Genomic DNA, 72,089 nt, shown 5'->3' with positions numbered 1-72,089 from the left:
TGCGATTCAATGTTGTGTTACGACGTTGCTCATGTTAGATACCCTAGGGAGTGTGCCCATGTGTATCCGGGGAGTGGTTACCCCTTAACGACCGATTGCTATGTTGCCTTCGTTAGATACCCTAGGGAGAGTGCCCATATGTATCCGAGGAGTGTGCCTCTAACAACCATAGCCATACCCAGATAATTAGTTCACGCCCGTCCTTACGGCCCGGTGTGAGGTTTCCCACCTAATAGCGCTATCAACTAATTACCCCCATTGCCCTCCAGGCAATCTGATGATAGATCCCATGTTCATAACCAAACCGATTAAGTTGTTTACCCAAAGTTTCCCTTCCAAATGTTTACCAGTTGTCCCAAACCACCGGGACGCATGCTTGAGAAAAGTGCAGTGAACTCACCTTTGGTTTGCTCGGTAAGATTAAGTGCTTGTTTAACAGTTGATTAATCAAACCCTATCGTGGTTACGAAGACAGTCAGTTTCCATGCACGTAAATCCCACATTCAACATTCACATTGCACAAGTAGAGTTCACATAAATCACAAATCATTATGCAGTCGTAGTAAGAAACCATGTAACACAATAATCCATAACAACATATAACAAGTATTCGGGTCTCCTATGACATTCACATTACACGTTCATGTTTCACAATACGCTTAACGGTTATTTTGTTATTCACATAAAAGTGCGACTCAGTTATTATTATGCCCATTGAAAGTCTGTAACATGGCCTGATCCGCCAGTCTATTCGAATCAAGCATGCCGTGTTCGGCCCAACATTAACTCAATATTATGATAAATGTGCGGCCCTATATATATATAGTCAATCCAGTTTCGGGTGTGTGTGTATAGTCCAATATAAAAATCCATGCCTAATGTGTGTGGTTTAATAACAACTACTTTCCACCTTAAATGCAAACATCAAATATCATTAACACTGATTCCAAAGAGATCGATCAATCATGCTATTTCAAAGAATTAAGTGTCAGCTCATGTGTTTTAATTAGACAAGCTATCCATGGCCGCTCCTTATTGAACCTTTGCTCGGCCATATAACCGATCAACACATGTGGCCTTTCCACCCAACTCATCAAAAGTCACATGTATAGTATCAAAACAGCACACACACACACACATACATCGATAACACTAAATACATGTGCAGCCTTTTTAATTGTCAAACTTGGACCTTTATTCAAAAACAATTAATTATTGTAATATACATGCCGCCCCCCTATTGGACCTTTGTTTGGTCCACTAGATGATCAACAAATCTAAAGGTCACATCTACATGAGATAATCGGTTTCATCAACATCACATGAATATCAACAATTATTAGACTCACATAATATTAATACTTAACTAATGAAAGGCGGCCACTGACTAATGACTCCATGCTTGATTGGACCGTCTTTTTTTTTTTATACTATATCCCTAACTAGCAAGCACATGCATATTAATTCATATAACAATCAATTACATATAGTTGAGCCAGATTCTACAAAAGTTAACCGGACTTAATCAATCGTATCTACACTTTCATAAACATATAAACATAATAAATCACTTTCTAGTAGTATGATGATCCGTAAACATGTTTGCACACAGATAGATCGCATAACCCTATACTAACAAACATCAACTAAGACCACAAAGAAGTCAAGATGTTATATACTGACCGAGATTGCCGATGGTAGGATTATATCTCACGAGGGGGGCTGCTACAGTTCACGATCAGAGAATTTAGAGGTGAGGGGTAGGGGTTTGCTTTGGTTTTAAATTAATCAACGATAGAGTTTGAGTATAATACGTATTCGTGCATCCTCTATGGATAAGGGTTACTTCGATTACTTATGATATTGGGCCAGTTCAATTTCATATACAATGAGTAGCCCAGTTTAATTAAGTTTAATTACTTATGCTATTGGGCCAAGTTTAATAGTACACCATATGATTACAACCCAACCTGTTGGACTAACTAACAAGTAAAATGATACTAATAAGATATAAGTATTGGCCCAATACACACTACCTAACAAATTCCGAATTTCCAAGTTAATTAGATCACAAGATTTAAACGTTACTAACCGTGATGGTTCGGGTTGTCACATCATCCCCAACTTGAAAGAAATTTCGTCCCGAAATTTAGCAAACAGTCACTGAGGAAGCTAGTTTTGTTAAGCGTTTTCGCGGGGTGTCACATCATCCCCAACTTGAAAGAATTTTCGTCCCGAAAATTGATCTAAAACAATGGTTTAAAGTAAGTTCCGACGAACTCGATCTATAGCTACTTTACAACGCCTGGGGGCTAATCTTGTGATTGGTGAAAATCATGGTATGGTGGTTAGCGTTTTGTTATGTCAGTTGCCAATCAAAGAAACAGGGAATTAATGAGGTTCGTACAAAGAATCGAGCGAAACAGGGGTTCATTAAACATCCGAAGGATTTGGCCAGCAAATTTGTTGTCAAGAAGTAATTTCCAGTAGTGGTGCATGGCGGCATGGCACAACAGGGAGGTTCGTCACATTGCGGTCGCGCGAGTGTATCATTTGTCCAAAACAGAGTTTGGTGGGTAAAGGTTAGTGTTGTAAAACGACAAACGCGTGTAACTGTGACTGCTTCACTTCTAGCGGCGATGACAAGTGAAAGTGATAAGGTTCGTCTACAGGGATGCGTGGGTATAGTTCTCCTAATCCCGTGTTCATTCGGAAGTTCCATCTAGCGATGCCATCACATGGTTAGCTCTATTGAAACAAGGGTGCGCTGGAGGCCCTTGTGATCGGTCTAATTGGTGCATTCGGTACCGTCCAAGTAATGCCTCCCACTTAAATCCAATGACCACGGTTTCCACCGGAGGTTGTAGGTCGTGCAGTTCCTCTCCGTAACACCGTCATGGTATATCGCTGGATCATCGGTACCCTCGGATAGAAGCGATGCTCCGCGTGTTGTAGGGTTGGGTTTTCAAAAGCTGCAAAGACGTTCTCCGATTTTATTTTTCAGAGTTCACAACTCCCCGCTATGCTAAGGAGGTTGAAGTTGCGAAACCTTCGAAAATCCTATGATGAAACTGTGATAGTATCTAGCGAACTTAAGGGATTGCTGTATCCCAGAAGGAAATCAAGATTAGCATAAGGTCTATTCTGAAATTCCACCTAATGATGTGGAAGTAAACCAGGTAACTCTTCAGAAGACACGTCAGGAAATTCACGAATAATTGAAGATACTCGATCTTCCTTTCTTAAAGTGGCGAATCGGTGACAAGAGCTAGTATAGCAGAGTAGCCCTTCCGTAGACACTTCCGGGCTTTCACGATTGAGATGATGCCAACAATGGCACCACTATGATGATCTCAAACTGATAAGGATTCCCCACTGGGAGAGGGAACGCACGATTTTTTTTTTTTTGCAGAGAATTTGCTGCTTGATACATAGATAACCAAGTCCATGTCAACGACCATGTCAAAACTTACAAAAGTATTGGGAAGTAGGTCAATGTCGAACAGTTGACCCACGAGATCAAGTTTGCATCCCAACGAACATATAAGGTTTCAGTTGACTTGCCGTCAGTCGATTCGTTATCAAGAACGTGCAGGCCACCATGCTGTTGTATTCCTGGCGTCGCTCACGCCAATCCTAAATGCCCCTCCACGAGCATCATTTCCAATGTTGTTGCTATTGTTACGAGGATTTCTAGTACTTCTGTCGTTCCCTTGGTTGTTGTCTTCTTGATTTAACAATGGGCGATCCATGCCGTAGGCACCTTCATTTCCCTACTATAGACTACGATTACGAGTGCCTTGATGTTGCCGTGACTGTTGCCTCTACTATTGTTGCTCGAAACAGAGCCCTACGATCTTTCACCAACATGGTCCATCATAACACATTCCGTGCCGCGTCCTAAGGCGCCGCTCGTTGCACTGGCAGTTATCCATTCCTTTCTACAGTCCATTGTCATCGTGTATGTCCCGTTTGGTTTGTAAGAGTTGACTCCCATAAGTCGCTAACTAGGGTGAATGACCCGTTTGAAGTCAATTCGCTGGTGTTCGTTGCCGGTAATCAGGGTTGTCCAAATACTGAGGTCGGTAAAATACTACGCTCACCCTTTTGTCTATCGATCTAGTAAGTCGATTGAGTAATACACGGTATGCTGCGAGAGTGTTGCCGAAGTGATCACACTTCGGAGTCTAAGACGTCAATACATAGAGTCCCAGCAAACGAAGAGAAGCGAGAAAGGTATAGACCAGCTCAAGGACGTTCGTTCAAGCACCTAACATTCTACACGTTTCGCTAGGCATTCAGATGTGTGTTCAGATAATACTTGATAGCATCGAGATTTGTAAGGATTCAGAAAGGAGTGAAAGGATCATGTTCGAGTAGGAGACAATCACTGCTATGACTCCCATGGACTGTTGTGTTCTAACATAACGTCAATTAACAGAGCGGAACCCCTCTCACACTCGTTAAACCTCACTGGGACTCACATGCACCCCACATTATTATTATGTGTGCACCCATAATAATAAGGCAATTTGCATGCTTATCTCAGTGCCTTTTAACTCGCGCTAAAAGGTTCCCCTCATCCAAACAGCAAACGTAAGGTATCACAGGGTTAAGAATTACAATAATCAATGGATAGTGTCACACTAACAGATCACATAACAAGGGTTGGTAATATAAGGGCTCATGCTGTTGTGCCAAGTGTGAATTCACGTGTAATGTTATACATATGTGTACACTAGATATACTATGCATTAGTAGATGAGAAACGAACCTTGCAGTCTGGAGCTGAGTGTCATGGTCATCGTTTGGATCAATTCGGTTATAGTCTGGTTTTATGAAAACGTTTTTAAAACCGAGTTCTCTATAACCAGTGGCTCTGATACCAAACTGTCACACCCCCAAATAACCACCTAGGGCATATCCCTATTGGAGGTGCAACGATCCAACAAAGAGCCACCAACCATATCAAACACAAGTTATAATGTATTGAAATACCCAATTGAAAGAAATGTATCATTTGAAAAGTTAAACCAAAACCAAAGTATTGAGCGGAAGCATAGAAGTATAAATGTATAAATGTGTCGAAACCCAATCAATATAAATGTTTATCATGACCATAACCACTCCAGCAGCATCAGACAGCAAGTTCCCAAGTTCCTTCAGTAATTACCTACAAGCATGCAACAAGTGTGTCAGACTACGCTGGTGAGTTCAAGGTTTCGTTAACGTGTTGTGTTACCAGATATATGTTAATGCGATTCAATGTTGTGTTACGACGTTGCTCATGTTAGATACCCTAGGGAGTGTGCCCATGTGTATCCGGGGAGTGGTTACCCCTTAACGACCGATTGCTATGTTGCCTTCGTTAGATACCCTAGGGAGAGTGCCCATATGTATCCGAGGAGTGTGCCTCTAACAACCATAGCCATACCCAGATAATTAGTTCACGCCCGTCCTTACGGCCCGGTGTGAGGTTTCCCACCTAATAGCGCTATCAACTAATTACCCCCATTGCCCTCCAGGCAATCTGATGATAGATCCCATGTTCATAACCAAACCGATTAAGTTGTTTACCCAAAGTTTCCCTTCCAAATGTTTACCAGTTGTCCCAAACCACCGGGACGCATGCTTGAGAAAAGTGCAGTGAACTCACCTTTGGTTTGCTCGGTAAGATTAAGTGCTTGTTTAACAGTTGATTAATCAAACCCTATCGTGGTTACGAAGACAGTCAGTTTCCATGCACGTAAATCCCACATTCAACATTCACATTGCAAAAGTAGAGTTCACATAAATCACAAATCATTATGCAGTCGTAGTAAGAAACCATGTAACACAATAATCCATAACAACATATAACAAGTATTCGGGTCTCCTGTGACATTCACATTACACGTTCATGTTTCACAATACGCTTAACGGTTATTTTGTTATTCACATAAAAGTGCGACTCAGTTATTATTATGCCCATTGAAAGTCTGTAACATGGCCTGATCCGCCAGTCTATTCGAATCAAGCATGCCGTGTTCGGCCCAACATTAACTCAATATTATGATAAATGTGCGGCCCTATATATATATAGTCAATCCAGTTTCGGGTGTGTGTGTATAGTCCAATATAAAAATCCATGCCTAATGTGTGTGGTTTAATAACAACTACTTTCCACCTTAAATGCAAACATCAAATATCATTAACACTGATTCCAAAGAGATCGATCAATCATGCTATTTCAAAGAATTAAGTGTCAGCTCATGTGTTTTAATTAGACAAGCTATCCATGGCCGCTCCTTATTGAACCTTTGCTCGGCCATATAACCGATCAACACATGTGGCCTTTCCACCCAACTCATCAAAAGTCACATGTATAGTATCAAAACAGCACACACACACATACATCGATAACACTAAATACATGTGCAGCCTTTTTAATTGTCAAACTTGGACCTTTATTCAAAAACAATTAATTATTGTAATATACATGCCGCCCCCCTATTGGACCTTTGTTTGGTCCACTAGATGATCAACAAATCTAAAGGTCACATCTACATGAGATAATCGGTTTCATCAACATCACATGAATATCAACAATTATTAGACTCACATAATATTAATACTTAACTAATGAAAGGCGGCCACTGACTAATGACTCCATGCTTGATTGGACCGTCTTTTCTTTTTTTTTTATACTATATCCCTAACTAGCAAGCACATGCATATTAATTCATATAACAATCAATTACATATAGTTGAGCCAGATTCTACAAAAGTTAACCGGACTTAATCAATCGTATCTACACTTTCATAAACATATAAACATAATAAATCACTTTCTAGTAGTATGATGATCCGTAAACATGTTTGCACACAGATAGATCGCATAACCCTATACTAACAAACATCAACTAAGACCACAAAGAAGTCAAGATGTTATATACTGACCGAGATTGCCGATGGTAGGATTATATCTCACGAGGGGGGCTGCTACAGTTCACGATCAGAGAATTTAGAGGTGAGGGGTAGGGGTTTGCTTTGGTTTTAAATTAATCAACGATAGAGTTTGAGTATAATACGTATTCGTGCATCCTCTATGGATAAGGGTTACTTCGATTACTTATGATATTGGGCCAGTTCAATTTCGTATACAATGAGTAGCCCAGTTTAATTAAGTTTAATTACTTATGCTATTGGGCCAAGTTTAATAGTACACCATATGATTACAACCCAACCTGTTGGACTAACTAACAAGTAAAATGATACTAATAAGATATAAGTATTGGCCCAATACACACTACCTAACAAATTCCGAATTTCCAAGTTAATTAGATCACAAGATTTAAACGTTACTAACCGTGATGGTTCGGGTTGTCACATCATCCCCAACTTGAAAGAAATTTTGTCCCGAAATTTAGCAAACAGTCACTGAGGAAGCTAGTTTTGTTAAGCGTTTTCGCGGGGTGTTACAATAGGAATGAGGTCGATGGAGAAAGTCTGACCGGCGAGGATAAGATTACAACCCTGAACTATGTGTGTAGCCTCTAGACTTTTACCATTAGCTAACTCTACGACATGTTTGGTATTTAGGGGTGTTGGTGCACGTTTTAACATTTGGCTAACTTTCCAAGACACATAACTCGTATCCGCACCCGAATCAAACAATACAGTAACATAAAAGTCGTCAAGAAGAAACTTACCCATGACTACGTTGGGATCATTTCTGGCATCGCCCTGCCCCAACACAAATGCACGACCCCTTGCTTCATTGCCGTTATTGTTCCCACCGTTGTTGTTGTTGTTGCCATTTCCCTGATTGTTGTTATTGTTGTTGTTGTTGTTCTGGTTCCTGTTTAGCTGAGGACAGTGCCTTTTGAAGTGACCTTCTGCACCACAATGAAAACATCCCCTGTTGCCCTGTTGCTGATTCTGCTGTGCTGGTGGCTGCTGCTGATTCTGATTCGCAGGCCGAGGGCTCCGACAATCCTTGGCCTCATGACCCATCTTGAGGCATCTTTGACAGCGACCCTTGTTACACTGGCCACTGTGGTGTCTGTTGCAGTTGTTACACTTTGGGAGGTTCCCTCGATATCCGCCCTGCCTGTGACTGCCTGAAGAGTGTTGACTGGGACTCTGATAACTGTCAGTCTTTCGTTGCTGAACTTGAGACTGAACTAAAGCTGATCCCTTCTGGAATCCCCATCCCATTTTCTCTTGTTGTCACTGGGAGTAGCAAGTGTAGTAGAAGTGGTAACGGTAGCAGTAGCGCTGATACGTTTAGGCAGCCTGTTCTGTTCCACTGCCTGGTCCGTAAGGCGATGAGCGAGGCGTTGAATAGCCTGGATGTTGTCAAGATTAGCCGATGTCACATGGCTCTGAATCTCTGGCGCTAACCCCTTGAGACACAACTCAATGCGCTTGATTGGAGGGTCCACCATAGTTGGACACAACACGGCCAGCTCGTTTGACCTTTTAGTATAAGCTTCAATTTCTGACCCAGTCATTTTCAGATGGTACAACTCATCTTCCAACTTGTGAATGTCTTCCCGAGTGCAATATTCCCTTTTGATCAGTTCCTTGAAATCATTCCAAGGGGTGGCGTTAGCAGCTGCCAACCCTAAAATCTGCACTTGCGCATTCCACCAAGTTAGCGCAATCCTCTCTAAAGTACCAGTAGCATATTTCACCCTGCGAGCCTCAGGGCATTCACACATTTTGAACACAGACTCAAGTTTTTCGAACCAGTGGAGGAGTCCAACCGCTCCTTCAGTGCCACTAAACGTGCTTGGACGACAGTCCATGAAGTTCTTGAAAGTACAGACAGGTTGTGGGGCGTGTTGACCTATTGTGTACAAATAGGACAAAGTTAAACACAAGAGTTAATGTAGGATCTAAAGATCCTAGTGTGAATCACATCCGCAGGGTATACTACCTGCTTGTGCAGCTGCAAGTGCCGCAGCTACTTGTTCATTGATAAGAGCCGTCAACTGGGCTTGAGTCATGTTCACACGTCCAGACATGATCTTCATAGTAAAAGTAGAATAAGTGAGTATGGTTCGCGAGTAGTGCGATGACAGAAGAGTGTAAGCACATAGGTGTTCTCAAGCAATAACAAATAGTGAGCAATGTAATCTAAGCATACCAAGAGCAAAGTTCTATGTAATTCTAGCATGTAGGCAATAAACATAAACCTTATTACCTAGGATGTTGAGTCTTGCACGTGGAGCGAAGCGTCGTTGTGGATCGTTGAGAGCACTGTTCTGGTTATTGTCTGGTTTTAATAAAAACATTTTTCCCATATTAAAACCAAGTTCTATATAACCAATGGCTCTGTTACCAATCTGTCACACCCCCCAAAATCCACCTGTGGAGTATCACCGCTTGGGAGCGTGACTGACCAGGATCAAGCCACCAATCATATTGAACATGTAATTAATATATAAAAGTAAATGCCATTCAACCACCAATATGAAAGGTGTTCCCAAAACATAAGTATATAATCACTGTTTAGCGGAAGCGTATAAATAAAACCCAACATAATAAAGTATGAAATGTCATAAAGTGTTTAACGAAACAATCACGATCCAAGCCCACAACAACCAGCTCCTCCCTGTGCAAGCTCCATGTATCTAACGACCTGCAAGGCATGTAACAGAGGATCAACAACTAGTTGAGCGAGTTCACAGAAAGTAAATGCGTAATAGTAAGTTCGTTTGTAACTTGTGGCTCTACTGAGCCGATAGTATGTTCTATTGGTGGGGGCTTCCCATGTTGTATATCCACTAGACTATTCGTAACCATAAGTGTTCTTCATAACCCGAGAACAGTAACACGTACAAGCTTTACGTAGATTTTACGTAAGTATCCTTCACAAACCGAGGATAGGGGTACGCGGGGGTTTACGTAGGTTTTACGTAAGTGCCTGACACAACCGAGGCAGTAGTGAGTATAAGTTCACGTAGGTTTTACGTGAGTGTCCTTCGCAACCTGAGGACAGTGAGTAGTACAAGTATACGTAGGTTTTACGTATGCGTCCTGCACAACCGAGGACGATGGTAGGTAGTCTAGTAACACTGTAAGTACGAATCCATTCAATCTCATTCCTTTAATCCCATTCCCAAGCCCTGGGAATCCCATGCCTTAGTAAAAGTGTGAACTCACCTTGATTTGCTCGGTATGTTATTGCTTCTAGGGTTAATTAAATGTCTAAGTCCGTTACACACGACCTAGGATACATTGCACATGATTCGAGGTAAGTGTTACATTCAATTAGGGTTTACAAGTCCTTGATATTCAAGCAATTGTGTTATGTGTGTTCATTGTGTACAGAATGATATGAGGAGATTGTTCACACATACAGGATCATACAGTTGCATTCAGTAGTATACAATCATATACAGAATCATACAGTAAGCTTCAACACTGATGTTTGTCATAAGCATATATCATATGTGGAATTCTGACTAGTAGCATGCAAATCAGGGTAACAATCATGTTTAATCTACAAAGGTTGGACACAACAGCACAATAGAGGATCAGACAACACACAAGCAAAAGGTCAGACAACCTTCCTAGGCCAAAAACTCGGACCAGGGGTCTCCCCCCTTAAAAATTCGGACCCTGTGTGCTTTCTTTACAAAATTCGGACAAGGGAAGGGGGTTTTGAGGCCATGAAACTCGGACAAGGGGACAAGGGTTCACAAGGTCGGACAGGGGAGTCCCCCATCACAAAACTCGGACCCCTACTAGAGTTTAAAGGTCGGACAAAGGTGAGGGGGTAAAACTCGGACCCCTAACACCCCCTTTAAAGATCGGACTCCATCCATTTCATCCATAAAGTTCGGACTACTCACATATCAAAAGTCGGATCCCTTATGTGCTTGTAAAAGTCGGACCAATGACTTCCCTATGCATAAGTTCGGACCAAACAAGTTTATTAAAGGTCGGACACATGCCCTAATCATTCAAAAAGGTCGGACTAGGCTCTCCTTATCAAAAATTCGGACTCTATGTATATGTTAATAAAGTTCGGAATATCATTCATAATAAAGCTCTGACAAACATATTAACCAAAACTCCGACCTTTGTGACTTCACAAGGCCCTGACCTAATCCACGGACTATCAATATACGTAATTTCCAAGGCCAATTCACATAATCAAAGCAACAGTTACATTCATACATTCATACGATCAAAACCCTAATTTCATTACTACAGTAATCCAATTATCAAACAATCAGTCTACAATTCTTGTATCTTAGTCATCAGGCAATGATTACACAATAATCAACATCCTTTCTCAATAAATCAGAATCAATTAAACACATAATAGCATATGAAGAACTAGGGTTTAGTATGAATCAATCCACCAACGATTAACAATAACAATGATTAAGCAATTACCTTGAGTTGATTCTAAATAGATTGAAAGATCAAGATTGATGCAAAAGACTTGTGCCAAAGATGAAGCAAATGATTGTAGGAGATGATCAGAGAATGTGGAAGTACGTGTATTGGTTTTGTGTGGTGATTAGTGAATGATTAGGGTTAAGAATGATTAGAGTTTCACTTATTACTCCATACATCCCTAAGTATCATATTTTACAATAGTACACCATCTCAAACAATTTCACAGTTTCACCACCAAGTTCATACATTTGACAACACTTAATACATAACCATGCACAAACATAATACACTTTACTGTATCAAAACGTATACAATTTCATAGCAAAGCAATCGTGCAAATAAACCACTAAACAAACAATGAACGTGCATTAAATGCGAAAGTAGAATCTTGGAAATTCGAGTTGTCACATTATCCCCAACTTGAAAGAAATTTCATCCCGAAATTTAGCATGCGGTTACTGAGGAATCTAGGTAAGTTGTATCGTTTACTGGTTTTCCTGGGGTGTCACATCATCCCCCCGTTGATTTGGAATTTCGTCCTGAAATTCTGCAGTAGTAGCTTCAGCCTCAGTAGTGGTTGCACGGTTTTCGAATAACTGGGGATACTTGAGTTCCATTTGATCTTCTCGTTCCCAGGTGTACTCTTGGCCACGACGGGAGTTCCAACGAACTCGTACAAGAGGTATTCTAGTGTTCTTGAGTACCTTAACATCCCGGTCTGTGATTTCAACTGGTTCCTCGACGAACTGCAACCGCTCGTCGATAGTGAGTTCCTTAAAAGGAACTATGAGGGTCTCATCTGACAGACACTTCTTCAGATTCGACACGTGGAATACGTTGTGAACTGCACCGAGTTCAGCTGGTAGGTTTAGTCTGTAGGCTACTTTGCCTATTCTTTCAGTGATTTCGAACGGTCCAACGTACCGTGGATTGAGCTTGCCTTGTTTACCAAAACGAACCACACCCTTCCAGGGTGAGACTTTGAGTAGCACTCGATCCCCAACTTGAAACTCGAGCGGTTTTCTGCGTTTATCAGCGTAGCTTTTCTGGCGATCACGAGCTGCCGCCATGCGTTGTCGTATCTGTGCAATTCGTTCAGTAGCATCAACTACCATTTCTGGACCTGTGATCTGACTATCCCCTACCTCTTCCCAACAGAGAGGTGACCGGCATTTACGTCCGTACAATGCCTCGAATGGAGCGGCTTGTATGCTGGTGTGGTAACTGTTATTGTACGAGAACTTCACTAAAGGGAGGTGTTTTTCCCAGCTGTTGCCGAAATCAATAACACATGCCCGAAGCATGTCTTCTAGGGTTTGAATCGTGCGCTCAGACTGCCCATCCGTCTGAGGGTGGTAAGCTGTGCTCATGTCTAAACGAGAGCCAAAAGCTTTGTGCATTGCTTGCCATAGTTCTGAAGTGAATCGTGCATCCCGATCCGAAATAATGGAGGTTGGCACTCCGTGTCTTGAAACAACTTCTTTCAAGTAGATGTCTGCTAACGTAGAGCACTTATCCGTTTCTTTGATAGCCAAGAAATGAGCAGACTTTGTGAGTCGATCTACGATCACCCAAATAGTATCATTCCCATGCTGGGATCTAGGTAGGCCAGTGACAAAATCCATGGAAATTTCTTCCCATTTCCACTGTGGTATCCTGGGTTGTTGCAGTAGGCCTGAGGGTTTCTGGTACTCTGTCTTGACTCTCGCACAAGTCAAACATTTGCCGACGTAAGTTGCAATGTGGGCCTTCATACTAGGCCACCAGTATGTAGTTCTGATGTCGTGATACATTTTATCCGAACCTGGATGTACCGAGTAGCGAGACTTATGAGCTTCATCCATCACAAGTTCTCGTAAACCGCCATATAGTGGGACCCAAATACGTCCTGTTACATAGTAGGCGCCGTCTTCCTTCTGTTCTAATCGTTGCCTTGAGCCACGCAAGGCTTCAGCCCTGACGTTTTCTGATTTCAATGCTTCTACCTGAGCATCTCGTATCTGTGCAGGAAGATCAGACTGAATAGTGAGCTGCAAGGCTCATACACGCCTAGGTAGAGTGTCTTTTCGACTGAGAGCGTCAGCCACAACATTGGCTTTGCATGGATGGTACTTGATGGCGCATTCGTAATCGTTAAGTAGCTCGACCCATCGTCGTTGACGCATGTTCAATTCCTTCTGCTTGAAGATATGCTCGAGACTCCTGTGATCGGTGTAAATAGTGCACTTGGTACCGTACAAGTAGTGTCGCCATATCTTAAGCGCGAAAACAACAGCTCCCAGCTCTAAATCGTGCGTCGTGTAGTTCCGTTCATGAACTTTGAGTTGCTGCGAAGCGTAGGCAATAACTTTATCACGCTGCATCAATACACAACCAAGCCCTTGTATCGATGCGTCACAATAGACCACAAAATCATCCGTGCCCTCTGGCAATGAGAGAATAGGTGCGCTGCATAGTCTATCCTTCAGGTACTGAAAAGCCGTTTCTTGTGTATTACCCCAACGATAGGTAACACCTTTCTGTGTCAACATTGTAAGCGGCTGTGCGATCTTTGAGAAGTCTTTAATGAATCGTCTGTAATACCCCGCCAAACCCAAGAATTGGCGTATTTCCGTTGGTGTACGCGGTGCAGGCCAGTTCCTGATCGAATCTACCTTGGATGGATCGACATGAATCCCATCCCTGTTCACCACATGGCCTAAGAAGTGGACTTCACGAAGCCAGAAGTCGCATTTTGAAAACTTGGCGTACAGTTGTTCCTTTCGAAGAAGTTCCAAGATAAGGCGTAAGTGCTGCTCGTGTTCTTCCTGACTCTTGGAGTAGATCAGAATGTCGTCGATGAAAACGATGATGAACTTGTCTAGATAGGGTTTGCACACCCTGTTCATAAGATCCATGAAAACTGCAGACGCGTTCGTAAGCCCAAATGGCATGACTAGAAACTCGTAGTGACCGTAGCGAGTTCTAAATGCTGTCTTGGAGACGTCCTCCTCGCAGACTCTCAGCTGATGATACCCTGACCTCAGATCAATCTTGGAGTAGTAACTCGACCCTTGCAACTGGTCGAATAAGTCATCAATACGAGGAAGAGGATAGCGGTTCTTCACTGTGACCTTGTTCAGTTCGCGGTAGTCTATGCACATTCTCAAAGTGCCATCCTTCTTTTTCACGAATAGTACTGGAGCTCCCCAAGGCGAAGAGCTTGGACGAATGAAGCCCTTATCCAAGAGCTCTTGTAGTTGCTTAGACAGTTCCTCCAGTTCAGTTGGAGCTAATCGATACGGTGCGCGAGCTATAGGTGCTGCTCCTGGAGCTAGCTCGACTTGAAATTCGACCTGGCGATGAGGCGGTAGACCAGGTAAATCTTCAGGAAACACTTGAGGAAAATCACGTACCACTGGAATATCCTCTATTCTTTTCTCTTTCGTAGCTGCATCAGTAACTAGTGCCAAAATGGCAGTGTGCCCCTTTCGTAAACATTTCTGAGCCTTCAAGAAAGAGATAATGCCAACCACAGCACCACTCTTGTCGCCTTGAACTTTGAGAGGTTCTTTACCCGAACGAGGAATACGAATGATCTTCTCCTTACACAGGATCTCTGCTTGCTGCTTGGACAACCAATCCATGCCAACGACGACGTCAAAACTACCCAGAACTATAGGAATGAGGTCGATGGAGAAAGTCTGACCGGCGAGGATAAGATTACAACCCTGAACTATGTGTGTAGCCTCTAGACTTTTACCATTAGCTAACTCTACGACATGTTTGGTATTTAGGGGTGTTGGTGCACGTTTTAACATTTGGCTAACTTTCCAAGACACATAACTCGTATCCGCAACCGAATCAAACAATACAGTAACATAAAAGTCGTCAAGAAGAAACTTACCCATGACTACGTTGGGATCATTTCTGGCATCGCCCTGCCCCAACACAAATGCACGACCCCTTGCTTCATTGCCGTTATTGTTCCCACCGTTGTTGTTGTTGTTGCCATTTCCCTGATTGTTGTTATTGTTGTTGTTGTTGTTCTGGTTCCTGTTTAGCTGAGGACAGTGCCTTTTGAAGTGACCTTCTGCACCACAATGAAAACATCCCCTGTTGCCCTGTTGCTGATTCTGCTGTGCTGGTGGCTGCTGCTGATTCTGATTCGCAGGCCGAGGGCTCCGACAATCCTTGGCCTCATGACCCATCTTGAGGCATCTTTGACAGCGACCCTTGTTACAATGGCCACTGTGGTGTCTGTTGCAGTTGTTACACTTTGCGAGGTTCCCTCGATATCCGCCCTGCCTGTGACTGCCTGAAGAGTGCTGACTGGGACTCTGATAACTGTCAGTCTTTCGTTGCTGAACTTGAGACTGAACTAAAGCTGATCCCTTGCTGGAATCCCCATCCCATTTTCTCTTGTTGTCACTGGGAGTAGCAAGTGTAGTAGAAGTGGTAAGGGTAGCAGTAGCGCTGATACGTTTAGGCAGCCTGTTCTGTTCCACTGCCTGGTCCGTGAGGCGATGAGGGAGGCGTTGAATAGCCTGGATGTTGTCAAGATTAGCCGATGTCACATGGCTCTGAATCTCTGGCGCTAACCCCTTGAGACACAACTCAATGCGCTTGATTGGAGGGTCCACCATAGTTGGACACAGCACGGCCAGCTCGTTTGACCTTTTAGTATAAGCTTCAATTTCTGACCCAGTCATTTTCAGATGGTACAACTCATCTTCCAACTTGTGGATGTCTTCCCGAGTGCAGTATTCCCTTTTGATCAGTTCCTTGAAATCATTCCAAGGGGTGGCGTTAGCAGCTGCCAACCCTAAAATCTGCACTTGCGCGTTCCACCAAGTTAGCGCAATCCCCTCTAAAGTACCAGTAGCATATTTCACCCTGCGAGCCTCAGGGCATTCACACATTTCGAACACAGACTCAAGTTTTTCGAACCAGTGGAGGAGTCCAACCGCTCCTTCAGTGCCACTAAACGTGCTTGGACGACAGTCCATGAAGTTCTTGAAAGTACAGACAGGTTGTGGGGCGTGTTGACCTATTGTGTACAAATAGGACAAAGTTAAACACAAGAGTTAATGTAGGATCTAAAGATCCTAGTGTGAATCACATCCGCAGGGTATACTACCTGCTTGTGCAGCTGCAAGTGCCGCAGCTACTTGTTCATTGATAAGAGCCGTCAACTGGGCTTGAGTCATGTTCACACGTCCAGACATGATCTTCATAGTAAAAGTAGAATAAGTGAGTATGGTTCGCGAGTAGTGCGATGACGAAAGAGTGTAAGCACATAGGTGTTCTCAAGCATTAACAAATAGTGAGCAATGTAATCTAAGCATACCAAGAGCAAAGTTCTATGTAATTCTAGCATGTAGGCAATAAACATAAACCTTATTACCTAGGATGTTGAGTCTTGCACGTGGAGCGAAGCGTCGTTGTGGATCGTTGAGAGCACTGTTCTGGTTATAGTCTGGTTTTAATAAAAACGTTTTTCCCATATTAAAACCAAGTTCTCTATAACCAATTGCTCTGATACCAATCTGTCACACCCCCCAAAATCGACCTGTGGAGTATCACCGCTTGGGAGCGTGACTGACCAGGATCAAGCCACCAATCATATTGAACATGTAATTAATATATAAAAGTAAATGCCATTCAACCACCAATATGAAAGGTGTTCCCAAAACATAAGTATATTATCACTGTTTAGCGGAAGCGTATAAATAAAACCCAACATAATAAAGTATGAAATGTCATAAAGTGTTTAACGAAACAATCACGATCCAAGCCCACAACGACCAGCTCCTCCCTGTGCAAGCTCCATGTATCTAAAGACCTGCAAGGCATGTAACAGAGGATCAACAACTAGTTGAGCGAGTTCACAGAAAGTAAATGCGTAATAGTAAGTTCGTTTGTAACTTGTGGCTCTACTGAGCCGATAGTATGTTCTATTGGTGGGGGCTTCCCATGTTGTATATCCACTAGACTATTCGTAACCATAAGTGTTCTTCATAACCCGAGAACAGTAACACGTACAAGCTTTACGTAGGTTTTACGTAAGTATCCTTCACAAACCGAGGATAGGGGTACGTGGGGGTTTACGTAGGTTTTACGTAAGTGCCTGACACAACCGAGGCAGTAGTGAGTATAAGTTCACGTAGGTTTTACGTGAGTGTCCTTCGCAACCTGAGGAAAGTGAGTAGTACAAGTATACGTAGGTTTTACGTATGCATCCTGCACAACCGAGGACGATGGTAGGTAGTCTAGTAACAGTGTAAGTACGAATCCATTCAATCTCATTCCTTTAATCCCATTCCCAAGCCCTGGGAATCCCATGCCTTAGTAAAAGTGTGAACTCACCTTGATTTGCTCGGTATGTTATTGCTTCTAGGGTTAATTAAATGTCTAAGTCCGTTACACACGACCTAGGATACATTGCACATGATTCGAGGTAAGTGTTACATTCAATTAGGGTTTACAAGTCCTTGATATTCAAGCAATTGTGTTATGTGTGTTCATTGTGTACAGAATGATATGAGGAGATTGTTCACACATACAGGATCATACAGTTGCATTCAGTAGTATACAATCATATACAGAATCATACAGTAAGCTTCAACACTGATGTTTGTCATAAGCATATATCATATGTGGAATTCTGACTAGTAGCATGCAAATCAGGGTAACAATCATGTTTAATCTACAAAGGTTGGACACAACAGCACAATAGAGGATCAGACAACACACAAGCAAAAGGTCAGACAACCTTCCTAGGCCAAAAACTCGGACCAGGGGTCTCACCCCTTAAAAATTCGGACCCTGTGTGCTTTCTTTACAAAATTCGGACAAGGGAAGGGGGTTTTGAGGCCATGAAACTCGGACAAGGGGACAAGGGTTCACAAGGTCGGACAGGGGAGTCCCCCTTCACAAAACTCAGACCCCTACTAGAGTTTAAAGGTCGGACAAAGGTGAGGGGGTAAAACTCGGACCCCTAACACCCCCTTTAAAGATCGGACTCCATCCATTTCATCAATAAAGTTCAGACTACTCACATATCAAAAGTCGGATCCCTTAGGTGCTTGTAAAAGTCAGACCAATGACTTCCCTATGCACAAGTTCGGACCAAACAAGTTTATTAAAGGTCGGACACATGCCCTAATCATTCAAAAAGGTCGGACTAGGCTCTCCTTATCAAAAATTCGGACTCTATGTATATGTTAATAAAGTTCATAATATCATTCATAATAAAGCTCTGACAAACATATTAACCAAAACTCTGACCTTTGTGACTTCACAAAGCCCTGACCTAATCCACGGACTATCAACATACGTAATTTCCAAGGCCAATTCACAGAATCAAAGCAACAGTTACATTCATACATTCATACGATCAAAACCCTAATTTCATTACTACAGTAATCCAATTATCAAACAATCAGTCTACAATTCTTGTATCTTAGTCATCAGGCAATGATTACACAATAATCAACATCCTTTCTCAATAAATCAGAATCAATTAAACACATAATAGCATATGAAGAACTAGGGTTTAGTATGAATCAATCCACCAACGATTAACAATAACAATGATTAAGCAATTACCTTGAGTTGATTCTAAATAGATTGAAAGATCAAGATTGATGCAAAAGACTTGTGTCAAAGATGAAGCAAATGATTGTAGGAGATGATCAGAGAATGTGGAAGTACGTGTATTGGTTTTGTGTGGTGATTAGTGAATGATTTGGGTTAAGAATGATTAGAGTTTCACTAATTACTCCATACATCCCTAAGTATCATATTTTACAATAGTACACCATCTCAAACAATTTCACAGTTTCACCACCAAGTTCATACATTTGACAACACTTAATACATAACCATGCACAAACATAATGCACTTTACTGTATCAAAACGTATACAATTTCATAGCAAACCAATCGTGCAAATAAACCACTAAACAAACAATGAACGTGCAATAAATGCGAAAGTAGAATCTTGGAAACTCGAGTTGTCACAATTTCACCCCCGAAGTATAAAACTGAAAACAGTAAAGAGAAAAGGGGGACATGATGTCACGGTAGTGCGTCTCCTGAATAGAATCGTAAACCCAAACTCGGTCTGCTACGCGACGACCTACACGTACTAGTGTCTATTAGACGAACGGGCCGTGCCTTGGCTTTAGGGTTTAATATTTTTGAGTTAGCGACTCTTAAGTTTCCAAATATTACTTCAAGTTATAATTATTAGTTAAAATAATTATCTTAACTTTAAATTATAGTTTATTTTGGAATAATGTTAAACAATATTTCGTATTCATACTTCACAAGTATTTTATATGTGTATTTCCTTCCCAAGGATGGGGGTATTTATACATGTACATTTGTAATTCTGAAAAAATATATTTTAAGTCCCACTTAGAAAAATATATTTAAATTAGTTGTCTAAAACATCTTAATATATATATTTTTCCCAAAAATACTATACTCTACTTCATAAATTTTCCAAAGTAATATTTTACCAAAATGTACGCGTAAGAGTATTTTCTGAAAAATTACCTAAGTTACCTTTTAGCGTTTCGCATTGCAATAACAAATGCGTAACTTAAATATTTATTTCGTGAGAGTTTTGGTATTATTTTAGCGTTGTAATCTTCATGGTATTCATAAGTTGTATTATTTTACCCTAAAAATAATATAACTAGTTCGCAAAATAAACAAACAATCACACAAGAGTTTTAGTATAAAATATATATTCTAAATATATATTTATCAAATTTTATTTACAAAAATCAACCTCCAGCACTTAGTATCTTTGTAATAAGAATCATGGCGAAGTTTATTTTGAGAACAAGGTTAAAGATATAATTGTAATACTTGCTAGAAAAATATTTTCTAAGTGTTGGAATTTTAGAAAAATTTCGCCAGAGTTTCCTTTGTAAATGGAGGTGTCCATGCTTACTAGCATATCATTTTCTTTTCAAAAATTCATTCAAACAATTCTCAATCAACAATATACAACCTCTACTTACCAAACTTGTAAAAAACAAGCATAAACTATAAACTCATTAACTTGAAAATTTATAAAAGTATGTAGTAACTTACTAGCATACTTAGTAAGTCTTGTTATCTTTTAAAATGTGATTAGTTCTTTAAAAACTATATTTTTAAAGAGTTTGTGTGTTTACAACTTCCAATCTTATTTTCTAAAAATATTTCTTCATGAAATTTTCTTGTCATATAAGTGTTTCTACACTTGTTTATCCACCAAAAAATGTGATTGGTTTATGTAAGATCCAAGTTTTAACGAAACTCATATTTTCACTTGGTTCCTTCGAAAAACCACCACTCATGGATCTTTAGATCCACAAGATTATAACCTACTATGATCTTTATTTTTCAAGAAAACATTCATTCATTCAAGTTCATAGTTGTGGATGATTCCATCATCCTACAACATTTCTATTTTCTCATCTTGCTAGATCATGTTTTTATTCATGATCTAGCAAGACCATAAGATGATCCATATCATTTCTACTAGCAAACAATGAACAACATGCATAACAACTTATATGTCACACCCCCAAAATCCACCATGCGGAGTACCACCGCTTGGAGGCGTGACGTGACCAGGATCGAGCCACCAATCATATCGAACAACATAATTAAGTAATTAAAACCAAACACCATACGATTGGTGACCAAAAGGAAGTAAACCGATTTTAGTTAAACGGCGGAAGCATAAAACATAAGTTCAAAACATAGTCCATAGTTCATAAGTTTAAAGTCCAAAACGTAGGTTTAATAAGTTCATAAAGTTTATTTATTAAACACGGGACATATCAGTTCGCATCCCACAACGACCACCTCCATATGCAAGCTCCAAGCATTTAACGACCTGTAAGGCATGTAACAACGAGTCAACAACAAAGTTGAGTGAATTCACAGTTGGTTGTTTAGTTATAGCATTCGTTTCGTAAATCATCTATTCGTTTTGAAAACCATGTATCGTATGAGTTTGCATCGCGGTCTTTCTGACATGTTTGCGAAGATTAGTGGGGGTTTCCCATGTGTTACTAGACCACGCGTATCGACTGCTACGAAAATATAAGAGGTGCCATAAGTCAATGTCTATCAGCGTTGACCCTTTGCCCATAGTCCATTAGTACACGCCCGTCCGACTGGCACGGTGTGAGGTTTGTTAAACCTAATAGCGCTATTAACTAATGACCCGCTCGCCATAGGCCTCGGCGATTATGTCGATAAATGAGGGACTTAAAGTGATAGAGTTGATGGTCTTATGATCGTGTACGTAGGTTTTACGTACGTGCCCTTCAATCCGAGGACAGTAAAAAGTAGTTTAATAGTAATGATAGTACAAGTAGTTAATCAATCCCATTCCCAAACCCCTGGGAATCCCATGCCTTAGAAAGAGTGTGAACTCACCTTGGTTTGCTCGGTTAGATTCTCAATATAGCTAACAGTCAAGGTCGGTCAATCACGTCCTAATATAATTTACCAGTTAGTCTTTTATTGGCTTTCAAATAGAACACAAAGTTCCTACACGTATCTATCACACAACATGCATCGTTTTAACGGTTTATGCCCCTCTAAGTTTCCCATCCATTCCCCACTCAAAATCAAACATACGATAATGCACATAACATATATAACATGTTAGATCATTCACGGATAGCATACTCGACATTTAGACACGCAAGTCACAACTTATCTCAATTCAGCATTTATATTCAAAACCGGCTATTTTCGGACATTTTAATAAAATGGTTAAACTATTCCGAAAATTCCCAAATTTTTACAAGATGTCTTAAATGTTCCATATTTTATTGTGTAAAAATATCGGGGTCCGGTTCACTACCAATATTTCATAAAAAATCATATTCCAAACTGAACTCAGATTTATGAATTTCTGACCACAGTCCACGGAACAATTTATTAAAAATTCATCGAGTGTCCAATTTACGAAATTCCAGTGGGGTAATTACATATGCATCAGTTGTCATCTACTGTACAATTTTCATGGTCCGATTCATCACAAAACTCAGGTTATGACCGAAAGCATAACACCCATTTATTGCTGTCAAAATTCAGCTTAAGTTGCTGTTACAAATTAACACTTTAAAAATAGTAAACGAAGTCCAAAAATTACGATTCCGGTGCCATTAGAACCGTATTTCGTAATCAAATATATTAGATTCAAAATATTGGTTTTTTGTTGAGTTTATGACCTGTTTACAGCCAACTGAAGTTGGCTGTAAAACTTGGACAGATTCTGTTTTTAGTCTTTAGATTTCTAGTTTGTGTTCGATTGATTCCGTTAATCATGTTTAGTGATCACAACAACATCAAACCTCAATATTATCCAAAAAAACATCAGATAATCAACCAATAATCATAACCACACAAGATCTACATGATTTACACACATAACTTTTCTTTATCCAACTTATTCATCTTTTGTCCAAGACTTCATGTTAGGTTCTTAAGTGTTTATGATTTTTATCCGACGAATCTCTTATTAACCACATTAGACAAGATCAAGAAGGTGATTAGAAGCACTTACAACTAGCACAAGGCTAGGGAAGATCAAAGGCGTAAAAGTGGTGGATAAAAGAAACGTAGTGAGGTCCTTGAGATTCCAAGTGCACCGAGCTTCCTTATGTGATCCCTTGAACCTTTGTATGTAAAAAAATGGCTTGTAGGAGGCTTGAAGGTGGTGGTATGGTTGAGGTTGTTGGCTGCCGAGATGAAGAAGGAAGGGAGAGGAGGTTGTGTGTTGTTGATGTGAATGATAAAATGGATGGAGATCTAGTGGTTAAATAACCACTCTTCCAACATTTATAAATCTAATGGGTAATGTGTTTCATGGTCCACCAACAAGATCCAATATTATATTAGCACAAAATCAATTGTGTAAGGCCTTGGTGGCCGTGAGGTAGATGGGGGGGGGGGGTCATAGGCTCGGGTGCTAACTAGTTAGTTCCATCCTAGTTCAAATCCAAGTGTTTAGTTAGGATGTTTAGTTACTAGATATTTTTATGTTGTGTTATGATGTTCAGGAACCATAACTCGCTCAGAAAAATAAAAACAATGCTTCTAGCATTATTTTGGTGTTCCGGGTAAAGTCCGGTTGTTCGGTTCGGTGTTGTTTCGTTAAAGTGCTTAATTATTCCGTTTAGTGTCCTACATATACATTTTTGAAACGTTTTTAATTTTTAACACTCAGGAAGGCGTACCGGACTATTTAGTAACTTTTCTGTATACTATTAGTATGTTAACAAATACACGTAAGCATAACACAGTAATCAGAGAGCAGTTAAATGATTCAGCACAGTCATCAAGTACTTTAATTAACATTAATAGATTGTACGGTTACATGTAAATTTGAGGGTTGTCACATTCTCCCCCTGTTAAGAGAATTTCGTCCCGAAATTTAGCGCGTGGTTACTGAGGAAGCTAGTTAAGTTGCGTTGGTTTCCTGGTTTTCCTGGGGTGTCACATCATCCCCCCGTTGATTTGGAATTTCGTCCCGAAATTCTGCGGTAGCTTCAGCCTCAGTAGTGGTTGCATTTTTTTAAACAGCTGGGGATACTTGAGTTTCATTTGGTCTTCTCGTTCCCAGGTATACTCTGGGCCACGACGGGAATTCCAACGAACTCGGACGAGAGGTATTCTGGTGTGCTTTAGAATCTTAACGTCTTGATCCGTAATCTCTACTGGTTCCTCGACGAATCGCAGCTGGTCGTCGATAGTGAGCTCCTTGAGAGGAACTATAAGGGTCTCATCTGACAGACACTTCTTCAGATTTGACACATGGAAAATATCGTGAACTCCGCTGAGTTCTTCAGGTAGATTCAACCTGTAGGCGACTTTTCCAATTCTCTCAATGATCTCGAACGGTCCGACATAACGCGGGTTGAGTTTGCCCCGTTTGCCAAATCGGACTACACCTTTCCAAGGTGAGACTTTGAGCAGCACTCGATCCCCAACCTGGAATTCAAGTGGTTTTCTTCGCTTATCGGCATAGCTTTTCTGACGGTCACGAGTTGCCGCCATTCACTGTCGTATCTGAGCAATCTTCTCGGTTGTATCTCCTACAAGTTCTGGGCCAGTGATTTGACTGTCACCAACTTCTGCCCAACAGAGAGGTGATCGGCACTTGCGTCCATACAATGCCTCGAACGGAGCGGCCTGGATGCTGGTGTGATAGCTGTTGTTATATGAAAACTCCACTAACGGGAGATGCTTTTCCCAGCCGTTACCGAAATCGATTACACATGCCCTAAGCATGTCTTCAAGAGTTTGGATGGTGCGTTCTGATTGCCCATCCGTCTGTGGATGATAAGCGATGCTCATATCTAATAGTGAGCCAAAAGACTTGTGCATAGCTTGCCACAGTTCAGAGGTGAAACGCGCGTCACGATCAGAAATGATGGAGGTTGGCACTCCGTGCCTTGATACCACTTCTTTTAGGTAAATGTCTGCTAGAGTAGAAAACTTATCCGTTTCTTTGATAGGCAGAAAATGTGCAGACTTGGTCAGTCGATCCACGATCACCCAGATGGTATCGTTTCCGCGTTGAGATCTAGGCAGGCCAGTAACGAAATCCATGGAAATTTGCTCCCATTTCCATTTAGGTATCTCTGGTTGTTGGAGTGGGCCTGATGGTTTCTGGTATTCGACTTTGACCCTGGCACAAGTCAAGCATTTACCGACATAGGTTGCTATGCTGGCTTTCATACCAGGCCACCAGTATGTAGTCTTGAGATCATGGTACATCTTGTCCGAACCAGGATGTACTGAGTAACGAGACTTATGCGCTTCATCCATCACAAGCTCGCGCAAGTCTCCATACAGCGGAACCCAGATGCGTCCGTTAACATAGTAGGCGCCATTTTCTTTTTGTTCTAGCCGTTGCCTCGATCCTCGTAGGGACTCAGCCCTAATGTTCTCTGTTTTCAATGCTTCAACCTGAGCATCACGAATCTGAGCTGGAAGGTGGGATTGGATGGTAAGTTGTAACGCACGTACACGCCTAGGTATAGTATCCTTCCGGCTGAGGGCGTCAGCCACAACATTGGCCTTGCCTGGATGATACTTGATCGCGCATTCGTAGTCATTCAAGAGTTCGACCCATCGACGTTGACGCATGTTTAACTCCTTTTGCTTGAAAATATGCTCGAGACTCCTGTGATCGGTGTAAATGGTGCACTTGGTACCGTACAGGTAATGTCTCCATATCTTAAGCGTGAAAACAACTGCTCCCAATTTCAAGTCGTGCGTAGTGTAGTTCCTTTCGTGAACCTTAAGTTGGCGCGATGCGTAGGCAATGACCTTGTCACGTTGCATCAACACACAACCAAGTCCTTGGATGGAAGCGTCGCAATAAACCACAAAATCATCTGTGCCTTCAGGCAATGAGAGGATAGGCGCGCTACAGAGTCTATCTTTCAAGTGCTGAAATGCGGACTCCTGTGCATCACCCCAACGAAAGGTAACACCTTTCTGAGTCAGTGAAGTGAGAGGTTGCGCAATCTTTGAGAAATCTTTGATAAACCTTCTGTAATATCCTGCCAGACCTAAGAATTGGGGGATCTCTGTTGGTGTGCGGGGTGCAGGCCAATTCTTGATCGATTCAACCTTAGATGGATCCACATGAATCCCATCCTTGTTTACCACATGGCCCAGAAAATGGACTTCGCGAAGCCAGAAGTCACATTTCGAAAACTTGGCATACAGCTGCTCTTTACGAAGTAGTTCCAGAATAAGCCTCAGGTGTTGCTCGTGTTCCTCCTGACTCTTAGAATAGATCAGGATGTCGTCGATGAAGACTATGACAAATTTATCCAAGTAAGGTTTGCACACTCGGTTCATGAGGTCCATGAAGACCGCTGGTGCATTCGTCAATCCGAAAGGCATAACCAGAAACTCGTAATGGCCGTAACGAGTTCTGAATGCTGTTTTGGAGACGTCCTCCTCTCGGACTCTCAGCTGATGGTATCCTGATCTCAAATCAATCTTAGAATAGAAGCTCAAGTCATCAATGCGTGGAAGAGGGTAACGATTCTTCACGGTCACCTTGTTGAGTTCGCGGTAGTCAATACACATCCTGAAGGTACCGTCTTTCTTCTTTACGAACAACACTGGAGCTCCCCATAGCGACGAGCTAGGACGTATAAAACCCTTTTCCAGAAGTTCTTGTAGTTGCGTAGACAGTTCTTCGAGTTCTGATGGAGCAAGTCGATAAGGCGCACGAGCTATTGGTGCTGCTCCAGGGGCTAGCTCGATTTGAAACTCGACTTGTCGATGAGGCAGAAGGCCAGGTAATTCCTCAGGAAATACCTCGGGAAAGTCGCGTACAATAGGAATGTCTTCTATCTTCCTTTCTTCCGCGGATGCATTAGTAACGAGGGCTAGGATAGCAGTGTGGCCCTTTCGTAAACACTTCTGGGCTTTAAGGAAAGAGATAATGCCTACAACAGCACCACTCTTGTAGCCACGAATCATGAGGGGTTCCTTACAAGGGTGAGGGATGCGGACGATTTTCTCCTTGCAAATAATCTCCGCTTGGTGTCGAGATAACCAATCCATCCCAATGACAACGTCAAAACTACCCAGAACGATAGGAATGAGGTTGATAGAAAAGGTCTGATCGGCAAGGACAAGCTTGCAACCTTTAACTATATGTGTAGCCTCTAAACTTTTGCCATTTGCTATTTCTACCGTGTGCTTGGTGTTCAAAAGTGTTGGAGTGTGCTTAAGCATTTTGCTAACTTTTAAGGACACGTAGCTAGTATCGGCACCCGAATCAAATAAAACAGTAACAAAGAAATCATCCAGAAGAAACTTACCCATCACAACGTTGGGATCATTCCTTGCATCACCCTGACCAATCACGAAAGCACGACCTCTTGCTCCATTACCATTGTTGTTACCCACGTTGTTACCTCCATTGTTGTTCCCGTTTCCCTGGTTGTTGTTGTTGTACTGATTTTGGTTAAGCTGGGGACAGTTCTTCTTAAAGTGGCCTTCAGCGCCACACTGAAAGCATCCCCTGTTGCCCCGTTGCTGTTGTTGATTTTGCGGTGCTTGTTTTTGCTGCTGGCGATTCTGATTTGCAGGCCGTGAGCTCCTGCAATCCTTGGCTTCGTGACCCATCTTGAGACACCTCTGACAACGTCCTTTGTTGCATTGACCACTATGGTGTCTGTTACATTTGTTGCACTTCGGGTGGTTTCCTCGATACCCACCCTGTCCTTGATTACCAGAGGATTGCTGACCAGGACTCTGGTAGCCATCAGTCTTTCTCTGCTGAGACTGAACCGAAGCAGAACCCTTACTGGAGTTTTCATCCCATTTTCGCTTGTTGTCGTTGGGAGCATCAGAAGTAGTGGTGCTAATACGTTTCAGTGAGACGGTGAGCCAACTTGATGATTTGCTGTATAGTGCCAAGGTTAGCTGAGGTTACGTGGCTTTGAATTTCTGGCACCAAGCCCTTAAGGTACAGCTCAATGCATTTGTAGGGAGGGTCCACTATATTAGGACACAGGATGGCCAGTTCGTTTGACCTCTTAGTATACGCCTCAATCTCAGACCCCGTCATCTTCAGATTGAAAAATTCCACCTCTAGCTTGTGGATGTCGTCACGACTGCAATACTCTTCTCTAATCAGTTCTTTGAAGCCGTTCCATGGGGTGGCATTAGCAACCGCCAACCCAAGCAATTGGACCTGTGCTTTCCACCAGGTTAACGCAGCTCCTTCGAGTGTTCCAGTAGCATACTTCACCTTACGATCTTCCGGGCAATCACACATCTCGAAAACAGACTCGAGCTTCTCGAACCAGTGAAGAAGGCCTACAGCACCTTCTGTGCCGCTGAAAGTGCTTGGTCGGCAATCCATGAAGCTTTTGAATGTGCACACAGGAGGCTGAGCATGTTGACCTGTGGTGCGAGAATAAATGACAAGGTTAAGCACGAGGGTAGGTTTGCGAAGGTAAGATCTAAACGTCCTAAGATAGGTCGAAGTAGCAGGTTATACCTCCTGCAGGAGCAGCTGCGAGTGCCTCAGCAACTCGTTCATTGATCAGAGCCGTCAACTGGGCTTGAGTAAGGTTGATACGTCCTCCGCGTCCGCACATGATCTTCATAACGAAGCAACGTAAGTGAGGAAAGTGTCGTGAAAGTGCGTAAGTGTGGGACGACAGTAGAGAGTAAGCACACAAGGTTCAAGTAGCAGTTATCACGTTAACTAATGCACAGTGTGAGCTATCTAACCGACAATATAACATAAATCATACCACCTATTGTGTCGAGTCTTGCACGTGGAGCGAAGCGTCGTTGTGGATCGTTGAGCACTGTACAGGTTATAGTCTGGTTTTATCAAAAATCTTTTCCCTTTCTAAAACCAAGTTCACTATAACCAATAGCTCTGATACCAATCTGTCACACCCCCAAAATCCACCATGTGGAGTACCACCGCTTGGAGGCGTGACGTGACCAGGATCGAGCCACCAATCATATCGAACAACATAATTAAGTAATTAAAACCAAACACCATACGATTGGTGACCAAAAGGAAGTAAACCGATTTTAGTTAAACAGCGGAAGCATAAAACATAAGTTCAAAACATAGTCCATAGTTCATAAGTTTAAAGTCCAAAACGTAGGTTTAATAAGTTCATAAAGTTTATTTATTAAACACGGGACATATCAGTTCGCATCCCACAACGACCACCTCCATATGCAAGCTCCAAGCATTTAACGACCTGTAAGGCATGTAACAACGAGTCAACAACAAAGTTGAATGAATTCACAGTTGGTTGTTTAGTTATAGCATTCGTTTCGTAAATCATCTGTTCGTTTTGAAAACCATGTATCGTATGAGTTTGCATCGCGGTCTTTCTGACATGTTTGCGAAGATTAGTGGGGGTTTCCCATGTGTTACTAGACCACGCGTATCGACTGCTACGAAAATATAAGAGGTGCCCTAAGTCAATGTCTATCAGCATTGACCCTTTGCCCATAGTCCATTAGTACACGCCCGTCCGACTGGCACGGTGTGAGGTTTGTTAAACCTAATAGCGCTATTAACTAATGACCCGCTCGCCATAGGCCTCGGCGATTAAGTCGATAAATGAGGGACTTAAAGTGATAGAGTTGATGGTCTTATGATCGTGTACGTAGGTTTTACGTACGTGCCCTTCAATCCGAGGACAGTAAAAAGTAGTTTAATAGTAATGATAGTACAAGTAGTTAATCATTCCCATTCCCAAACCCCTCGGAATCCCATGCCTTAGAAAGAGTGTGAACTCACCTCGGTTTGCTCGGTTAGATTCTCAATATAGCTAACAGTCAAGGTCGGTCAATCACGTCCTAATATAATTTACCAGTTAGTCTTTTAGTGGCTTTCAAATAGAACACAAAGTTCCTACACGTATCTATCACACAACATGCATCGTTTTAACGGTTTATGCCCCTCTAATTTTCCCATCCATTCCTCACTCAAAATCAAACATACGATAATGCACATAACATATATAACATGTTAGATCATTCACGGATAGCATACTCGACATTTAGACACGCAAGTCACAACTTATCTCAATTCAGCATTTATATTCAAAACCGGCTGTTTTCGGAGATTTTAATAAAATGGTTAAACTATTCCAAAAATTCCCAAATTTTTACGAGATGTCTTAAACGTTCCATATTTTATTGTGTAAAAATATCGGGGTCCGGTTCACAACCAATATTTCATAAAAAATCATATTCCGAACTGAACTCAGATTTATGAATTTCTGACCACAGTCCACGGAACAATTTATTAAAAATTCATCAAGTGTCCGATTTACGAAATTCCAGTGGGATAATTACATATGCATCGGTTATCATCTACTGTACAAATTTCATTGTCCGATTCATCACAAAACTCAGGTTATGACCAAAAGCATAACACCCATTTATTGCTGTCAAAATTCAGCTTAAGTTGCTGTTACAAATTAACACTTTAAAAATAGTAAACGAAGTCCAAAAATTACGATTCCAGTGCCATTAGAACCATATTTCATAATGAAATATTTTAGATTCAAAATATTGGTTTTTTGTTGAGTTTATGACCTGTTTACAGCCAACTGAAGTTGGCTGTAAAACTTGGACAGATTCTGTTTTTAGTCTTTAGATTTCTAGTTTGTGTTCGATTGATTCCGTTAATCATGTTTAGTGATCACAACAACATCAAACCTCAATATTATCCAACAAAACATCAGATAATCAACCAATAATCATAACCACACAAGATCTACATGATTTACACACATAACTTTTCTTTATCCAACTTATTCATCTTTTGTCCAAGACTTCATGTTAGGTTCTTAAGTGTTTATGATTTTTATTCGACGAATCTCTTATTAACCACATTAGACAAGATCAAGAAGGTGATTAGAAGCACTTACAACTAGCACAAGGCTAGGGAAGATCAAAGGCGTAAAAGTGGTGGATAAAAGAAACGTAGTGAGGTCCTTGAGATTCCGAGTGCACCGAGCTTCCTTATGTGATCCCTTGCACCTTTGTATGTAAAAAAATGGCTTGTAGGAGGCTTGAAGGTGGTGGTATGGTGGAGGTTGTTGGCTGCCGAGATGAAGAAGGAAGGGAGAGGAGGTTGTGTGTTGTTGATGTGAATGATAAAATGGATGGAGATCTAGTGGTTAAATAACCACTCTTCCAACATTTATAAATCTAATGGGTAATGTGTTTCATGGTCCACCAACAAGATCCAATATTATATTAGCACAAAATCAATTGTGTAAGGCCTTGGTGGCCGTGAGGTAGGGGGGGGTCATAGGCTCGGGTGCTAACTAGTTAGTTCCATCCTAGTTCAAATCCAAGTGTTTAGTTAGGATGTTTAGTTACTAGATATTTTTATGGTGTGTTATGATGTTCAGGAACCATAACTCGCTCAGAAAAATAAAAACAATGCTTCTAGCATTATTTTGGTGTTCCGGGTAAAGTCAGGTTGTTCGGTTCGGTGTTGTTTCGTTAAAGTGCTTAATTATTCCGTTTAGTGTCCTACATATATATTTTTGAAACGTTTTTAATTTTTAACACTCAGGAAGGCGTACCGGACTATTTAGTAACTTTTCTGTATACTATTAGTATGTTAACAAATACACGTAAGCATAACATAGTAATCAGTGAGCAGTTAAATGATTCAGCACAGTCATCAAGTACTTTAATTAACATTAATAGATTGTACGGTTACATGTAAATTTGAGGGTTGTCACATTATATTTATCATGATTTCTTAGTCATTTCAACACTACTTCATCACCAAGTTAGTTTATGTTCAAGACTTTGTTTATGGTCTTTAGTGTTTCTTGAGATATCATCATACTTTAACTATTAACCATCAAAAACATGAAGTGGATGAAGATTCAAGAGACTTACCACTAGCTCAAGGCTGGAGTTCAAGTGATAAAAAGTGGTGGTTAAAAGAAGATAAGAGAGGTCCTTGAGCTTCCGAACACACCGAGCTTAGTTGTATGATCTCTAACACCCTTGGATCACTAAAGATTGCATGAAAGGAAACTTGAAGATGATGATGATGGTGGTGGAGCTCTCGGCCGAACAAGAGGGAGAAGGGAGAGAGAGTTTGCAAGTGTTGGTGAGTTTGATGATGATGAGAATGAAGAACCTCAAGTTACACTTATAATCCTCTAATACTTCATTACCCTTTGTGTAATATGTTTCTTAATCCACCAACATTATCTAATTAAATATTTAAACAAATCCATGGGTGGGTCACCCATGGTGACCGTCGCCAGGGGGGGCTATAGGGTTGGGTTTCAACTATTTAGTTAGTGATTTGGTTGGAGATCAATGGTTTAGTTAGTGTGTTATGGTGTGTTAAGTAATATATAGTGTGTTAGGGTGTTCGGGGACCCTAACTAGCTTAGAAAAATAAAAACAATGTGTTTGACAATATTTTTGTGTTCCGGGTAATGTCCGGTTGTTTGGTTGGGTGTCGTTCTGTTAAAGTGCTTAATTGATCCGTAAGGTGTCTTTTATAATACTTTTAGTGACACTTTTAATTCCCAACACTTTGGAAAGTATCTAGGACCATTTTTGTCACACCCCGACCACGTAAAACATCAAATCGTGGCGGAAACGTCGGGGAGTGTTGTAACAGAATTATTGTTCCACAACCAAGGTAATTAAAATAATATTTTATTCATCACCCAAGAGTGGAATACATTGTTCAAAACAAGAACCAACATGTTACATTGACTTAAAACTACTGAAATAAAGAGTACATAACGTCATTAAACTAAGTCTAGCTCTGTTTTATATCACTAAGGCCCAAGTCCACCCTAGCGTGTCACGATCATCATCCTATGCATTAGCTCCTGAAACACATGTGAAAATAGGTACGTCAGCATAAAAATGCCTATGAGATACATAGGTTTTATGAAAATAGGATTCATGACTTAAGTTTAAGAAAAGTGTTTAATAAAAGTTAGTCATGAATCTTGTAAAATGTTTTGTTTTGTAAATCATTTGAAAAGCGATGAAATCAAATGATATGTATAAATAGAAGAATAACGTATGGTTAAAAGAATAACCAAGTAAAAATAAGTTGTATAAAACAAGTTGTTTTTGTAAAACGAAGTCTTGTGAAAATGTGTTATTTGTGTAAAAATGTATAAGTCCAAACTAAATGATTTAAATAACGCTATGACATGTAATACAATACAAGCACTTATATATAGGAAGTACCAGCGGCGTATCCACCATGCTTGTATCATACTACACACATATCGTTACTTAAGTCATTAAACAAAACACCAATATATAAAGTCCATGTTTAAACCAACCATCAAATGTTCTTGTCTAAACCATTGTCATATGTTTAAAACCCAAAATGTAGTCATGTAGTTAAGTATGTGTAAACAAAAGTTATGTATGGTAAGTAACAAAATGAGAATACTTAACCATAAGTAAAAAGGAACAAAACAAAGTATTTTGAATAAATCAAAAAGTTATGTTTTGCCAAGTAAAAGCTTGTTTTATTGATACAAACATTTATGTGGTAAGTTAACGCATTACATTCAAGCCTTGAGACAGCAGGATAACCTTAGAGTAAAGGTTATCAAAGTAAAATGTTTTCGGATTCTGTCATTCCTTTCATCCAAACCAACCCAGGATGTCAGGAACGGGATTTGTCAAGTCCTATGGTACCATTACTTACTACCGAGCGGCGTAGCTAATGTTAATGAATGTAGTAAAGAACCGTTTATGCAAACCAAATGTCATACCAAATGTAAACAAGTTATGTGAAAACAATGTACTAAGTATGCTAAGTAAACATACAAAGCAGAAAAGTCATGTAAAACAATGTGCTAATATGCCATGTAAACATATATAGCAAAATAATGTAATGTAAATCAATGTGCTAGCATGTTAAGTAAACATACATAGCAAAACATAATGAAATCATGTACTAATAGTGTACTAATGAACATAGCAAGTATAAGTTGTGAAAACATGGAAAGCATGAAAGTAACAAGTAGGCACATGTGTTTCACCCCAAAATGTTTGGAAAACAGTAAAAGAGGGGACTATGTACTCACTTGAGATTGCTTAGAAGTCGTAGGATAACCACCAAGCAATGCTAGAAGATCACGGGAATCGAACGGCACCTATATAGGTATCTACATTAATAAACGGACCTATCGGTGGATCGGGTAGTACGAGGGTTCGTAAACCAAATAAGTATGGGAACTTATGTAATATGGTTTGACAAAGCCTACATACTAAAACGAAACTTATCCTAAGTGCTTTTGACCCGTTACGACCCGTTTAGGTAGCTTTTTTTTTTTTTGGGTAAAGGGTTACCCCGGTAAATTTTATAAATAACCAATAAGAACAAAGCATGTGCCTGACATAGCACACGCAACTAGCCCCGGCATACCAAGACTAGGCAACAAGAAAACAAGACCAACATCAACTAGCCCGTTTAGGTAGCTTATGCTACTTTAACGCGTCGTTTGCGTAAAACGCGTTCGGAAAGCCTAACTAGTCCTATGACAAGCAAGATATGCCTTAACATGTTTAATATTGTTGCTAAATCAGTTTAGATACCAAAAATTATGTTACATAGGCTTAAAATAAATTTTAGCGTAAAGAGGGTATTTTGGTAATTTACCTAAGGCATAAGAACTACTTATCATACAACTACTTAAACGTCGTGACCATAAGGTATAACCTCGGAAGGTTATTCCCTATACAACTATGGTCACCTAAAATGTTTGGTCGGATCCTAAAGATCGACCAAATGGGTCGGGTTCGTAAGCATAAGCGATTGATTAGATCGCTTACCTTTACGACCCTAAACAAGCACAAATCTAAAAGCGACGAGCTAAACATGCTAGAACATGTTTAGTAATGTTAGAAAACAGGTTTGGTATTAAAACAAACGGTTTTAATACCTAGAGTAGTTTGGTTACAAAATACGCGAGAAAACGCATTTTGGCCGAAACTACGACTCGTCACTGAGCCTAGATAACGTGGTAATCAGTAGGTATAGTCACTAGGGACTATAACCATCGTGATTACGCTCACGTTATGAAGTTCAAACGAACTTCGCATTGACCATAAACTGGTCAATGCAGAAAGTCAAACACAGTTTGACTTTAACGCTAAAACGAACGAAAAACGCAAAAGAATACTTACAGAAGGTCCCCGCAAGATTGATATTCCAAGTATTTCTCAGGTATGAAGTGTTCAACACTTCAACTTAGAGAAAATCTCAGAATTCAAGTGGGTTTTGAGCAAGACATGGTGGGGGTATTTATAGATGTAGTAGAACCGTTAGGATCGTTCGTTGAATAACGTGCTTCGATTTAGGCCGTACACATCAAGCCCATTGTTTTACAAAACCAGGGGAGCCCCCAAACCAGCCCATAGATTGCCCAAAACCATTTGCACAAGTGAGGAACAGCTGGATCAAGCTGGATTGCATTTTCTGGTATCTGGCACCTGCTTACGGACCGTATGGAGTAGGTCTTACGGTCCGTAAGGACCCTGCAGGTCAGAAAGTTTGAATTTTGGCAGAACAGGCCCCTATACCTCCAAACTTGATTTTTGAAGCGTTTTGGCATGTTTAAACCCCGTTAACCCCATTTTAAGGCTCTAAAATGAAGTTAAAGTATAGGGAACTTGAAACATGCTCAAAAATATGTCGGATGTCGGTTCGTTTGGCCGTACGATTGCGTTGTTCGGTTAATTACGACGGAAGTCGTAACGGACGCAAAAATGGTCCAAATTGCGCGACGAATGGATTTTTGACAAGCTAAACACTAAAACATAATATTTTAATGCTTACATAAATTTTTGGATGTCCTGATGTATTCAGAACGTAAGTTATGCGCGAAAATGCAAACTTATGCACTTTTTGACACTTTTAGTCCCTGAATGACCCAAAAGTTTATTTTAGCACACCGAACCCCTCAAAGCCTATTTCTAAGCTATATAAAGGATATTTAGGGTGTGTTTAACTTATGGGCATGTTCCGGAATGTTCGTCACAGTTCAAATCGGCATACTTTCGCAGTTTGTCAATTTTAGTCCCTGTAAGCGAATTAATTTGAATTTTGCCATACCAAAGCCTTCAAAACTTATTTCTAAGTTATGTAAAGGTTATTTAAGGTATGTTATGCATAAATTGATGTTCCAGAGTATTTTTTGCGTTAAACTGATTACGTTTTCGCACCAGTTTGCGCATAATTCTCCAGAAAGCGATATAGAGTTTAAAATTGGATAAAAGTCAAAACATGAAAAACATCAAACACAAATAAACAAACATAGGGATCAAATAACTTTATTTCATTGATAACTGAATTGTTTACAATGATTACAAGCACAGATGTCACAGTCTCCCCTACGTGCGGAAATTTCGTCCCGAAATTTGTTTAGAGGACACTCGTGAGAAAAGATGTGGATACTTCGCCTTCATTTGATCTTCACGTTCCCAAGTAAACTCAGGTCCACGTTTAGATTCCCAGCGAACTTTAACCAACGGAATGCCCTTGCGTTTAAGCCATTTGACTTCACGATCCATAATTTCCACAGGTTTCTCAACAAAATGTAGTGTTTTATCAACACGGATTTCGTCAAGCGGTATGTGGAGGTTCTCATCAGCTAAACACTTTTTGAGATTGGATACGTGGAAAGTAGGATGAACATTTCCAAGTTCAGGAGGTAATGCAAGTCTCTAGGCTACCTTACCGATTCTTTCGACGATCTTGAATGGTCCAACGTATCTAGGTGCAAGTTTTCCTTTCTTTCCAAATCTGATCACACCTTTCCAAGGCGAGACCTTAAGTAATACAGTAATACACGATCACCGACTTGGAATTCTAAGGGCTTGCGTCGTTGGTCCGCGTAACTCTTTTGACGGCTTCGAGCTGCCTGTAAGTTATCACGAACTTTCTTAACCTTGTCAATTGTCTTTAGAATGAGGTCAGGTCCAGTAAGCTGAGCCTCACCTATTTCATTCCAGCAGACTGGTGAACGACATTTTCGACCATAGAGAGCCTCGAAAGGAGCCATGTTGATACTAGAGTGATAACTATTGTTGTAGGAGAATTCAATCAATGGAAGATGTGAATCCCAACTACCACCAAAATCGATCACACAAGCTCTAAGCATATCCTCCAAAGTCTGGATTGTTCTTTCAGTTTGGCCATCTGTTTGTGGATGATATGCTGTGCTCAGATTGAGTTGGGTCCCCATAGCAGATTGCATGGTTCTCCAAAATCGAGAAGAGAAGCGAGCATCCCTATCAGAAATAATGTTCAAAGGAACACCATGTCGAGATACAATTTCATCCACGTAGATTTTGGCCAGATCTTCAGCAGATAGATTCTCACGGATCGGCAGGAAATGCGCTGACTTTATTTTTTTTGGGTAAAGGGTTACCCCAGGTGAATTTTATAAATAACTCAAATAAGTACAAGGGTATGCCAGAGTGACATACCAACTAGGCTCCACAAACCGAAGCCTAGGAAACAACTAAGAAAAAACACAACCCAAGACAAACACAATGTCAAAAACTAACAACAAAAGCCCAAACAAACAAAGCCACGAGCCACACACTCGTGAATAGACACCACCCGAAAGCTAGTCGCTAACCCGGGTCTTCCTCCTGTTCACTTGCAGCGATCTCCCAATTCCTTAACATCATGTCAACTTTGGCATCACCTTTAAATTCAAACCCCATAAGTCGTAGCCTGACTGTTTTCTTGATTCTACCAACCACAGCTTCAACTTTGGCCCGATCATTTGAAAACAAGCATTTGTTCCTCTCAAGCCATATAAAATAAGTAGTCGCCGCAATGATCAACTTGCTAACAATATGCTCCACCTTCTTCGACGACGCATGAAGAAGCATCCAATCCATAACAGATTGCCAAGTATCATCAACCTGATTCAACGACCCCATCGGCTTAATATTCTGCCAAACTGTTACGGAGAACGAACACTGAAAAAACAAGTGGTCCCTAGAGTCACGATCATTTCTGCACAAGGGGCAACACATGAGGTTCATGTTCGTTGCACTTCCTACTTCCCATACAGCCAACCTGTCTTGAGTTTTAAGCTTATTTTTTATCACCAACCATAAGTGGAACGAGTGTCTTGGGATACATTGAGCAAACCAAACTCCATTAACCCACGGCACAAGAGTCGCACGAAATCTAAGCACATTCCAAACCTCCAATGACCGAAAATAACACCGCTTACCCTCCAAATCCTTCCAAAGTGTACGATCTAACATATTCTGGCTCAAGTGGGGAACATCCAAATCGATTAAGACCGGATAAAGATCATACCACGCTGTCGGCCATTTCCATTGCCCATTTACATCAATCAGATCCGCTACAGACGCTGACATGGAAAACCCCGCCTGAGCAATGCGTCTAGGTGTTATAAACGAGCTAAGTGGACTGATGTGACACCAATTATCGGTCCACACATTCGTTTGGAGCCCACTCCTAACCTCCTTCCAAATAAACGGACGGACTATGTCTCGGATGGCCAATATTTTCCGCCAACCCCAACTAATACTACCACGGGGTTGGATATCCCAAAAACTACGGTCTTTCAACTTATAGTCATAGATCCAATCCACCCACAGGGACTTCCTTCGAGTGACAATGCTCCAAATATGGCTGGTCATTAGAGCCTTGTTGACGTCCGCAATGCTCCGAATACCAAGACCGCCCTCCGTCTTTGGCAAACAAACATCCACCCAAGCCACCTTTGCTTTCGCCCTACCCTGCGTCCCCCCATTCCAAAGGAATTTCCTCATGAACTTCTCAAGGTTTTGAATAACTCGAGCCGGAATAATAAAGACCGACGCCCAATAAATATGCATGGAGGATAGAACCGAGTTAATAAGTTGTAGTCTACCCGCGAAAGACAACGATTTATTTAGCCAACTATCAATCTTCTTCTCCATACGATCAACTAGGGGTTTGCAATCTTTATATATCAGCCTTGTTGAAATTAACGGCACCCCCAAGTACTTAACCGGAAGCGAACCCTCCCGAAATGGCATCAAACTAAGAATTTGTTGTCGCACATACAACGGAATATTGCAAAAATACACCGTACTTTTAGCTGGGCTCGGCACAAGACCCGAAACCTTCGTGAATTCCTCTAGAGCTTGTTTCACCTTTCCCACGGACAACACATCCCCATGAACGAAAATAAACAGGTCATCTGCGAAGGACACGTTAATAATTTTCTGTTTAGCACATTGAGCATGGTACTTGAATCCATTACCATACGCAGCCGCATGCTGAAGAAGCAACGATAATATCTCCATAACCAACGTGAATAAATAGGGGGACATAGGATCACCCTGCCGTAACCCCCTTTTCCCTCTAAAGTAACCATGCAAATTCCCGTTAATGCTTATTGAAAACGACGTCGTAGTGACACATGCCATAACCCAAGCAACCATTTTATGATGGAAACCAAACGCCTTAAGCACATTCTCTAAAAAAACTCCAACTAACCGTATCATAGGCTTTTTGAATAGCAATCTTGAAAGCACATCTAGCCGGCCCCTTGTTCAGGTGATAGTTATGCATGAGTTCCTGAGTTAACAAAATATTGTCTGAAATCTTCCTACCAGGGACAAAGGCTGACTGGTTAATACTAACCAACTTCTCTAAACTACCCTTGATTCTGTCCGTAATGATCTTGCTTATGCATTTATACAGAACGTTACAACAAGATATCGGACGGTAATCCAGCACCGAATCCGGAGTATCCACCTTAGGAACAAGAGCCAAGATCGTATGATTTAATTGTTTCAACAGCTTGCCATTGTTAAAAAAATCTAACACAGCAGTAGTCACATCTTCACCCACAATATCCCAAGAAGACTTAAAGAATGCCGATGTACCCATCAGGCCCAGGGGCCTTGTTCTCTCCAATATTAAAAATAGCATTTTTTACCTCCTCTCGAGTCACTTGCCGAACCATATTGGCTGCCCCATCCCTACTAAGCGTATTGACACAAATACTCTCCAAATCAATAGCTGCAACCCGATCCTCAGTCCCCAAAAAATTAGCATAATGAGCTACCAAAGCATCCATAATACCCTCCCCTTCATAACAAGTCCCATTAACATCTTTAATAGATTGAATTCTATTTCTAGCATTCTTGCATTTAACACTATTATGAAAAAACTTAGTGTTTGAGTCACCTGCACATAGCCATTCCACCTTAGCTTTTTGCTTAAGAAAGCATTCTTCATCATAAGCAGCAATCTGAAATTCTTTTAGACATTGAGCCTCCATAATACGAAGATTAGCATCTAACGGGTTGCTTTCCATAAGAGTCTGAATGTCATCAAGCTTCTTCCTCAACCCTGCCACTTTATCATGCAAGTTCCCCTGGTTAAACAGGATCTTACGCAAAAACGGCTTTAAATTCCTCAGCTTCTGGGTGACCGCAAACATATTAAAACCATCCACTCGCTTAACCCACTCCTTTTCCACACATACCCTAAACTCCGGCTTTGAGGTAATGAAGTTAGCGAACTTAAACGGTTTCGGACGAGACCTGACCGACATCGCTAACTTAATAATGCAAGGGGTGTGATCCGAGACCCGAAAGGGATGATATAAGACATACGCATCCTTGAACATCTCCAAAAACTTCATATTACCCATCACACGATCAATCTTTTTAAGCAAGCCGACTCCATTCAACGGTTTTTGGTTCCATGTGTAGTGAAGACCATGCCCTTTAATATCCATTAACTCCGCATATTGAACACAATCATTAAACTCTCTCATACCAATTGAGAGCATAGACGGACCATTCAAAGAATCCTCAATATGTAACGCAGAGTTGAAATCGCCCATAACGACCCAAGGTTTATCAAAGCAAAAACCCTTATGTTTGCATAAGTTTTCCCACAATGACCTTCTCTCCTGATATTTATTCTTCGCATAAACGAAAGAAACAAACACGGAACTATTATCAATTTTAGAGACAACTTGAGCATGGATAACTTGGTCCGATTGGGCCAAAATCATAATATCAACCACATCAGCATTCCACCCCAAAATGATTCTCGTACCTCTATCACATAGACTACCATTCGACGTCCAATTCCAAGACCGGAACACATTGTTACACACCTTAGCAAGCTTAGATATATCCACATGCGATTCAAGAAGAGCACAAACAGATAATTTATTTTCAGACACTAAAAGCCGAACCTCACGTTGTTTCAGGGGGCGGTTCAAACCCCTTATGTTCCAAACAGCCATACTATCCATTAACACCATTGTGACCGGGAGTGCTTGCCCCCTCAGATTGTGATTGCCGCTCACAACGCATATAGTCAGACATTTCAGTAGGAACTCTTTCCACCACCTCATCATCCATTCGAGTAGCTTCCCCATTCTTATCTATCCCCCCCGATTTACCATCACCACCTTTTCGCACATTACCAACATCCATCTCCCCATCATCACCTTGTAACACATCAAACGGGTTGTGATTAGGCACATTATCATTCCTCGTATCATCCTCCTTATACGTTTTCGTGCCTGAAGTACTTGGTCCAAACTTGTTCACCTTCGGCCGATAAACAAATTTCTGCTTTGGCTTTTGTTTTTTGTACGACATACCCCCACGAGCCACCTTCCTCTTATCCACAGTGAAGCCATCCTCATCAACAACCACTTGTTTCTCTTTATTCTGGACATTCTTAACACAAGTCTGGTCATTATGGCCAAATATACAACAACCCGAACAACGTTGTGGCTGCCATTCATATTCAACTTTCACCCGCTCAGTAATGTACCCATCTTCATCAAGCTTCGGAATGGCTACGACAATATGATCTTTCAGCTCGTTATCCGCATCTATCTCAATTAGTGCCCGAGCAAAACTGCTCCTTCCCCAGCTATCCGCACACATATCAGCCGTGTAGCCATCAAGGCGTTTCGGGTTTCCTATCTTGGACGCTATTAAACTCAATCCATCATCTGTGTAGACCAAAATAGGAACATTAAACATTTTAACCCATACCGGAACAGTTTTGATACCCTCCTTCTTCAAACTAACAGATGGCGACCAGACATTTAAAAACAAAGGAACCTTTCTGATTAACCATGGACCCCCTTCCAGCACTTTGGCCATACCCTCCTTCGTGTCGAACTTGAAGAAAAAGAAACCATCCGAGTTCATCATAAGTTTTGAGTAACCAAACTTCGACCATACATTTTTCGCATAATACTCCACCACAGGAAACGGGAGACGATTACCTAAAAAATACCCATACAGAACATTGTCAAATTTCTCCTGAACCTGACGGATGACTTCTCTCGGAATGACCACATCAGCATCTTTAACACTCTCCACAGAATCCATCTTTCTGAATTTAACTTCTCTTTTCTGCCCAGCATTCATCTTTACCTTAGCAGCATAAGAGACATTAACACTATCTGTATTCCCCACCTGAACCGGAACGGTGATCTTTTCCAATTCGTCAATGACATTGATCGGTTGTTGACTACCCCTCCTCGGCAGTAGCGGGTTCCCATCTATGTTCAGAGGTTTAGCAAACATGGACGCTTTGTTTCGTAAGTCTTGAACCTCCACAGGCCTCGAAGTAATGAAAACATCCCCGTACATCCTATCAGAGAACGACCGAAACCCTAAATCATCCAAACCCTTATCGCCGCTAGTGTTGACCGACGTAAAACCCCCAACAGATAACGGCGGCTTTCCCCTATCATCCTTTGGAATACTTGCATACTTGTTACGTTCATCTTGAAGAGACATGTTTCTTGAATCCATAGCAGTAGAAGCAGCAAACCATGCAAAGCAACAACACGTGAAACAAAGAACTAAAAAAGAAACCCCACGGCGACAATACTCAAGAAACCCTAAACAGAAACAAACGAAAACCCTAATCAAGAAATCAAAAGACTAGAAACCAAGGTAAAGTCAAGCAACCCTACTCAGAAGGCACGACAAAACCTCAATCCCTAACCCAGATCAATCACGATTAAGGTTGAAAATCAAGAACTAGGGTTTTACAGGTTGAGTCGCCAGAATCGCCAGAGAGAAGCCATTATTCAATGCGCTGACTTTATAAGACGATCAACAACTACCCAGATGGCATCATGACCTTTCTTAGTGCGCGGGAGTTTAGTAATGAGATCCATAGCAATGTTTTCCCATTTCCAAAGTGGAATCTCTGGTTGCTCCAAAAGACCATAAGGATGTTGGTGTTCAGCCTTAACCTTGAGACAAGTAAGACACTTTGAAACGTACAAGGCAATGTCTTTCTTCATACCAGGCCACCAATACTGAGTACGAAGGTCCTTATACATTTTATCTGAGCCAGGATGAATAGAGTAACGAGACTTATGGGCCTCATCCATAAGCAGAGTGCGAAGATCATCTTGGCTTGGGACCCACAAACGGTCCATGAAATAATACGATCCATCTTCCTTCAGCACAAGATCAGGCTTAATGTGATAGGGTAATTCCTTACCCATCAAGTCTTGTGAAACACAAGTCTGTTGAGCCTGAGTAATACGTGCTTGGATATTAGATCGAGCATGAATAGCAGATTGAACACGAACACAATGAAGCATAGTGCGTTCCTTACGACTCAATGCGTCAGCCACAACATTCGCTTTACCAGGATGGTAGCGAATTTCGCAATCATAGTCGTTTAGGAGTTCGACCCAACGTCTTTGCCTCATGTTGAGTTCTTTCTGATTAAAGATATGCTGAAGACTTTTGTGGCCAGTGAAAACCACGCATTTTGTACCGTACAAATAGTGTCTCCAGATTTTGAGAGCAAAGACAACTACACCCAACTCAAGATCATGAGTGGTGTAGTTTCTCTCATGTACCTTCAATTGCCTTGATGCATAGGCTATGACTTTGTTCCTTTGCATCAGAACACAGCCAAGACCCAATTTCGATGCATCACAGTAAACAACAAAATCATCATTGCCCTCAGGCAAAGTCAGAATAGGTGCATCACAAAGCTTCTGCTTCAAGGTCTGAAATGCTTCATCTTGCTTAGAACCCCATTCAAAGGGTTTGTTCTTCTGAGTTAGTACAGTTAGAGGAACTGCAATCTTTGAGAAGTTCTCGATGAAGCGGCGGTAATAACCCGCAAGACCAAGAAAAGAACGAACCTCAGTAGGAGTAGTAGGCGTATCCCAATCCTTAATCGCACTGATCTTGGAGGGATCTACATGAATACCTTGTTCGTTGACAATATGTCCCAAAAATTGAACTTCCTTAAGCCAAAATTCACACTTGGAGAATTTGGCAAAAAGTTGTTCTTTCTTCAGGAGTTCTAGAGTAAGACGAAGATGGCGCTCGTGATCAGCTCGCGTCTTAGAGTAAATCAAGATGTCATCAATAAAAACGATGATGAACTTATCTAAATAAGGCTTGCAGACCCTATTCATTAAGTCCATGAAAACAGCAGGAGCATTGGTCAAACCGAATGGCATGACTGTGAACTCATAATGCCCGTATCGAGTGCGGAATGCTGTTTTGGGAATATCCTCTTCATGCACACGAAGTTGATGATACCCAGAACGAAGGTCGATCTTCGAGAAGCAAGTAGCACCCTGTAACTGGTCAAAGAGATCATCAATGCGAGGTAGGGGATATCTGTCACACCCCCAAAATCCACATACGGAGTACCACCGCTTGGAGGCGTGACTGACCAGGATCTTAACCACCAATCATATTGAACATGTAATATAGTTAAGTATAGCGGAAGCATTTAAGTAAACCCAAACATAAATATTGATGTGTGAAACATCATAAGTGTTCAAATAGCATTCACGATCCTTTGCCCACAACGACCTGCTCCTCCCTGTGCAAGCTCCATAAAGTACCTAAGGTCCTGCAAGGCATGCAACAGAGGGTCAACAACTAGTTGAGCGAGTTCACAGAAAGTAAATGCGTAATAGTAAGTTCATGAGTATCAAGTGGCTCTACTGGGCCAACATTGGTTGCTATTGGTGGGGGCTTCCCATGTTATTAATCCACTAGACTATGCGTAACCATAAGTGTCCTTCACAACCGAGAACAGTGATACGTACAAGTTTACACAGGATTTACGTAAGTATCCTTCACAACCGAGGATAGGGTACGTGGGGGTTTACGTAGGTTTTACGTAAGTGCCTGACACAACCGAGGCAGTAGTGAGTATCCGTTCACGCAGGTTTTACGTGAGTATCCTTCACAACCGAGGATAGCAAGTAGCATAAGTGTACATAGGTTTTACGTACGTGTCCTGCACAACCGAGGACAATGGTATGGTAGTCTAGTAATGGTATCCGTATGAATCTATTCAACCTTATCCTTTCGATCCCATTCCCAACACCCCGGGAATCCCATGCCTTGGTAAGAGTGTGAACTCACCTTGGGTTGCTCGGCAGATACACAAAGAAAAGAGTTCTTGAACTAAGGTTGGTCAACACGTCCTAACAGGGTTACCATACCAGTCAGGTTTTGGTTACAAGTAATACACATATAAACCATAGCAAACACGTATATATCTTAGCAACCACGTATATACATATATCATAGCAACACATGAACAATCAAAGCATATCATAGTCATGCTTGTGCGTTACGGAGGGTTGGGCCGTTTAACTTGTGCGAGCCCAACCACCTTGTGCGATGCAAAAGTCTAAGCCCAAACACTACCCGGCCCGACATATATGTAAACAGTTCAAACAATCCGGCCCAAATGCATAACAGAATACGGCTCAACAATATCATACAGGTCTTGTGCGATTTGGACAGTTTGTGCGACATGGACTAGATTGTGCGATCAGCCTTTGGGCCTGTCCGGCCCAACAGGTAAATAAACATAATGCTTGTGCGGTTCACTACCTCTTGTGCGACTGGGAATATGTTGTGCGATTCGTTTTGGGCTTTGAGGCCCAACAGTTAAACAAACTTTATCATATGTACGATTCAGTAAACCTTGTGCGACTAGGTTCCTTGTGCGAGTGGACATGGGCTTGTTCGGTCCAATAACAACAATAATAGCTATCTAGCATAACCACGGCCCAACCAAATAGACCAAGATCAGCTTGTGCGACCAGGTCCATCTTGTACGACCGAGTTTGTGCGAATGGCCTCTTGTACGATCAAGAGGCCTTGTGCGGCTGGACTTATGTGAATCCGATTTTATGCCAACCAGTTATGTTGTTTCCATAATTTAAGCAATATTGTTACAATCACCAATTAATTCGGTTGACCAATATAACCGTTTCCTTAGTTAAAATTTTCAATTAACACAATATCAACAAATCAATTAGTAACATATGGATCAAACAAGGCAAGTTTAAGCTATCTCATAAGAACCCTAATCCAAATCAACATGAACAATATTCTCAAAACCTTGAATAAATATATAGACTTAACAACATGAAGCCGATTTATGAACATCAACAACAATCAAACATCATATCCGATTCGGCCAGAATACTATCGCATGGCTACTATCTAGAACATATATCATGGCAGCCGATTAACACCTAATCACATTACAGCCGATATATATATATATATTCGTACATCCGGTTCTAAGTTAAGATCATAACATCATCAACAACCATGTATTCTATTATCATCACATACAATCCAAACAATCCGATCAAAACATATAATTATGAAATCTCGTATAAACAATATGCCATCTATCAATACAAACAATAATCACACTAACCGGATTACGAGTAGTAAGGATGATCCGAGTAATAGTCTTGGTGGCCGTCGGTTTCAAGCAACGAGAGAGAAAGAGAAGTCGTCTAGGGTTTGGTGTGAATGCGTTGCAAGAACAAGTGAAGGGTATACTCTAACACCTCATGTTATTCGTATGAGTGTAGTGGGCCGAACCCTCATTTGGGTTGCCCATGAGTTCGTGCACAAAGGGGAAGGCCCGAATGGCTTGTGCGATCAAATGGGTGTGTGTTGTGCGATTTGAGTCAAGTAACGTAACCACACATACATAACGTATTACACATAGCATTCCGTATAATCATTTACACCAAGCACACATCAATACATCATTCATTAAATCCAATCATATAATTTAGTTCGCATATACACGTAGCGTTACACAAAGTAAGTCTAGAGTTCGAGTTGTCACATTATCCCCAACTAAAAAGAAATTTCGTCCCGAAATTTGGTATGCACTCACTGAGGAAACTAGGTAAGTTCAATCGTTCGTTCACTGATTTTTCTGGGATGTCACATCCTCCCCCCGTTGATCTGGAATTTCGTCCCGAAATTCCGAAGTAGTAGCTTCAGCCTCAGCAGTGGTTGCATTGGTTCCGAATAACTGGGGGTACTTTTCTGTCATCCTGTCTTCGCGTTCCCAAGTGTACTCTGGGCCACGTTTGGAGTTCCAACGAACTCGAACAAGAGGGATTCTCTTGTTTTTGAGGACCTTCACATCTCGGTCCGTGATTTCAACTGGTTCCTCGACGAACTGCAACTGCTCGTCGATAGTGAGTTCTTTGAAAGGAATGATAAGGGTCTCATCTGATAGGCACTTCTTCAGATTCGACACGTGAAAGACATTGTGAACTGCCCCGAGTTCAGCTGGTAGGTTCAATCTATAGGCTACCCTGCCTATTCGTACTATGACCTCGAATGGTCCGACATACCGTGGATTTAGTTTGCCCCGTTTGCCAACACGTACCACACCCTTCCAGGGTGAAGCTTTGAGTAAAACCCGGTCCCCGACCCGAAATTCCAAAGGCTTTCTACGCTTGTCCGCGTAGGCTTTCTGACGGTCGCGTACTGCCGCCATGCGTTGTCGTATTTGTGCAATCTTTTCTGTGGCATCCACTACAATCTCTGGACCCGTAATCTAACTATCCCCACCTCTGCCCAACAGAGAGGTGACCGGCATTTACGCACGTACAATGCCTCGAATGGAGCGGCTTGTATGCTTGTGTGATAACTGTTATTGTATGAGAACTCCACCAAAGGGAGATGTTTTTCCCAGCCGTTACCGAAATCAATAACACATGCTCGAAGCATGTCTTCTAGGGTTTGAATCGTTCGCTCAGACTGCCCATCCGTCTGAGGATGATATGCTGTGCTCATGTCCAATCGTGAGCCAAAAGATTTATGCATCGCTTGCCAAAGTTCCGACGTGAATCGTGCATCGCGATCCGAAATGATGGAGGTGGGCACTCCGTGCCTCGAAACAACTTCTTTAAGATAAACGTCTGCGAGAGTGGAGAACTTATCCGTTTCCTTTATATCCAGGAAGTGTGCAGACTTGGTGAGTCGATCCACGATCACCCATATGGTATCATTCCCACGCTGGGATCTAGGTAGGCCTGTAACGAAATCCATGGAAATTTCTTCCCATTTCCATTGAGGTATCTTAGGCTGCTGAAGTAGGCCAGCTGGTTTCTGATATTCAACCTTGACTCTCGCACAGGTCAAGCATTTCCCAACGTACGTAGCGATGTGGGCCTTCATGCTAGGCCACCAATAAGTAGTTCTGATGTCGTGATACATCTTATCCGACCCTGGATGTATCGAGTAGCGAGACTTGTGAGCTTCGTCGATCACAAGTTCGCGTAGACCGCCATAAAGTGGGACCCAAATACGCCCCCATTACATAGTAGGCGCCGTCTGCCTTCTGTTCCATTCGTTGTCGTGAGCCGCGTAGGGCTTCAGCCTTGACGTTTTCTGGTTTTAGTGCTTCGATCTGAGCAGTTCGTATCTGTGCTGGAAGGCTAGACTGAATCGTAAGCTGTAGCGCTCGCACGCGCAGAGGTAAAGTGTCTTTCCGACTGAGGGCATCGGCCACAACATTGGCTTTGCCTGGATGGTACTTGATAGCGCACTCGTAGTCGTTCAGTAGTTCGACCCATCACCGTTGACGCATGTTCAAATCCTTCTGCTTAAGGATATGCTCGAGACTCCTGTGATCGGTGTAAATCGTGCACCTGGTACCGTACAGGTAGTGTCGCCATATCTTAAGCGCGAAAACAACAGCTCCCAGCTCTAAATCGTGCGTCGTGTAGTTTCGTTCGTGAATCTTAAGTTGGCGCGAAGCGTAAGCAATAACCTTACCCCGCTGCATCAATACACACCCAAGACCCTGGATGGATGCATCACAATATACTACGAAATCGTCTGTGCCTTCTGGCAAAGAGATGATAGGTGCACTGCAAAGTCTATCCTTTAAGTACTGAAAAGCAGTTTCCTGCGTGTTGCCCCAACGGTAGGTGACACCCTTCTGTGTCAGTAGTGTAAGCGGCTGAGCAATCTTTGAGAAATCCTTGATAAACCGTCTGTAGTAACCCGCCAAACCCAAGAATTGGCGTATTTCTGTTGGCGTACGTGGTGCAGACCAGTTCCTGATCGAGTCTACCTTGGATGGATCGACCTGGATCCCATCCTTGTTCAAGATGTGGCCTAGAAAGTGGACTTCACGAAGCCAGAAGTCGCATTTCGAAAACTTAGCGTACAGCTGTTCCTTCCGTAGGAGTTCCAAAATAAGGCGTAGGTGCTGCTCGTGTTCCTCCTGACTCTTGGAGTAGATCAGAATGTCGTCGATGAAAACAATGACGAACTTGTCAAGATATGGTTTGCACACCCTGTTCATAAGGTCCATAAATACGGCAGGTGCGTTCAATAATATCAAACCATACATCATATCAAACATAAAGTATAGTAGTTAAAATAATTCATAAAACGCAATACGATTGATGTTCAAACCAAACTTTGTTTGAGTAGCGGAAACATAATAATGAAAACACAAAATAAGTTATAAGTTCAAATATCGTTCATTGCGTCTCCTCGTCCTAACACGAAAGCTCGACCTCTTGCCTCGTTGCCATTGTTGTTGTTGTTTCCCCCGTTGTTGTTGCCATTGCCCTGATTGTTGTGATTGTTGTCCTGGTTCCTGTTTAGCTGAGGACAGTGCCTCTTGAAGTGACCTTCTGCCCCACACTGAAAACATACTTTGTTGTCCTGTTGCTGATTCTTCTGTGCTTGTGGCTGCTGCTGGTTCTTGTTCGCAGGACGAGGGCTTCTACAATCCTTGGCCTCATGACCCATCTTGAGGGATCTTTGACAGCGACCCTTGTTACACTGGCCACCGTGGTGTCTACCGCAGTTGTTGCACTTTGGAAGGTTCCCTCGATATCCGCCCTGCCTGTGACTACCAGAAGAATGCTGGCTGGGACTCTGATGACTGTCAGTCTTTCGCTGCTAAGCCTGAGACTGAACTGAAGCTGATCCCCTGCTGGAATCCCCATCCCATTTTCTCTTGCTGTCACTGGGAGTAGTAGGAGTAGTTGAAGTAGTAGCGGTAGCAGTAGCGCCGATACGTTTAGGCAGTTTGTTCTGATCCACTGCCTGGTCTGTGATGCGGTGAGCGAGGCGTTGAATATCCTAGATGTTATCAAGATTAGCCGAAGTAACGTGGCTCTGGATCTCTGGCGCCAACCCTTTGAGATACAACTCAATGCGCTTCACTGGAGGGTCCACCATAGTTGGACACAGAATGGCCAGTTCGTTTGACCGCTTTGTATAGGCTTCAATCTCTGACCCCGTCATTTTCAAGTGATAAAGCTCGTTCTCCAACTTGTGGATGTCATCACGCGTGCAGTATTCCCTCTTAATGAGTTCCTTGAAGTCGTTCCAGGGTGTGGCGTTAGCAGCTGCCAACCCTAAGATCTGAACTTGGGCGTTCCACCAAGTTAATGCTATTCCTTCTAGCGTGCCAGTGGCGTATTTCACCCTGCGAGCCTCAGGGCATTCACACATCTCGAACACAGACTCGAGCTTTTCAAACCAGTGGAGGAGTCCAACCGCTCCTTCAGTGCCACTAAAGGTACTTGGACGACAGTCCATGAAGTTCTTGAAGGTGCAGACAGGTTGCTGCGTGTGTTGACCTATTGTGTACGAATAGGACGAGATTAAATACAAGGGCTAGTTTAGGAGTGTAGGATCTAAAGATCCTAGTGTGGGTTATGACTACAGGATATATGTGACAACTCGAACTTTTGACTCGTATTTAATGCACGTTGACCTTGACCATTGACTTTGACTGTGTAATTGTTGATTTGTTTGACTGGTAACTGTGCACATGTTATAATGAAACGCGTTTTGAATATTGCTTGTGTGTGATTATATTTTAATAATGAGACTTAGTAGAAAACCATTAACGGTTTACACATGAATAGGCCCGACGAAACACAAGATGTGTTTCGCCAATAATACCTCGACGAAATGGGGTTCTGTTTCGCCGACCCGTCAAATTCATCGAGGCCCAGTTACGGCCCACACTTATATGCGTATATTTATAGATTAGGGGAAACGGAACCGAGATTTAAAAAAAAAAAAAAAAGAGAAAACCCTAGACTCCTCTTCTATTGACGGCAGCCCTGTGGCTTTGTGATTCGGGAAGAACATCACTTTCTTGTTCATCGTGGACGTGATTAATTAACTGTGAGCACTTATTTAGCATACCGAGCAAACCAAGGTGAGTTCACACTCTTACCAAGGCATGGGATTCCCGGGTTGAGGGAATGGGATTGAAGGGTTAAGGTTTAATAGATTCGTACTGACACTAATACTAGACTACCATACCACTGTCCTCGGTTGTGCAGGACACATACTTATGTTATTCACTGTCCTCGGTTGTGCAGGACACATACTTACAATCTACGTAGACTTATACTTATTACTATCCTCGGATGTGAAGGATACGCACGTAAAACCTACGCGCACTTATACTTACTACTATCCTCGGTTGTGAAGGATACACACGTAAAACCTACGTGTATTTATACTCACTACTATCCTCGGTTGTGAAGGATACTTATGGTCACGAATAGTCTAGTGGATATACAACATGGGAAGCCCCCACCAATAGAACGTACTAACGGCCCAGTAGAGCCACCTGTTACAAACGATCTTACTATTACGCATTTACTTTCTGTGAACTCGCTCAACTAGTTGTTGATCCTCTGTTACATGCCTTGCAGGTCGTTAGGTACATGGAGCTTGCACAGGGAGCAGCAGGTCGTTGTGGGGCTTGGATCGTGATTGTTTTTCTTTAAACACTTATGACATTACATTATTAACTATGTCGGTTTACTTACATGCTTCCGCTACTTAAACAAATGTTTGGTTTGAACATCAATCATGTCTTGTTGAATTATATTATCTACTTTTATTATTAAATGCTATGTTCGATATGATTGATGGCTTGATCCTGGTCAGTCACGCTCCCGAGCGGTGATACTCCGCATGTGGATTTTGGGGGTGTGACAATATACTACCTGCTTGTGCGGCTGCAAGTGCCGCAACAACTTGAGCTTGAACGAGAGCCTCTAGCTGGGCTTGAGTCATGTTCACACGTCCGGACATGATCTTCATTGCAAAAGTGACGTAAGTGAGTGGTTCGCGAGTAGGGCGATGACAGAAAAGCGTAAGCACGTAGGTATTCTCATGTAATAGTATCATGTGTATCTAAGTGTAATGCGAGCAAAGTTCTAAGCAGTTCTAGCAAACGGGCAATAAACATAAACCTTATTACCTAGGACGTCGAGTCTTGCACGTAGAGCGAAGCGTTGTTGTGGATCGTTGAGAGCACTGTTCTGGTTATAGTCTGGTTTTAATAAAAACGTTTTCCCATATTAAAACCGAGTTCTCTATAACCAATGGCTCTGATACCAATCTGTCACACCCCCAAAATCCACATACGGAGTACCACCGCTTGGAGGCGTGACTGACCAGGATCTTAACCACCAATCATATTGAACATGTAATATAGTTAAGTATAGCGGAAGCATTTAAGTAAACCCAAACATAAATATTGATGTGTGAAACATCATAAGTGTTCAAATAGCATTCACAATCCTTTGCCCACAACGACCTGCTCCTCCCTGTGCAAGCTCCATAAAGTACCTAAGGTCCTGCAAGGCATGCAGCAGAGGGTCAACAACTAGTTGAGCGAGTTCACAGATGTCACACCCCCAAAATCCACACGCGGAGTACCACCGCTTGGGAGCGTGACGTGACCAGGATCAAGCCATCAATCATATCAAACATAGCATTTAATAATAATAAAAGTCATTAAAGTAGTTCATCATGACATGATCGATGTTTCAAAACCAAGTATTGTTTAAGTAGCGGAAGCATTGTTATAAACCCAAATTAAAATACTGAAATGTCATAAGTGTCCAACAAAGTAATACGATCCTTGTCCACAACGACCGGCTCCTCTTTGTGCAAGCTCCATGTACCTAACGATCTGCAAGGCATGTAACAGAATGATCAACAAACTAGTTGAGCGAGTTCACAGTAAGTAAGTGCGTAACAGTAAGTAAAGGGTGGCTCTACTGGGCCGATAGTAAGTTATATAGGTGGGGGCTTCCCATGTTATGTGACCACTAGACTATTCGTATCAACTACTCGTATCATCCCTGTTCTTCTTCCGAGAACAGTAGCGCGTATGGGGTGTACGTAGGTTTTACGTACGTATCCTTCATAACCGAGGATAGGAGACGCGGGGGTGTACGTGGGTTTCACGTACGTATCCTTTGTACCGAGGATAGAAGTAATGCGTACACGTAGGTTTTACGTGCGTGCCTGACATCCGAGGCAGTGATTGGCATATGACCACGTAGGTGTTATCCTAACCTACGGAACCATCCTGACATCCGAGGATCATGGTAGGTGATAGTCTAGGAAAGCATTTGTACGTTCTAAGTCAATTGAAACCTTTAACCCATTCCCACAACCCGGGAATCCCATGCCTTAGTAGGAGTGTGAACTCACCTTGGTTTGCTCGGTATGTTATGTTAAGTTACCCGTTCCAAGTTGGTCAACCAAGCCCTACCGTGGTTACCAAAAATAGTTAGCTTGTATGCACGTAAGTCATGTAATCCACAGTCACGACACACGTATCGTTGTGCACATAATGTCATACAATCGTAACAAGAAATCACACATCACCCTAATTATAGCATTCGTTGAACAACTAGTTTCGTATCCACTTATCAGCTTTCATCACTTGTGCATGTATCATAATATCATTTAGCAGAACCATTCATGCATTCGACAGATTATACTCAACGTCCATTATCTAACACACTGAAAATCATTCAAAACCACAAGCATCAACTTATCACAACATTCCACACAAGCTATTTCTTAACAGCCCACTACGACACTTCTCGTTGCTGTGCGGCCTAGTTGGTTCGAGGCCCACTAAGGTGTGTGACCCGACCTCTTGTGTGGAAGCAGCTGGTGACCCGGCACCAACATAAAGGGTGCGGCCTAGAGCCTATGGCCTGCTACCAAATATACAACCCACTCAATACGGCCCAATTATATGTGCAGTTCATGAAAGTAATCGGCCCATGTGCAGTGTATGTGTGTGACAGGGCTTAAATGTGCAGTCCATCAAGGGTGTTCGGCCATGCTCTTAGTGTGCAACTAAGGGTGTGTTAATCCATTTATTCAATATCATTGATTTGCAATACACACATAGTTTCCAATTATCTATCGGTTTCAACATATTTGAATCTGACAATTCCATTCAAAAGTCAAGCCTCCACATGAGAAAGTATTATTATTTTTTTATATACATGGCCGACCATTTTGAAATCACCTCAAATGTAATTGGACCAAATCTTTTGGTAGGTTTGAAAATTATATAACACACACATATGATAAAGCTTAGCTATGTACATAAGGTGAAGACAAAGCTAGCCGCCCACATGATATAACTGGACCGATTAAACAATTCAACCGACTTTGACCCTTATTTTAATTATCACAGCCGCCAACTTCAACATCATATGTAATGACTTTTGATTATGATATATTATGTAAGGTACTACTATTATTTGATTGGACCATCATATCCATTGATAGCCGACAAATTGATAACACCACTTGAGCTCATTGGACCAAAAATCTAGATTTCATGCACACATATATATATGATCATTAATTTCCAACCATTGCACATATACTAAGACACTCATAGCCGCCGAAACAAAACAAACATTAACAAACTAATTATATAACTAACCGGAGATGTAAGTAAGGATTCGAGCAATAGGCTGGGGCGTCTCGGGAATGATGATGCTAATACTGATTGCCGTCGCACACAAGGAAGAGTCCTAGGGTTTGCCGATTAAACATTCACTTAAAGTTGGGAATAATATAACAGATCCACTGCTGGGCCTAAAGCCCATTCGATCTCGTTGGCTTCTTGTTGAACGAAAACACCTAAGTTGTTAGAGGGGGTTGGCCAAGTACTCTAGTTTTATTAATTATACAGATCACAACAAGCATATATAAATCACCCACACACTTATATAATGCACACCAACCTATATAAAATATCAACCACAGTGCAATATAACGTATTGTAACGTGTACAGTTGTGAAATAATTAAGTCGTGTCAACAAACAATCCAACAATTAACGTGCAATAGTGCGAAGATGGAACCTTGGAAGCTCAGGTTGTCACATTATCCCCAACTTGAAAGAAATTTCGTCCCGAAATTTAGCATGCAGTTACTGAGGAAGCTAGTTGTGTTGCGTTGTTTCCTAGTTTTCCTGGGGTGTCACATCATCCCCCCGTTGATTTGGAATTTCGTCCCGAAATTCTGTAGTAGCTTCAGCCTCAGTAGTGGTTGCACGGTTTTCGAATAACTGGGGATACTTGAGTTTCATTTGATCTTCACGCTCCCAGGTGTACTCTGGGCCACGTCGGGAGTTCCAACGAACTCGAACAAGAGGGGTTCTCTTGTGTTTGAGGACCTTAACATCCCGGTCCGTGATTTCAACTGGTTCCTCGACGAACTGCAACCGCTCGTCGATAGTGAGTTCCTTGAAAGGAATGATAAGGGTCTCATCTGACAGGTACTTCTTCAGATTCGACACGTGAAATACATTGTGAACTGCACCGAGTTCAGCTGGTAGGTTTAGTCTGTAGGCTACTTTGCCTATTCTTTCAGTGATTTCGAACGGTCCAACATACCGTGGATTGAGCTTGCCTCGTTTACCAAAACGAATCACACCCTTCCAGGGTGAGACTTTGAGTAGCACTCGATCCCCAAACTGGAACTCGAGCGGTTTTCTACGTTTGCTTGCGTAAGCTTTCTGACGGTCCCGAGCCGCCGCCATGCGTTGTCGTATCTGTGCAATCTTTTCCGTAGCGTCAACTACCATTTCTGGTCCTGTAATCTGACTATCCCCCACCTCTGCCCAACAGAGAGGTGACCGGCATTTACGTCCGTACAATGCCTCAAATGGAACGGCTTGAATGCTGGTGTGATAGCTGTTATTTGTATGAGAACTCCACCAAAGGGAGGTGCTTTTCCCAGCCGTTGCCGAAATCAATAACACATGCCCGAAGCATGTCTTCAAGAGTTTAGATCGTTCGCTCAGACTGCCCATCTGTCTGAGGGTGATATGCCGTGCTCATGCCTAATCGTGAGCCAAAGGATTTGTGCATCGCTTGCCATAATTCTGACGTGAATCGTGCATCCCGATCCGAAATGATGGATGTGGGCACCCCGTGCCTCGAAACAACTTCTTTAAGATAAATGTCTGCGAGAGTGGAGAACTTATCCGTTTCCTTTATAGCTAGGAAGTGTGCAGACTTGGTGAGTCGATCCACGATTACCCATATTGTATCGTTCCCACGCTTGGATCTAGGTAGGCCTGTAACGAAATCCATGGAAATTTCTTCCCATTTCCATTGCGGTATCTTGGGTTGCTGTAGTAGACCCGCTGGTTTTTGATATTCAACCTTGACTCTTGCACAGGTCAAGCACTTGCCGACGTAAGTAGCGATGTGAGCCTTCATACTAGGCCACCAATATGTTGTTTTGATATCGTGGTACATTTTATCCGACCCTGGGTGTACCGAGTAGCGAGACTTGTGCGCTTCGTCCATCACAAGTTCTCGTAAACCGCCGTATAGTGGGACCCAAATACGTCCTATTACATAGTAGGCGCCGTCTTCCCTTTGTTCTAATCATTGCCTTGGGCCGCGCAAGGCTTCAGCCTTGACGTTTTCTGGTTTCAATGCTTCCACCTGAGCATTTCGTATCTGTGTAGGAAGATCAGACTGAATAGTGAGCTACAAAGCTCGTACATGCCTAGGTAAAGTATCCTTTCGACTAAGAGCGTCTGCCACAACATTGGCTTTGCTTGGATGGTACTTGATAGTGCATTCATATCGTTAAGTAGCTCGACCCACCGTCATTGACGCATATTCAATTCCTTCTGCTTGAAGATATGCTCGAGACTCCTGTGGTCGGTGTAAATTGTGCACTTGGTACCGTACAGGTAGTGTCGTCATATCTTGAGCGCGAAACAACAGCTCCCAGCTCTAAATCGTGCGTCGTGTTGTTCCGTTCGTGGACCTTGAGTTGGCGCGAAACATAAGCATTGACCTTGTCGCGCTGCATTAACACACATCTAAAACCCTGGATGGATGCATCACAGTATACTACAAAATCGTCCGTGCCCTCTGGCAATGAGAGAATAGGTGCGCTGCAAAGCCTATCCTTTAAGTACTGAAAAGCGGTTTCCTAGGAATTTCCCCAACGGTAGGTAACACCGTTCTGTGTCAGTAGTGTAAGTGGCTGAGCAATCTTTGAGAAATCTTTGATAAACCGTCCGTAATACCCCGTCAAACCCAAGAATTGGCGTATTTCCGTTGGTGTACGCGGTGCAGGCCAGTTCCTGATCGAATCTACCTTGGATGGATCGACTTGAATCCCATCCCTGTTCAACACGTGGCCTAGAAAGTGGACTTCACGAAGCCAGAAGTCGCATTTAGAAAAACTTGGCAGTTGCTCCTTTCGAAGAAGTTCCAAGATAAGACGTAAGTGCTGCTCGTGCTCCTCCTGATTCTTGGAGTAGATCAGAATGTCGTCGATGAAAACTATGACGAACTTGTCTAGATAGGGTTTGCACACCCTGTTCATAAGATCCATGAATACTGCAGGCGCGTTCGTAAGCCCGAATGGCATGACAAGAAACTCGTAGTGACCGTAGCGAGTTCTGAATGCGGTTTTGGAGACGTCCTCATCCCGGACTCTCAGCTGATGGTAACCTGACCCCAAGTCTATCTTGGAGTAATAACACGACCCTTGCAACTGGTCGAATAAGTCGTCTATGCGTGGAAGAGGATAACGGTTCTTCACCGTCTCCTTGTTCAGTTCACGATAGTCGATGCACATTCTGAAAGTGCCATCCTTCTTTTTCACGAAAAGTACTGGAGCTCCCTAAGGCAATGAGCTTGGACGAATAAAGCCCTTTTGCAAGAGCTCTTGTAGTTGCTTTGACAGTTCTTCCAGTTCGGTTGGAGCTATACGATACGGTGCGCGGGCTATTGGTGCTGCTCCTGGAGCTAGTTCAACTTGAAACTCGACCTGGCGATGAGGCGGTAGACCGGGTAAATCTTCAGGAAAACACCTGAGGAAAGTCGCGTACAACTGGATGGCCTCCCAACTTCTTTTCTTTCGTTGGTGCGTCAAAAACGAAAGCCAAAATTGCGGTGTGACCCTTCCACAACCATTTCTGAGCCTTCAAGAAAGAGGTGATGCCAACCACAGCACCACTCTTTGTCGCCTTGACTTCGAGAGGTTCTTGGCCAGAACGAGAAATGCGAACAACCTTTTCTTTGCATAGGCTTTCTGCTTGCTGTTGTTGCTGGCGATTCTGATTTGCAGGCCGTGGGCTCCTGAATCCTTAGCTTCATGGCGATTCTGGTGTAGTGGTAAATCTCCCCCCTTTCCACCAAGAGGTCATGGGTTCAATCCTTGATAAGCCCATTTTGAGACACCTCTGGCAACGTCCCTCGTTGTACTAACCACTGTGGCGTCTGTTGCATTAGATACACATTGGGTGAATTCCCCGATATCCACCCTGCCCCTGACCACCAGAAGTTGGCTGACTCGGCTCTGGTGATCACTGTTCTTGCGCTGCTGCTGTGCTTGAGACCGAACGGTAGCTGAACCCTTGCTGGAATACCCATCCCATTTCCGCTTGTTGTCACTAGGGGTAGCGGGAGTAGCAGAAGTGGTAGCGGTAGTAATAGCGCTGATACAACTAGGCAGCCTGTTCTGTTCCACTGCCTGATCCGTGAGGCGATAAGCAAGACGCTGAATGTCTTGGATATTGTCGTGGTTAGCCGATGAAGCATGGCTCCGAATCTCTGAGGCTAGACCCTTGAGGTAAAATTCGATACGCTTGCTTGAAGGGTCCACCATGGTTGAACACAAGATGACCAGTTCGTTCGACCGTTTCGTATAAGCATCAATTTCTGACCCCGTCATTTTCAAATGGCAAAGTTCCACTTCCAACTTGTGGATGTCATCACGCGTGCAGTATCTTCTTTTAATGCGTTCTTTGAATTCGTTCCAAGGGGGTGGCGTTAGCAGCTGCCAACCCTAGTATCTGTACTTGCGCGTTCCACCAGGTTAGCACGATTCCTTCCAAAGTACCAGTGGCGTACTTGACCCTACGAGCCTCAGGGAATTCGCACACCTCGAATACTGACTCGAGCTTCCCAAACCAGTGGAGTAGTCCCACTGCTCCTTCTGTGCCACTGAATGTGCTTGGACGACAGTCCATGAAGTTCTTGAATGTGCAGACAGGTTGCTGTGCGTTCTGACTCGTTGCGCGAGAAAGATAGGTCAAGGTTAAGCGCGAGAGTTGGGTCACGAGAGTAGGATCTAACATCCTAGGATAGGTCTGGAATAGCAGGTTATACCTCCTGCTTGTGCGGCTGCAAGCGCCGCAGCAACTTGTTTGTTAATAAGAGCCGCCAACTGGGCTTGGGTCATGTCAACACGTCCAGACATGATCGAACAGTAAAGGTAGCATAATTATGAATGGTTCGCGAGTAGGGCGATGACAGAAGAGTGTAAGCACACAGGTGTTCTTAAGCAATAACAAATAGTGAGCAATGTGATCTAAGCATACTACGAGCAAAGTTCTATGCAATTCTAGCATGTAGGCAATAAACATAAACCTTATTACCTAGGATGTCGAGTCTTGCACGTGGAGCGAAGCGTCGTTGTGGATCGTTGAGAGCGCTGTTCTGGTTATAGTCTGGTTTTAATAAAAACGTTTTCTCATATTAAAACCGAGTTCTCTATAACCAATGGCTCTGATACCAATCTGTCACACCCCCAAAATCCACACGCGGAGTACCACCGCTTGGGAGCGTGACGTGACCAGGATCAAGCCATCAATCATATCAAACATAGCATTTAATAATAATAAAAGTCATTAAAGTAGTTCATCATGACATGATCGATGTTTCAAAACCAAGTATTGTTTAAGTAGCGGAAGCATTGTTATAAACCCAAATTAAAATACTGAAATGTCATAAGTGTCCAACAAAGTAATACGATCCTTGTCCACAACGACCGGCTCCTCTTTGTGCAAGCTCCATGTACCTAACGATCTGCAAGGCATGTAACAGAATGATCAACAAACTAGTTGAGCGAGTTCACAGTAAGTAAGTGCGTAACAGTAAGTAAAGGGTGGCTCTACTGGGCCGATAGTAAGTTATATAGGTGGGGGCTTCCCATGTTATGTGACCACTAGACTATTCGTATCAACTACTCGTATCATCCCTGTTCTTCTTCCGAGAACAGTAGCGCGTATGGGGTGTACGTAGGTTTTACGTACGTATCCTTCATAACCGAGGATAGGAGACGCGGGGGTGTACGTGGGTTTCACGTACGTATCCTTTGTACCGAGGATAGAAGTAATGCGTACACGTAGGTTTTACGTGCGTGCCTGACATCCGAGGCAGTGATTGGCATATGACCACGTAGGTGTTATCCTAACCTACGGAACCATCCTGACATCCGAGGATCATGGTAGGTGATAGTCTAGGAAAGCATTTGTACGTTCTAAGTCAATTGAAACCTTTAACCCATTCCCACAACCCGGGAATCCCATGCCTTAGTAGGAGTGTGAACTCACCTTGGTTTGCTCGGTATGTTATGTTAAGTTACCCGTTCCAAGTTGGTCAACCAAGCCCTACCGTGGTTACCAAAAATAGTTAGCTTGTATGCACGTAAGTCATGTAATCCACAGTCACGACACACGTATCGTTGTGCACATAATGTCATACAATCGTAACAAGAAATCACACATCACCCTAATTATAGCATTCGTTGAACAACTAGTTTCGTATCCACTTATCAGCTTTCATCACTTGTGCATGTATCATAATATCATTTAGCAGAACCATTCATGCATTCGACAGATTATACTCAACGTCCATTATCTAACACACTGAAAATCATTCAAAACCACAAGCATCAACTTATCACAACATTCCACACAAGCTATTTCTTAACAGCCCACTACGACACTTCTCGTTGCTGTGCGGCCTAGTTGGTTCGAGGCCCACTAAGGTGTGTGACCCGACCTCTTGTGTGGAAGCAGCTGGTGACCCGGCACCAACATAAAGGGTGCGGCCTAGAGCCTATGGCCTGCTACCAAATATACAACCCACTCAATACGGCCCAATTATATGTGCAGTTCATGAAAGTAATCGGCCCATGTGCAGTGTATGTGTGTGACAGGGCTTAAATGTGCAGTCCATCAAGGGTGTTCGGCCATGCTCTTAGTGTGCAACTAAGGGTGTGTTAATCCATTTATTCAATATCATTGATTTGCAATACACACATAGTTTCCAATTATCTATCGGTTTCAACATATTTGAATCTGACAATTCCATTCAAAAGTCAAGCCTCCACATGAGAAAGTATTATTATTTTTTTATATACATGGCCGACCATTTTGAAATCACCTCAAATGTAATTGGACCAAATCTTTTGGTAGGTTTGAAAATTATATAACACACACATATGATAAAGCTTAGCTATGTACATAAGGTGAAGACAAAGCTAGCCGCCCACATGATATAACTGGACCGATTAAACAATTCAACCGACTTTGACCCTTATTTTAATTATCACAGCCGCCAACTTCAACATCATATGTAATGACTTTTGATTATGATATATTATGTAAGGTACTACTATTATTTGATTGGACCATCATATCCATTGATAGCCGACAAATTGATAACACCACTTGAGCTCATTGGACCAAAAATCTAGATTTCATGCACACATATATATATGATCATTAATTCCAACCATTGCACATATACTAAGACACTCATAGCCGCCGAAACAAAACAAACATTAACAAACTAATTATATAACTAACCGGAGATGTAAGTAAGGATTCGAGCAATAGGCTGGGGCGTCTCGGGAATGATGATGGTAATACTGATTGCCGTCGCACACAAGGAAGAGTCCTAGGGTTTGCCGATTAAACATTCACTTAAAGTTGGGAATAATATAACAGATCCACTGCTGGGCCTAAAGCCCATTCGATCTCGTTGGCTTCTTGTTGAACGAAAACACCTAAGTTGTTAGAGGGGGTTGGCCAAGTACTCTAGTTTTATTAATTATACAGATCACAACAAGCATATATAAATCACCCACACACTTATATAATGCACACCAACCTATATAAAATATCAACCACAGTGCAATATAACGTATTGTAACGTGTACAGTTGTGAAATAATTAAGTCGTGTCAACAAACAATCCAACAATTAACGTGCAATAGTGCGAAGATGGAACCTTGGAAGCTCAGGTTGTCACAACAGAAAGTAAATGCGTAATAGTAAGTTCATGAGTATCAAGTGGCTCTACTGGGCCAACATTGGTTGCTATTGGTGGGGGCTTCCCATGTTATTAATCCACTAGACTATGCGTAACCATAAGTGTCCTTCACAACCGAGAACAGTGATACGTACAAGTTTACGCAGGATTTACGTAAGTATCCTTCACAACCGAGGATAGGGTACGTGGGGGTTTACGTAGGTTTTACGTAAGTGCCTGACACAACCGAGGCAGTAGTGAGTATCCGTTCACATAGGTTTTACGTGAGTATCCTTCACAACCGAGGATAGCGAGTAGCATAAGTGTACATAGGTTTTACGTACGTATCCTGCACAACCGAGGACGATGGTATGGTAGTCTAGTAATGGTATCCGTATGAATCTATTCAACCTTATCCTTTCGATCCCATTCCCAACACCCCGGGAATGGGAGTGCACGGCGGAACAGGTAACCGAGAAGATTAAAAACATTGTCCGGCTCAGGCTAATGGGTTTCGTTTACAAAGGAGATTTGGATTACCAAAGGACGCTCACAAAGTGGCAGAACCTGTGTAGGGCATCGGATGAAGACCCGGGCTAAGGACCAAGATTTTGTGTTGTCCGTTTGGTAGTAATTGTTTGTTTTATTGGTAGTGTTTTGGGCTGTGTGTCGTCTTTTGGTTGTACGTTGATGTTGGTCTTGTTTTCTTGTTGCCTAGTCTTGGTATGCCGGGGCTAGTTGCGTGTGCTATGTCAGGCACATGCTTTGTTCTTATTGGTTATTTATAAAATTTACCGGGGTAACCCTTTACCCAAAAAAAAAAAACACCCCGGGAATCCCATGCCTTGGTAAGAGTGTGAACTCACCTTGGGTTGCTCGGCAGATACACAAAGAAAAGAGTTCTTGAATTAAGGTTGGTCAACACGTCCTAACAGGGTTACCATACCAGTCAGGTTTTGGTTACAAGTAATACACATATAAACCATAGCAAACACGTATATATCTTAGCAACCACGTATATACATATATCATAGCAACACATGAACAATCAAAGCATATCATAGTCATGCTTGTGCGTTACGGAGGGTTGGGCCGTTTAACTTGTGCGAGCCCAACCACCTTGTGCGATGCAAAAGTCTAAGCCCAAACACTACCCGGCCCGACATATATGTAAACAGTTCAAACAATCCGGCCCAAATGCATAACAGAATACGGCTCAACAATATCATACAGGTCTTGTGCGATTTGGACAGTTTGTGCGACATGGACTAGATTGTGCGATCAGCCTTTGGGCCTGTCCGGCCCAACAGGTAAATAAACATAATGCTTGTGCGGTTCACTACCTCTTGTGCGACTGGGAATATGTTGTGCGATTCGTTTTGGGCTTTGAGGCCCAACAGTTAAACAAACTTTATCATATGTACGATTCAGTAAACCTTGTGCGACTAGGTTCCTTGTGCGAGTGGACATGGGCTTGTTCGGTCCAATAACAACAATAATAGCTATCTAGCATAACCACGGCCCAACCAAATAGACCAAGATCAGCTTGTGCGACCAGGTCCATCTTGTACGACCGAGTTTGTGCGAATGGCCTCTTGTGCGATCAAGAGGCCTTGTGCGGCTGGACTTATGTGAATCCGATTTTATGCCAACCAGTTATGTTGTTTCCATAATTTAAGCAATATTGTTACAATCACCAATTAATTCGGTTGACCAATATAACCGTTTCCTTAGTTAAAATTTTCAATTAACACAATATCAACAAATCAATTAGTAACATATGGATCAAACAAGGCAAGTTTAAGCTATCTCATAAGAACCCTAATCCAAATCAACATGAACAATATTCTCAAAACCTTGAATAAATATATAGACTTAACAACATGAAGCCGATTTATGAACATCAACAACAATCAAACATCATATCCGATTCGGCCAGAATACTATCGCATGGCACTATCTAGAACATATATCATGGCAGCCGATTAACACCTAATCACATTACAGCCGATATATATATATATATATATATTCGTACATCCGGTTCTAAGTTAAGATCATAACATCATCAACAACCATGTATTCTATTATCATCACATACAATCCAAACAATCCGATCAAAACATATAATTATGAAATCTCGTATAAACAATATGCCATCTATCAATACAAACAATAATCACACTAACCGGATTACGAGTAGTAAGGATGATCCGAGTAATAGTCTTGGTGGCCGTCGGTTTCAAGCAACGAGAGAGAAAGAGAAGTCGTCTAGGGTTTGGTGTGAATGCGTTGCAAGAACAAGTGAAGGGTATACTCTAACACCTCATGTTATTCGTATGAGTGTAGTGGGCCGAACCCTCATTTGGGTTGCCCATGAGTTCGTGCACAAAGGGTAAGGCCCGAATGGCTTGTGCGATCAAATGGGTGTGTGTTGTGCGATTTGAGTCAAGTAACGTAACCACACATACATAACGTATTACACAGAGCATTCCGTATAATCATTTACACCAAGCACACATCAATACATCATTCATTAAATCCAATCATATAATTTAGTTCGCATATACACGTAGCGTTACACAAAGTAAGTCTAGAGTTCGAGTTGTCACAATATCGATTCTTAATGGTAAGCTTATTCAGCTCACGATAATCGATACACATTCTGAAGGATCCATCCTTCTTCTTGACAAAAAGAACGGGAGCACCCCAAGGAGAAAAGCTAGGACGGATAAAACCTTTGTCAGAAAGCTCCTGAAGCTGCTTAGATAACTCTTGCATCTCAGACGGTGCAAGACGATATGGAGCTCTGGCGATAGGATTTGCACCAGGTACGAGATCGATACGGAACTCGACTTGGCGTGCTGGAGGTAGACCAGGCAACTCTTCAGGAAACAACTCCGGATAATCCCGAACAACAGGGATATCTTGCATAGACTTACCTTGGTCTTTATCTGCTGTAACATGTGCCAAGAAGGCCACATAGTTCTTTCGCAGATACTTCCGAGCTTGAAAACAAGACATAAGCTTGAGGCTACTATCAGGTTTATCACCACGAACCTGTAGGATCTCACCCGACGAAAGCGGAACTCGAACAATCTTCTCAAAGCAAACTACCTCTGCGCGATGCTTGGCTAACCAATCCATACCCACAATAATGTCGAAGCTCCCAAGTTGCATAGGCGTGAGGTCAATAGGAAACAGATGGTTGCTAAGGTTCAACTGGCAGTTGCGAAGAACAGAATCAAGAACAATGGGTTCACAACTCGCAACTTCAACAGTCAAAGGCTTACCTAGTTTCATTCTAGACACGCGAAGCAAGGGCTCAAAAGATAACGACACAAAACTCTTATCGGCCCCTGAATCAAAAAGAACAGACGCAGGTTGATTATTGACAAAGAACGTACCGTTCACCACCTCGTTGTCTGCTTGCGCTTCAACAGCATTCATGTTAAAAGCTCGTCCACGAGCCTGAGCTTGAACCGGGTTCGCATTCACCAATCTTGGACACTGATTACGATAGTGGGTCAGATCCCCACAGTTGTAACAGGAACCTGGTGGGAAGTGAGGTCGTGCTGCTTGACCTTGTTGCTGAGCAACCTGTTGAGCCGGGTTCTGAGCTGCCCGATTCAGATTTGCGGGAATATGGCAGGTGGCAGCAAGATGACCAGGCCTTCCGCAGTTGGTACATTGACGGCACTGGTGGTGTGGTTGATGATGTCCGTTACACTTATTGCACAGAGGTGCATTGCCAAAGTATGGTTTCTTGGCAAGAGGTTGTGCAGGCTGATTTTGAGCAGCTTGAGCCTGAGTAGTAACGGCATAGTTCTGGGAATCCTTCCGCTTCCTCGAACCCTTCGAAGAACCCGCATCATTCCCCTTCTTGTTTTTACCTTTCTTGCTCTCCTTCTTCTCAGAATCCTGCTTTTTACCCTTCTTGTCACCCTTTCTATGCAACTTACCCTTTCGAATCTGCGACTCAGTCAACGTTGCAGATAGTTCGATTGCCTGACGAACAGTGGTAGGTTTACTACCGGTAACGATGTCTTGCACAGAGTCAGGTAGACCATCGATGTATCTCTCGATAGCCTTGTCGAGTGGGGTGACCATTGTTGGGCATAATAAACTCAACTCTTCGTACCTGTCAGTATATGCCCGGTGCTCGCCACTAAACTGCTTTAGATCGTCAAACTCCCTTTCCAGCGCTCGCAGTTCATGACGAGGACAAAACTCACTCATCATGAGAGTCCTCAACTCAGCCCATGACTGTGCTAAAGCGACTTCAGCACCTCGATCTCTCATAACCCCATTCCACCATGTCAACGCCCTCTTCTGAAAAACACTAGAAGCAAACTCGACTTTGCGATTATCAGGACACTGAACATGACGAAAAGTATTCTCAATGCTCTCAAACCATTGAAGGAGCCCAGTTGCCCCCTCAGTACCACTGAACTTGAGTGGTTTAGCCGAATTGAAGCTCTTGAAGTTACAAGGAGCATTCTGATTGATGTTGGCTTGGTTAAACTGAGCAATAAGATTCGGGAATGCAGCAGCCATATGCTGTGCGATGATTTCTGCTAGTTCGGCATTCGGTAGCTGATTTTCGCGTCGAGGAGGCATGCTAAAAAGAGGAAAACACGAGAGGAAATGAGTGAGATGATTAGATGAAAAGAACGAGATGAAACAAAATCAACAAAGCAAGGATGGTGGTCATTCGTCCGTATCACAAAGCAAACAAATGACACACAGTGACTAATCAAAGTAAATGGGTTCATAAATTGTCACACCCCCAAAATCCACACGCGGAGTATCACCGCTTGGAGGCGTGACTGACCAGGATCCTAACCACCAATCATATTGAACGTGTAATATAGTTAAGTATAGCGGAAGCATTTAGGCAAAACTCAAACATAAGTGTTAACGTATGAAATATCATAAGTGTTGAAATAGCATTTACGATCCTTTGCCCACAACGACCTGCTCCTCCCTGTGCAAGCTCCATAATGTACCTAAGGTCCTGCAAGGCATGCAGCAGAGAGTCAACAACTAGTTGAGCGAGTTCACAGTAAATATGTTCAGTAATAGTATAGTATAGCAAGCATTGCGTTCGTTCATCTAATCATGCATCGTATTAGTTCGTTCATTGTTCATGTATAGTATTGGTTCGTATCGCGGGCCCTTTCGGCATGTATGCGAAGATTTGGGTTAACATTCCCAAATATCCTAGACTATGTATATTTGTATCGCTGGCCACCCTGGCATGTGTGCGAAGTTCTAATATGTTCAGTTCGCAGCCTTCCCGAGGCATGTGTGCGAAGTTTAGTCATAATTATCGCAGCCAACCCTTGGCGTGTGTGCGAAGATCTGTTCAAGAAGGTATACTAGTCTAGCCGTATCTTAACATTCACCATCCTCACCCTGAGGACTCATATCATTATATTCCGTTGACTAAGTATGTACGTATAATCTATTCAATCCCATTCCCACCCTGGGAACCCCATGCCTTGGCTGTGTGAACTCACCTTGGGTTGCTCGGCAGATACACAAAGAGAGAGAGATTTCTTGAACTAACAGTGGTCAACCACGTCCTAACAGGGTTATCACATAAGTCAGGTTCTGACTAAGGTAGTATACGTATGCATCACATAAACTAACACGTTACTATCACGTATGCATGTGAACAGGTAGGAGCATAGCATTAACATTCATGTGCGATCCAATGTCTAAGCCCGAAAGTCAAACAACCCAATTAACATTCAATCAATTCATATAACGGCCCAAACTAAATAGTCCAGATTCTTAATCGGCCCAAATAGTAAACGCATACAAGTCCAATAACAAACAATCCACAAATCCAATCATTGGGCCCAACTGATTGGGCCCGTGCCAGTGAAAGCCCAATACAGTGTACGTGCATAGGTAGTCTCGAGTCGCAACGAGGATCTCGAGTCGCAACCGAGGTTACGAGTCGCAACAGCTGAATACGAGTCGCAACGGGAGGTCTCGGCTCATCATGGTTTGGTTACGAGTCGCAACATGACTCGCAACCGTGATTGCGGCTCGTGCTGCTGTGGTCTCGAGTCGAGATTTGTGAGGTTTCGACTCGCAATCTATGTCGCAACCGGATGTGTAACTAATTTCCATAATTCATGCAACAATTATTCCGTAACATCAGCTAACAAGTTTGGCAGTTTCGGAAATCAGATCAATGCAGCAATTATTTCCGTATTCAACATCAGTTGATCAATATTCAAGAACATTCATATTATCATCAAGAACAGTAGCAATTAAATCAAACAAACATGCAATCGGATTATCAAACCAGCCGATTCTAACTAGCATGCACCCTAGCCTATGTGTAAATAAATCTGTTAATATGATTATCAATCCGTTCAAGCTATACCAACACTATCAGATCTATACATGAGCCGATTACATGAACATCATCAATCACGTACAAACAACCAACCATAAACACTAACCGATTCTAGAGTGTGCACGAGGGATGATCCGATTACAAGGAACTTCGAGACTTGGGAGGGTCGGCTGCCTTGGGTTCCGATCGAGAGAGAGTATGTGTGTGTTCTTGGTTGTGAAAAGTGAGAAAATAAAACCCTAATGGTTTTGTGTGTACGTATACGTAGTATGAAAGAGGAGTGGGCCGAAACCCCACATGGGCTACCTCGTGGTCTCGAGTCCACTACATGGACCGAGTGGGTTTTGTAAGCGAATTACTATTCGGTTTAAGTAAACATATCTCGTAATCACCTAAACACGTAACACATAGTATTTATTCACTCAATATAATTCACGTAAACACAACACATGTAGCACATAATAACATAGCGTTCATTTAAATCAAGCTCGTATAATCATAACACGTTCACATACGTTACACAAAGTAAGTCTAAAGTTCGAGTTGTCACATTATCCCCAACTAATTGGAAATTTCGTCCCGAAATTTGGTATGCACTCACTGAGGAAGCTAGGTAAACTGTATTGTTCACTGATTTTCCTGGGGTGTCACATAAATAATGCTTAGCGAAGACATGCTCGCCTATAAGTGAACACTCACCCCAGGAGTTCCCAGGTAAGAGTGACTGGTCCGATTATGTGGATTTGTACGAACACTCTAGCCTTAGACAGAAAACCCAGGGTACAGGCATTCACCCTTCCAGTTTGCACGTGTTCACACTATTTAGAACCCAAAAATTTGACGAGATTTTGAAAACTTGGAAGGCACAAGGCCAAAAGAATCATTAAAAACAATGATAAATTTCCAAAATCAATTTGAAAAATCAAGAAGGGTTCAAAACCATATAATAAATCATTTGAAAACAGAGGATTGTTTTTCAAAAATCATTTTAGAAAACTGGGTTCTTGTTTTGGTGATCACCTAAGGATAGGTGAAGTGCATGTTTTAAAATCTAAACACAAGACAACTTGTGTTGGGGTCCTAGAAAGGTTATAGTCTAGGTCAAAGCATTACTAATAACCTAATTCCCTATAACCATTGGCTCTGATACCAACTCTTCTGTCACACCCCGACCACGTAAAACATCAAATCGTGGCGGAAACGTCGGGGAGTGTTGTAACAGAATTATTGTTCCACAACCAAGGTAATTAAAATAATATTTTATTCATCACCCAAGGGTGGAATACATTGTTCAAAACAAGAACCAACATGTTACATTGACTTAAAACTACTGAAATAAAGAGTACATAACGTAATTAAACTAAGTCTAGCTCTGTTTTATATCACTAAGGCCCAAGTCCACCCTAGCGTGTCACGATCATCATCCTATGCATTAGCTCCTGAAACACATGTGAAAATAGGTACGTCAGCATAAAAATGCCTGTGAGATACATAGGTTTTATGAAAATAGGATTCATGACTTAAGTTTAAGAAAAGTGTTTAATAAAAGTTAGTCATGAATCTTGTAAAATGTTTTGTTTTGTAAATCATTTGAAAAGCGATGAAATCAAATGATATGTATAAATAGAAGAATAACGTATGGTTAAAAGAATAACCAAGTAAAAATAAGCTGTATAAAACAAGTTGTTTTTGTAAAACGAAGTCTTGTGAAAATGTGTTATTTGTGTAAAAATGTATAAGTCCAAACTAAATGATTTAAATAACGCTATGACATGTAATACAATACAAGCACTTATATATAGGAAGTACCAGCGGCGTATCCACCATGCTTGTATCATACTACACACATATCGTTACTTAAGTCATTAAACAAACCACCAATGTATAAAGTCCATGTTTAAACCAACCATCAAATGTTCTTGTCTAAACCATTGTCATATGTTTAAAACCCAAAATGTAGTCATTTAGTTAAGTATGTGTAAACAAAAGTTATGTATGGTAACTAACAAAATGAGAATACTTAACCATAAGTAAAAAGGAACAAAACAAAGTATTTTGAATAAATCAAAAAGTTATGTTTTGCCAAGTAAAAGCTTGTTTTATTGATACAAACATTTATGTGGTAAGTTAACGCATTACATTCAAGCCTTGAGAAAGCAGGATAACCTTAGAGTAAAGGTTATCAAAGTAAAATGTTTTCGGATTCTGTCATTCCTTTCATCCAAACCAACCCAGGATGTCAGGAACGGGATTTGTCAAGTCCTATGGTACCATTACTTACTACCGAGCGGCGTAGCTAATGTTAATGAATGTAGTAAAGAACCGTTTATGCAAACCAAATGTCATACCAAATGTAAACAAGTTATGTGAAAACAATGTACTAAGTATGCTAAGTAAACATACAAAGCAGAAAAGTCATGTAAAACAATGTGCTAATATGCCATGTAAACATATATAGCAAAATAATGTAATGTAAATCAATGTGCTAGCATGTTAAGTAAACATACATAGCAAAACATAATGAAATCATGTACTAATAGTGTACTAATGAACATAGCAAGTATAAGTTGTGAAAACATGGAAAGCATGAAAGTAACAAGTAGGCACATGTGTTTCACCCCAAAATGTTTGGAAAACAGTAAAAGAGGGGACTATGTACTCACTTGAGATTGCTTAGAAGTCGTAGGATAACCACCAAGCAATGCTAGAAGATCACGGGAATCGAACGGCACCTATATAGGTATCTACATTAATAAATGGACCTATCAGTGGATCGGGTAGTACGAGGGTTCGTAAACCAAATAAGTATGGGAACTTATGTAATATGGTTTGACAAAGCCTACATACTAAAACGAAACTTATCCTAAGTGCTTTTGACCCGTTACGACCCGTTTAGGTAGCTTATGCTACTTTAACGCGTCGTTTGCGTAAAACGCGTTCGGAAAGCCTAACTAGTCCTATGACAAGCAAGATATGCCTTAACATGTTTAATATTGTTGCTAAATCA

The 72,089-nt window shown here is 42.0% G+C and overlaps 1 protein-coding gene across 1 annotated transcript; it reads right to left on the bottom strand.

Annotated features, from left to right (window-relative positions):
* Window positions 1–39,854: 39,854 nt before the first annotated feature.
* Window positions 39,855–41,252, bottom strand: LOC110928098. Its single transcript, XM_022171308.1, has one exon. It carries the CDS (start codon window positions 41,250–41,252, stop codon window positions 39,855–39,857), a length of 1,398 nt encoding a protein of 465 aa, XP_022027000.1.
* Between the last annotated feature and the right edge of the window lie 30,837 nt (window positions 41,253–72,089).

This window comes from Helianthus annuus, chromosome 14 (assembly GCF_002127325.2).
Source record: "Helianthus annuus cultivar XRQ/B chromosome 14, HanXRQr2.0-SUNRISE, whole genome shotgun sequence".
Lineage (NCBI taxonomy): Eukaryota > Viridiplantae > Streptophyta > Magnoliopsida > Asterales > Asteraceae > Helianthus > Helianthus annuus.
This window is presented reverse-complemented; position numbering and strand designations above follow the sequence as displayed.

Coding starts and splice junctions, on each gene's coding strand:
- LOC110928098 (XM_022171308.1), bottom strand. CDS start 41,252: ATGGCTGTTTGGAACATAAGGGGTTTGAACCGCCCCCTGAAACAACGT.